The following is a 72,089-nucleotide window of genomic DNA, read 5'->3' as shown; positions in this document are numbered from 1 at the left end:
CCACTAGTCCATCATGAGTGAGGTTACCAAGACGTTGGACGTTATAGTGAACGTAATTTATTCTGTCTACATTTTTGTTCATTGTGCACCAGGGGCAGGGTATGGAGGCAAACCCATCTGCCACCTGGTCTGCTAGTTTGTACTCATTGGGAACTCCTCTGGGTACCCCTATGCCGTCTATGTACGTTGGATCTGGTTTGACAGTGGCGTCTCGTTTGACCCTGTTGAGGAATGGATAGTTCTCAGTGAGTTGGTGGAGTTCTGTGGCTTTCATTTTGAACGTGTTGACTGGTAGGAGTAACGTAACTAAGGCACACAGACCACTGGAGTTGAAAGGGATTCTATCATGTAATTTATTTGCCCCGTAATGGAACCAAACATCCGCTCGGATGATGCCTCGGTCTGTGTGGTTCTTGGGGAGTATGGTTGTACATAGGGTTTTGTTAAATCCGATTAGTGGTCTTCCGCCTGTGGAATTTAAACATGTGTAGTTCATGTCAGGCACGCGGGACCAAAAGAGGGGTTTCTTGATTTTTCAGGTATACACCGTGTAAGGGAAACGCGTTTAAGTGAAGCTTTTTGGTCGCATTTTGTGAAATTTACTGTATACACCGTGGCACGTGTTTGTGAAACATCACGTTTTGTACGGGTCTTACTGGAGTGATTTTGTGGTGTGGGGTTTGGTGGTGGAGTGACATTTCTTGGTGTGTTATCGTTGATCTCTCTGGGTCGTTCTCCAAGTAGTATCACTAGGATTCCGATCATGATTACCCCCATTAGGGCCAGAGCGAGGTATGCGAGCTGAGAGCTAGGGCTCCCCCTTTTGCCTTTTGCCATTGTCTTTTTCAAAGTCTTAGTCCTGTGTGTCAGTTTAAATGGATCTCCTACTGTGGTGGGTGTATGTAATGCGTGTGGTGTACCGCCTGCTCAGGGGGTGCGGTCCCTTGTCGTGCCTCCTTGCCGGCTGTTATCTCCTAGGCTGTGGATGGGCCCCCTCCGTTGTCCTCAGTGGGGTCCTGGGTCGGGGTGCCTTCTGCTGACCGGATGTGGAGGTCCTCTAGGTCGATAGCCGTGTCTTCAAGGGTCCTGGTTGGAGTTGGTGCCGCCACACATCGGGACCAGTGGTACCACGTGTCTCCTTTTCCTTCTAGTCGCACAGTGTGGTCTGTTCTCTGGGTTACCTTGTGGGGTCCGGTGAAGCGTGGGGCACACCACTTGGGTTTGACCGTCTTCAGTCGGATGTACTCCACGTCTCTGCCACCCTCAGCTTCTTCGGTATGTCCCTTGGCTCGTGTTTCTGTGGATTCGTCAGCGAACTCTGGAACAAGGCATTTTAGTTGTTAATAATAGTCTTCATGCCCTACTCGTTCATAGAGTTCTTTGGAAACCGTGGTTCCTGCCCCTGGGCCAGGAAACTGGTGTCCATGGGTCATCTCATATGGAGAGAAACCTGTGGTTCTGCAAATGGTGCTACGAATCACCAGTAAGACCAATGGTAGCGCCTCTAACCAGTTCAGCCCTGTTTCTTCCATAGTTTTGGCAAGTTTCTGTTTCATGTTCTGGTTCATCCTTTCTACCTTTCCCTGTGACTGTGGGTGGTACACTGCCCCGAATTTGTGGGTCAGGCCTAGAGAAGCTTCTACGGTGGCTAGGTCATGATTTCTGAAGTGACTCCCGTTGTCGCTCCTAACTTTTTTAGGGAACCCATGTCATGGGATGTAGGACTGAACGAGGAATTGGATAACAGTTTTTGAGTCTTCCTTTGCACAGGGTATGGCCTCTGGCCATCCTGTGTAGGCATCCATCATAACCAGCACGTACCTTTTTCCCTGATGTCTGTCTATCATGTCTGTGTAGTCTATGACTATTTCTTCTCCGGCCATGGTAACTGGGGGAAACTTTCCTTGGTGTGGTTTGATAGAAGTGTTCTCCTACTCCCCCTGTGCTTGGTCCTGGAGGGGGTGTTTTGATCGGGGAAAGTACGGCCTGAGTAAAAGGATTATTCGGACTGTATGGGGGCGGCGAAAACGGGCCGTCGCTGGGGAGTCCGGGATATAATCTGTTTTGGACGGCTGGTTCAGAACCCGGGGGTGTTTTTATCACCTGTGTGCCTGTGGCTGTTGGGGGAGTTACTATGATTTGGGCTGGCCTGGGTGTTGCTTCTGTAAGAGGTGCTTGTAGGGTGGGCCCTGGCGTTCCGCTATTTGTTACTGTTCCTGCGGCTGAGATGAGGACATGGCAAGTCCTTACTAGTCCCTTTAATCTATCTCGCGTATCTTGGTGTCCTTTTCTCCCGAACATCCCACACTTTGTGGAATTATGTCTTTTTAGTTGTTCCTCTATGTCTTTCTTTCCTTTCTCAAACATTTCGGCTGGACTTTTTCCTCCTATTGACTTCCCTTGTGCATCCACGTGATGCTGCCTGTATGCCATCAAGATACCATTATCTGACAAATTGCGGTACACTCGTGCCACCTTTTTCTCCCATTTATTCCAATTCTCTTCCTTCAGATGTTTTCGTCCTTCCTCCATCCATTTTTTCCATATAACCCCACGGGTTGCTGGAACCAAGAAGCCCTGCTTCCTTTCTCTCTCAAATTCACCTTCCATTTTCCCTTTCTTTCTACTTCTATGGTCGCTAGTGTCTTTCCTAGTCTTATACCTCCTGGCTGCTAATGTATGTTATTAGGCTGACGCTTTATCTTAGTAACTAGTGTCGCTCCACTAGGTTTATACTGCTCCGGGTAACTGATACGGTGATCAGGTTTACACCATCCCTTGGACTACGGCGAGTCCTTATAAATTACGGGTTCCACCCGCTTCTTCTCCCACAAATTTGTTATGCAGTTGCTGAACTTAAAATTAGTTTTTTATCTGTTTTTCTGGTTTGTTTTATTCGTTTGGTTTATACATTCGTCTTATTTTATCCCGTAGCACAACTCTAAAATGTTGTAATATGTCAATCACACCATTTAGCTGTAACAGGTAGGTGCTTACCTTGGTTCTGTGTCCTACCCGGGTTTAGCTGTGTTTTGGGGATTTTTGATAAGCCGAAGTTTTATTCCGTCTACTCTCAGAAGGTCACCGGTGTCCAATTCCTCCTGCTCTGACCATCACGTCGGGGTCACCAAGCTGTTGGAGTCCACAGGACCTAGTCCGTACTCCGCGCAGATCGTTTGGATATGGCCAGAGCAGGGTCTGGCCCGATGTTCCCGGTGAACCGTTCTTTTCTGGAGAGCAGAGGCAATAGTCAAACAGTCAAACACCACTGGACTTCGTACTCCGATTTGGTTCTGATATTACTTTGGTACTTTAATCACAGTTCAGCAAATACATTCAATTTGATACTATACCACAAAGCGCTTTGGACTCCTTCTTGAGGTCTCACCGTGACAGGTCCGTCAGAGTAAGATCCCAGTTAAAGAGAGCGCCGAGTTGTAGAAACATCCTGTCCTTATAGTTTTTGCTGTGTAGCCCCCACCTTTTGTGCTCTGTCTTGGTGTAATCTGCCTTTGCTGTCCAGCAACCCTTAGGTTCTCACAAGACTGCCCTTGGGAAACGTTGCGCCTGCTTGGTGGGTGACTTTGTGTGAGAACAATGAGTTCTGCAACCTTGTGGCATTTCAGTTTGGACAGAACGGACAGAACAGGATGCATCTGTTCTTAATCTGGTTAACTCAGCGTTTTTGTTGCACACAGTATTCACACAGTATATTTCCACTGAGGCTTCTCAATGATTGCAGCATTATATTTTAGCTTGTTTTACTATATCTTTACTTCTGTTACTTTTGTCTTATCAATAAGCCATCACTCTCTAGTCTTCTGTCATGAAAAAGCTGCTTCTATTTCATACAGAGTAATTAAACATGTTTAAGCCAACTACTCCACAATGTTTATAGCAATTTAGTCCTCACATTTATGAAAGAATAAAGCAGAGAAGTTAATAGAACACAAACCCAGGTATTGTTTGAGCAGTATTCACATAGCTGCTCAAAGAGCCTTGTCCTGCATATCTTTAACACACACACATCTTTATCATTATCAAAAGTTGATTGTTCTTTTAGCTTAAGGGCTTCTGTGAACTTCCTTTCACCTCGAAGTCCGCGTTTACTGGAATGAATGCATTCATTGACAATTCAGACTGACTATTGTCTCTCTTAACTGTGTGACTCAATTCTCAAGGCTTGCAGGATGTGCATTATTAACTTAAGAAGAATGTAACCATTATATCTGGGGAAAATGTCCCTTGTTATTTTGCAAAGACCATTGATGATTACCTAAGAAACTCATGGCCTCTGACTGCAACAAGACTTTCTGAAAAACACTTAACGGGTAATCTTTTCACTCAAAACAGAAATCACAAGTAATTCTGCATTTGACCTCCTCACAGATAGCCAAAAAACCACCCTTTTGATTATATGTAAAAGTGGAAGAAAAAGACTATTGCGCTAATCTACTTTTAAGAAAAAGGGAACATTGAGACCCTCATTCATGCATTCGTCTCCTCCCGGTTGGATTACTGCAACGGAGTCCTGTTCGGGGTTCCCAGTAAAGCCCTGGACAGGCTCCAGTATGTGCAGAACTCGGCTGCCAGGGTGCTCACTCACACCAAGCCCTGGCAGCACATCACCCCCACCCTGATCCACCTACACTGGCTCCCAGTCAAGCACCGTATCACCTATAAACTCCTTCTTCTGACTTACAAATCCCTCCATGCCCTCGCCCCCCAATACCTGTCTGACCTTCTCCGCTACCACACTCCATCCCGGAAGCTAAGATCATCTGGACAGGATCTCCTCTCCACCCCCCGCACCAGGTTGCGGACTTTTGGTGACAGAGCCTTCAGTGTGGCATCCCCCACCCTCTGGAACTCTCTCCCCCCCGAAATCCGCAGCGCCCCAACCCTGGACATTTTCAAAAAAGCCCTCAAAACGCACCTTTTTACCAAGGCTTTCGCCACTGTATAGTTAGTTTAATAGGTTTATTTTTCCGCTACTACTACTATGATGCACCACACCTCTTATATATGGGTGACATTAAAATGAATATACCAAAAATATGCTGTATCAAATTTTCTGCATAATACTTTACATCAATTCCCACACAACACACTCTCACTCCATAATCGTCCAGGAGCGACGTTTGGTCAGGGTCCCGTGGCGTGCAGTTGTGACGCTCCTAGGCTCCTTCAGCTTCATAAAGGGACGCAAATAGCTTTCAACTGATTTCAATGTATACCCATCTGCGGCGGGATTTGACGCTCATGGAAGCACGGCATTCGTTTGTGTCGGCTGCCCTTAAAGGCAATGTGAGCGTCCATTCCCATTGAATAACGGAGAATTGTACACCCGGAAGTAAGTATTCCCCTTACTGTCGATTGATTTTACAGTGATATCTGCACTACTCATCGACTAAAAAACACCAGATTATCCTTGTTAATTACACAACATTGATTGGTTTAAATTGTGTGCAATGCTTTTGTATTTTTCCCCTTCGATTCGGAGAAACAAATATTTTTTCCGAGTAAAGGATGGCAGAAGACACTACACTACCCAGAATCCCCAGCTATCGTTTAGGAATACACCATGTGCTCTGTTTGACAAGCCCTGTCATTAGTTCTCAAGCTCTGTGATTGGTTGACCTCCAACTGCAATTCCATTCATTCCAATGGCTGGCGTCTATGTCACGATCTTCAAATTTCTCCCTGCAGAAAAAAAAAACATGGCCGAACTTCGTTTTATTCTTGGTGGAAAATGCCTATTTTAATGTTAGTTTGGCCATTAAAATGCGTTTTGATGTCATTTGATGCGGGAAATATGAGTTGTTATTTCAGATTATGTGTGCAGTGGATGTATGATCTTTAGTTTGCTAGTTATTACGAAGATTACTTCAGGAAATTGTGTCCATACAACGTTTTCATTGTTACCAAGGTGGTTGCTAGGGATGCTGCTATCAATATTATTTCTGTTATGTTGTGTAACTGTTAGGGGTGTAACGGTTCACAAACATTTCGGTTCGGTACGTACCTCGGTTTTTTGGTCACGGTTTTTTTTTTTAATTATTATTAAACTGTGAATAATGTATTCACTCAAATAAATACAAAATATAATAAAATAAACATTAAGGTGCAGCATTTCGATTAACTGAAATAATCTGTATTTGAACTTTACTGTAGGCTACTAGTACTCACAAAACATAAACTATTAGTTTTGGGTTTTTAATTATTATTAAACTGTGAATATTCACTCAAATAAATACAAAATATAATAAAATAAACATTAAGGTGCAGCTTTTCGATGAACTGAAATAATCTGTATTTGAACTGTACTGTGCTAGTACCTAAGCAGCCAGCTTGACATTAGGACTTGCTTGTCATTGTATTTTCATGTTTTTTTAAAGAAAGATGAACTTGTCCACATTGCTTGCTGAAAGGGCAGATCTGCTGGCACTAACAATGTCTCCTGCGGTGGAGAACACCCTCTCTAGGGACAGAGGTAGCAGATACAGCCAGGTAGCGCTTTGCTAACATGGCAACATAAGGATATTTGGTGTTTGTAATAGCTTTGGCTCGGTCTGAACTCTCTGCGAGTGGTGGAGGCTTACATGCTAGTGGGAGTTGGGTTTGCACTTCAGTCTGTTTTCTTTTGGTACCGGTGATATTCACGTTCAGGTGATGCCTTTTCAAGAGTGTGCAAGTTTGATGTATTGCCAGCCGCGTAACCAATTTTAGTTGAACAATGCCGACAAACAGCTTTGGTTCGGTCCACCTGTCTTTGTCCTTCATCCTTGTACGTAACTGCGAAACCAAAATGTTCCCAAACCGGAGACTTCAATGATGCTGGAGGATTTTCGAGCTCAACTTTATCTGCGTTCGCCATTAATTTTCGACAGTTCCTCAAATTACTGACTACATTTGAACGCATCCCTCTGACCAGCTCTCATAGTATGCCTCTCATCCAATGAAATGACTTGCTCGCTCTATGACGCATTGAACCCAATGTGAGCAAATTACTCTGAATGCTGCGACGCAGCACCTGAGATTACTTCCAAAAAGTTGTTCACGTTCTCAATGTTTTACGTTTAACGTTATATTCGTTCGGTACACTTCGGTACACACCTGTACCGAACCGAAGGGCCCGTACCGAATAATTTCGGTACGGGTACGTGTACCGTTACACCCCTAGTAACTGTTTAATGGTGTTATCTTTATTGCTACCCCCTTCCCCGTCAATTTATAGTGTTGGTCCACAGCGCAAACGTATTAGTTTAACAAAATCTGCATCTAAAGATAGCCTACGTTATTTTCCCATGTGCAATTCCAGTCTCACATCTCACAGCACATCGTCTTAACAAATACCGGAAACAGACCGAAAACTTAAAAAAAATACTTTATTCCGAGTGTGCTTGCTTTTCTCTTTGAAAGTCATCACATAACGGCATTGTAGTACACGGTTCGGCTGCATTAAATATTACATATCTGCCGTAGTTCTGTATTTATAGAGCCCTGATGAGAAGACTTCTAGACAAACATGAGGAACTGAAAACGTGACGTGGGTCATAAATATATCAGCCATTAAACAACATCTTACATTTATTTTCACACAATACGTCTCCTTGCAGTATCAACACTAATTCGGCTGACTTTTATATTTGATCCAATTGGTAGATAAGCTGTATTTACTAGGGCTGTCAAGTTAACGCGTTAATACAAGAACAATTTTTTCCTCGGCCGCCCCGTAGTTTCAGAGCGCATCGAGTTTAAAATACCGTCTATAAGCTGATGCTGACAGCCCCGCTCCTGCCGCCCGCTTGTGGCAGACCACACTTCCACGCTCACCGGCAGGCACCGACTGGCTATCGGGAGGACCGGGAGGCTGTGTGAATTTGTGTGATTATACTAAATGATTTACAAATAAACACCACTGCATATTTACAACTGTTACACATGCTGATGTAACGCAAATGTTCCAACTTGGGATCAATAAAGTATATCTTATCTTAAGCTGATCGATGGCTACTGCCATATTTGCAAAATTTGCCTCTGAACCTTGACAAGTGCATGTTTCAGGCTTATCAATTAATGTAATGTAATGTTATCAATTAACAACTGTGGGGTCACAAACATAAGACCAGCTGTTAAATAAAGCTCTTCTGACCTTAGCTGGCATGTGTGTATATATATAGTAATGCTGCCCATTATGGGCACAAGCAATTTTCACCCATTTATTAATTATATGTTTTAAATTTGAGTGTTTCCTATCCCCTAAACTTCCAGGGATGTACACAGTTTAATACTGGCAACTTCTTATTATGGGAAATACGAAAACGTCTTTTAAAACTACGACTCCCAGTAGAGACGTGCCATAGATAGAGAACATGTTGCGAAACAGAATAGCCAGCATGTGTAGTTCTGGGGACGGGGAGGGGGGGACGGGGTGGGGGAGGGGGGGGCGTGGTGGACCCGTTCAAATCCAGTTTTGGACAGTCTGCCGTGGTTCCATCCCATTTCAAGTGCTGTTCGAGGCTCGGCGTAACCCTCTGAGCACACTCTCCAATCACAGAGCTTGAGGACTAACACGGGGTTTGTCAAACAGAGCACATGGTGTAGTCCAAACGATAGCTGATTCTGCTATCCTTTACTCCGAAAAAATATTTGTTTCTCCGAATCGAAGGGGAAAAATACAAAAGCATTGCACACAATTTAAACCAATCAATGTTGTGTAATTAACAAGGATAATCTGGTGTTTTTTAGTCGATGAGTAGTGCAGATATCACTGTAAAATCAATCGACAGTAAGGGGAATACTTACTTCCGGGTGTACAATTCTCCGTTATCCGATGAGAATGGACGCTCACATTGCCTTTAAGGGCAGCCGACACAAATGAATGCCGTGCTTCCATGAGCGTCATTACCAGTAGAAATACATTGCTTTTAAAACCGTGCTGTGCAACACGAAAAAAAGGGGGAAATCGTGTTGGTGAAAACGAATCAATAGATTAAAAATCGTGTTGGTGAACACGAAATGCCATGAGACTGGGTTGGATTGACAGCTACGGTGAGACATCTCCCCTAGAAGCTACGTAAAGGTACGTGTTGTGATGTCTGTGTTTGCTTCCCCTGTCCGAGTTCGGATTACTCAGTGATGATACTATATACCTAAATAATCTGTGGAACCTCAGCTTTAATCGGATATCTTGTATGTGCAGCTACGATAAGTAATAAGGGTACTTTTATCTTGAGTGCTGTGCCAAAGTGCGTTAGCATTTTTCGCTCAGGGGTCATTTAGATGTTTCTCATGAGACTTGTGTTTTTTTTTGGTAAAAATGGTTTGTATCGTCAGTTAGCTGAGATTATTTCCGTTAATCTGGTATAACACATTAATAGGTTCTTAAATATTAAGATCCCCTGAGACACAGTGTCGTGAAAAAAAAAGTAAAGTACCTGCCGGGACTTTGGGGCTTAACAGGTTTATAAAAAAAAACGCAATATATACCGCAGGGGGGGATAAAATCACGATGTCAGTTTTTTTCAATATCGTGCAGCCCTAGTCCATTCATGTTAGTCTATATGTTTGATATGTTAAACCTGCGTAGTCTGGTTTAATAAAGTATATTGTGTGGAGTTTTTAAGCCGAAAAGTATATTTTTGTGTGATGTTCTAAGCCGAAACGATTGTGTACAAGATTGGTATGAGATCAGCTTTTAAGGTCAGCATCTATAGAATTTAGAGCTAAGATAAATGAAGATTGTGTTGTTTTGTATTGTCAAGCAGTGTGGTTATTTATCTGCAGATGTTGAGTGTTCCCATTGTTCATCTTCCCCCAGTCACATGAGGTTAATGCTATACTGCTAAGCTAGTTAACTAGCCAGTTAGCATTACTAGATGGTGAAATAGTTTGAGTAATGATACAACCGGTAACTACTGATTAAATACACAGGGATGGTGTGATGAACGTTGAGAGTAGATTGAGTTATTTTGTTTTTCATGCTTTTCAAAGAAAGTAATTTGAACTTTATATTTTGAGGAAATAAACAGGAAGTAGGTTTATGAACCGGAAGTACTAGTTGATACATTTGAGGAGTTACAAATAAAACAGCTCCCCTAGCGGACATAATAAGTATTACAGTTAATACATTCTTCACCACACAGATAAAGATTACATGTGATTTCTTTGAATTTAAGTATTGTAGTTAACACATTTTATGACATTTGCATAATTTCATAAACTTGAGTATACACTGTACACGGTTTATTTGGATTTAAACCATATTCCTATTTTCATATTACAAAGTCAAAACCATACACTGTTCATTTTTATTTATTTATTTATTCAGATTTTTTAAATGTGCTTAATTTCAAAATTTTAATTTAATTTGTCTAATTTTGATTTTCCAATCTCAGTTTTACAACATTTAAATTAATTTTTCCAAATTCTGTAAAAAATAAATAAATAACCAGATTTTAAAGTTAAGTTCAGATGACATAGGATATCTTTATAAAGAATACAAGGGTACTATTCAGAGGATTAGTAATTCATTTTTGATAACTTAATAATATTATCCGTGTACTTAAGAAACATGTCGCCAGAAGACACCAAGTTAAGAGCACTCGCAGTGCCAGGCACAATTGCAGATATTAAGGAGAGAGTAAACACCTGGTCAGATGCTGGGACAGTTTCCAGTAAAAGACAGAAGACATGGAACCAAATAGAGGAACTGTTCAAGCAGTGGCAAACGAGAGGATTGATTCCAGCAGATGATCAACCTGGACCAACGGAAGCCCATAGAAAAGCTGTAGTTGAACATGAGAATGCTGAATACCTACAACAGGAAAAAGCATGGATCAAAGCCGGACAACCCCCTCGGTATGGACCTGCTAAAAACGCTATGAAAAAAGCTGAAAAAAGAAAAGTTATGGTTGCAAATCTGATTCTCCATCTAAAATATACCAGCCAGGGATTGACAAACAGCTTACATGTGGTAGCAGCAGAAGATCTGCCAGTAATGGAAGAACTCAGCAGAAGAATGGAAGCAGAACTCGGCAGAAGAATGGAAGCAGAACTCATCAGAGGAATGGAAGAGAGACGAAAGGCAGATGAAGCCCATAATGACATTATTGCAGAAAGACAAAGGGAGGAAGATAAATACCAACAACTTCTGGTGGAAAGACGACAAGAAGATGTAAGATTCCAGGACATGATGGCAGATAGACAAAGGAGAGAACAAGAAGAACGAAGAACTCAAAGAAAACGCCGAACAAACTACTCTCCTGACTATTTCAATGGACAGGGAGATGAAAATGACGACAGCGGTACACAGTCTGAAACCAGTAGACACTCCCCATACCATGAACAGTCACAGCAACAACGCAGTTTTGCATCTCCTCCTGAGAATAATAGTAGCGACGAAAACGAGCAAAATTACCCTGGGACATGCCCCAAAACTAGAAGAACCAAGACAACTAAAATAACCAAGACCGGTGCACACACCTCCATGCCATAGATAGCGGCTGGAAGAGGAGGATTTCAATACCAATCATGGACTCACAGGGACATGGAAGCATTAGTGTCAAAGCTACCTCCACTCACGAAAGGAGGTCAGAAGTGGGTGAATGATCTGGAGAAGTACACTGTCCAAGACCACCTGTGCTTTGGAGACATGAGAGCCCTGCTTGGACGGATAGAAGGAAGACTAGAGGCAAGTAGATTCCGAGGCCAATTGCACGCACGACCCAGATGAAACTTCATTCAACAATATCAGGTTGAATTATTGGGCTGCTATTCGTCACATCTACCCGACAACACGCAGTTTACATGCCCTCAACAGCCTGAGAAAAGAACCGGGGGAAGACATGCATGCCTTCTTGAAGAGATGTGAAGGAGTGTGGGAGGACTACACTGGAGAACGGCATGACGTTTCTCCGGCTGTTGTAATGCTGTGGAAGAACGCCGTCATTAAAGCCCTTCCCCGATCAGTGGAGGCAGGCCTGGGAGACGTGATGGGATTAGTCGCTAAACCCATTGAAGAATGGAGACTACATCTCATTCACCACGATATGAAATACCAGGCAACAAAGTGGGAAAATGACGAAGAAATGAAAACACTACAACTAAGACTTTTGAAGATACAAGTAGCTGAGAAAGATGCCAAAGCTAATAAAAACAAGAAATCGACAAAGCAGATGGCCATACTAGCAGAGAAGGCAGGGCGGACACCTCCAACAGTTCAACAAAGCGGAGGAGGAAGTGTATGTCCACAGAACCAGAAAAAAAACCAGGTTCAGCAGACACCTGTGTATCTTCCTATGCAAGTACAGCCACCACAGTATCTTCAACAGCAAACACCTGTGTATCTTCCTACGCAAGTACAGCCACAAGCACCACAGTATCTTCAACAGCAAACACCTGTGTATCTTCCTACCCAAGTACAGCCGCAAGCACAGGTATACACTCCCATACAGCATCAACAAAAGGGACAATGGAGAGGAAGAAGGGATGATGGCTGCTTCATATGTGGAGATTGTAGACATCTGGCCAGAGATTGCCCAACTCAGCAATATCCACCACAAAGTAGCACCTCACAATACAGAGGAGAACCAGTGTTAGATATTAGAAATATTGAGGCGGAAGCATATGCCAGGGCCATGACGAATATTTCTGTTGGATCAGGTGATTGGGTAAATGTAAAAATCCACAAGATGAACTCGTTGCAACCTGTATGGAGTGGACCATGGGAAGTTGTAGAACGCACTGCAGATGCACTCCGGATCAAAGTTAAAAAAGGAACATGTTGGCACCCACTTACACATTGTGTAGCCGTACCGCCACCTTTCCTGAAACGGCACGGCAGTTAGAACTGATTTTGGAAAACTGGTACAAAACAATAAGGAATTGAACATTTTTTACAACGACAGCACCAGGAGATGAGTAAACTCAAGAATCTGTAGAGTGTAAATACATTGAGAAAAACACATTTTACACTCGAACTGTTTGCACATCAGACAAGGAATTTAGACAATATAAATAAATGTTCAGCAAAAGTAATAAGTATAATGGAAAGTAGACATAGATCTGATTAGTGTGCTCTGCAGGTTTACTATTGTTCTAAGTAACAGTGGGATTTAAAATATTGGAGAAAATATGGATATGTTCTTTCGTAGTGTGTGGAATATGTGATGCTGGAAACATGTAAGTATTTCAGAGTTGTGTTGGGTAAATATGTAGCAATGGATGAAACAATTTTTAGAGTGAGTTTTTGTAATATCATTAGTAGACATTAATTATGTTGTTTAGATGGCATTTAACAACTAAGACAGATAGTATGATTAGAAAGAGACAGAGTTGAAAGGGTTGGATTTATTTAACCTCAGTGTGCTAGACTTCTTATAGGTAATGCGTCCCGAGACCTGGACTCCCCCTCTGAGTTAGAAAGGCTACGATCCCGACCCTCCAAGCAGACAAAAGACCTAACCCAACAGGAGACTCCTCCTTCTCCATCGAACAGACAGAGAACCAGAGCTGAAACAACAACAACAACAACCACAACAACAACAACAACAACAACAAGACTACATCCAGAACTGCAGCCAGAACTATCTCCACCTGTGGCATCCAGAACCAAACAGCATACTGACATACAGAGAGATACTCTCATCAGTCCCTCAGACGGGGCATGAAGTTCCAAGCTGAGCCACGAGATTTGGCACAAGAGCAAAGTGTGGGACATGAGAGCAGAATCCGCCCTCCATAAAAACAGCAGAGAGACTGTAAAGGAGGAGATGAAATGCAAAGCAGTACAAGAACAGTGGCATGATGGGGGCTGCAGATGTAACTGGGCCAATGGCTGCCTAAAAGAGTTACAGCGGATGGATTCAACAGCTGATGGACTGAAGAGAAGACAGAATCAGAGGAGTTGGCATGGTCGATTAGAAGTGAAGAGGCCGGGGTCACGGCTTGAGAAAACCAGGGGAGGAGAAAAGGAGAACGGGAATGAGTGAGTTTACACATAAACACACTTATTCACAAAACGCACATTTAAATAACTTGAATTAACTTCATAAATATGTAAAGACAGAAAGATTTATTAACCATGAATTAATCAATTGGTAAATTAAAAATAGCAGTAAAGAGGAAACTATTACAGTAAAATGAGAATCATCCTAAAACACACTGAGGGATAAAGGGGGAGACATGACAGAGTAGAACCATATTCTTCAATCTTTTCATCATGTTAACAAATCATTCTTTAAGAGATTTTTATTCACGTGTGAATAAAGTAGTGATCTCATTTGTTACAATATTGATCACCATTAAAAGGATAGCTTTAGGAACCACTCTATAAGACAAATATTTATTTGTATGGATAATGTTAAAGGGAGAGCTAGTGCCAAGCCACATATAAAATTCCAATCTAAAGTATTGATTTCACCATTGTAGCATAGTTATTACCATAGGAGGGCTTTAAAATGGAAATATAAAATGACTTCTGTTTTAAATCCTTGATAAAGGAGGGAGTAATTGTTGCATGTTCGGACACCCAAGGTTCCACACACTGCTAAGGATAAATTAGTATAATGAGTTATGAAATGCATAGCAGAGCTACACAGATCCTAGTAATGTTTTGATTCAAGATAATAGTTATGTACACAAGTTTCTGAAATAGATCTATTAGACATTTTAATACTAATTAGGTGTAAATGAATTGCAGTAGTAGTAGTAGTACTCTAAGGAAGTGAGTTTTGTACCAAGTTTCAGGAAAGGTGGGAGGCAGAAGTCCCAATGAAAAGTTAGAACCATCTTGAAAATCATAGTTGAAATTGTGAATGAATAAGGAATGGCGCTCCACATATGACATATTTTTGTAGATAAAGGGTACGCTGAAATACCTCTGAAAAGACTCTGCAGAGCACGACATGGCCAAAAGACCAAGACCAAATGACCTTTGACCCTGAATGACAGTGTGACAAAAGCATTGTCCATGACTGACTCTGGGGTGTACCTGACCAAACCTGACGTGACAACCAGATGTGAGTGTGAATGAATGCCGGCATGTGATCAGTGTAACTGCATGATTCTAAAACAATAACTAACCAAGCATGTTTTTGTACTAACATATTATTTTGGAGCTCCAAGGGAAACGAGAGGTTTCCTAAAAATTCCACAAAAAGGGGAAACCGCACATGTGACCCGTTTCTAATCTATTTTAGCGGTTTGCAAATGTAAAACTCAAACTAAAATCTGAGACGGACGGAGAGAAACACTTATTTTCACTGAAGTGTTTACTGTGGAAATAATGATAATGGATGTAAAATTGTAAATAATGTTCGTTATGTCCCTAACCAATATTTACCTGACAGTTTTTTTTTTTCCCCTCCCCATTACAGGGTTTTGTTACACATGAGTTCATGTGTAAAAAGGGGGGAGTGTGTATAATGTCAACATGGCTGTAAAATTCACAATTTAAATGTTTCTTTTAAGGATTGACAGAAACCTTCCGCCCCAACCCAAATGTTCAAACTGAGCATTGAATGATAGTTTTATAATTAACCTGATCCATATCTGGGGATAAGATACTGTTTGATGAATGTTGACATGTTTCTAAATATTGATTGAATTATAACAGGTAACACAGATGCAGAAGCAGTGGCCAAGGGGCTACTGTGAGAGATGTAATTCCAGAATAGAATACCGAAGAAGTTGACCGGTGATAATGAAACAATTTTGTAATATTTTAACAGACATTAGAGTAACTGAGGTTTGAAATGTAGAAAGAACATATTACAGTTAAGTTAAAACATAGTAATGTAATGAGACCGAATTTAATTTAGACAACATCTTGTAACTAGCCTGTTAAAGAATTAGAAGTAAAAGCCATAGACTTTATTGTTTAGTTCATTATGGGGATATACATTTAATTTAAATTCATAATAGAAAGACATTTGATGACAGTATGTTGGAATTCTGTATTCATTTTTCAGCTTGATAATAGACAGGTAGAAGCCGTATTGCCAGGTGCAATCGATGGGATTTCTGCACACGATCCAAGCAGAGAATGACGTACCTTACCAACCCTGTCTCCTAAAAATTACGTTCCCACAGAACTAAACTGCATTCTCAATTACGTTTAGCTAGAAACGTATTTTCTCCCACGTTACGTTTGTTATGAACGTATCTCAAATACGTTTATTTTCTACATATCTTCTAGAAACATATCTTCTCCCACGTTACGTTCGTTATGAACGTATCTTAAATACGTTTATTTTCTACATATCTTTGCCATTTATTGCCTTGCTTATAATAATGATAATAGTCATTTATAAATATCATTTTAGAGCACACATTTGAAATCGAGAATCGGGCTCGATATATGGTTAAATTAAAATCAGTAGGCAAGGCCGTAATTTCGCCAGCTGTTACTCATGAGCGAGGCAGAAAATAATAGTTTTAACATGACAAAAAGCTGCTGTGTCGTTTACCTCAAACATTAAAACAAATCCAGAGTTACGTGTTTCTGTACTTCCTCTAAGAAGAAAAGACAGTAAAAGAAGAGCTCTGTGGCTTCAGGCTTGATCGCCGTTCAAATGACAGCGTTGGTTTCCCCAAAAGTGGGCGGGGCTGTAAAGTGACGTTTTACTATCATCTATTATTCAAAACCATTCTATTTATTCTAACGTAAATTACATGCCAGTGTTTTATCTTTTTATTTATTTGTTTTTATTTTAAATCGTATAATGTCGGACATTTTTCCCGTCTGTGAGGAAAATAAATGGGGTTTAGAGCCTCAAAATACTGAAATCTGTATTTTTTAAAATCTTTTCCTTCTAATTTGTTATTCTTTTCTAAATAACACACTGTTATTTACTCAACCATAACACACAATTATCCTTGTTTTTATTTATTCGTTTAATTCTATAATCTTGGGCTTTTTAGCCGTAAATAAAGTCACCGGAAACAGGCGGGACATTTCGAGCGATACACACCACAAACCCACCGAACTGATTACCCAAGATCCTCAGCTTGAAGCTCGTTGATTGGATGTTTTAGCCGCAATAAACGCTGGTATATGGTGTTAATAAGTTGTGATATCCGAAAACGAAAAATAAAATAATACCTAATTCCGAGTGTTCTTGCTTTTCTCTTTGGAAGTCATCACATAACGGCATTGTAATACACGGTTCGGCTGCATTAAATATTATACATCTGCCGTAGTTCTTTATTTATAGAGCCCTGATGAGAAGACTTCTAGACAAACATGAGGAACTGCCGCCAAAACTGAATACTTGATGTGGATCATAAATATATCAACAATTAAACAACATCTTCAATTTCTTTTCACAAAATACGTCTCCTTGCAGTATCAATAGTAATTCGGCTGACTTTTATATTTGATCCAATTGGTAGATAATAGGTTATATTTACACCATAATGGTGCACAGCTGATAGAAAAGGACTTAAAGATATTACTGATTTTCTTTGAATATAAGAATGTAAATACTGAGTTGAGAGAATAGTCAGGGGATTTGGGTGATGGGAGACACATCTATGGATTCAGAATTTCAATAGCGTACCATTAAATGACGGATATACCTTTCTGTCTGTGATGTTTTACAAATCAGATATTAATGTGTAGAAGTAAAACATGTGAAATAATATAGCAATATCCTGTAAAATTATGTAAAAACATGAATAAAACTACACATCTTCAGATGTTATACATACATAAGTGTTCTACACTAATAATACAAAGTTATTATTAGTATGCTGTGTGTACCTTGTGTGCACCGCCTAGTGGTTAAAGCACGTTATTGAATTATTTTTGTTGAATAATGTTATTTGATGAAAACAATATTAAGAGTACATACTTTCATAGGGGGAAAGTAGAAGGTCAATGATAGAAATATAGAATATACAAAGTCAAAAAGATACTATAAGTGATCTCTACAATAAAACAGTTTAGTGCTGGATGTACAAAGATATTAATAGGAGGATGTGCAAAACAGAAAAACGAATTAACCTTTATTAACACATTAAAGAATACTTTAGGTTAAGGTCTTATTTTAAACAAGAAAAAAGCTTTGGGGGTATCTATCTACCGATGAATATTAAGCCTGACAAAGTACTTAACGTCTAATATAGTGCTTTCCTGCAATGTTAACTATGTTGAAGCACTTCTTTTAACTGATATTATACACATTAATTATACTCTTATGTATGTAGATAGAATAAGAAATGTGCAGAATATGACAGTTTAATGGTGGAGGTACACACATATTGATAGATGTCTTGTAATGCGCTGTTGAGGAACCTGCGACCCAAGTTGTGTATATGATCAAGAAACCTTAGAAAATCTTGAAATCTTGAAAGGGATGTGCAAAATAGGCATTATACAGTTTTTAATTAACTATTAGTAGAGAATAACGAGTAATGAATATACTTTATAGAGATCCGCAGATAAATGTTTCGTCTTCTCAATCACCACCTATCAAATATCTCTCCTGATTGTTGGCACTTGACAATCACCTTCCCTGAATTTTACTCAGGTGTAACTAAAGTCTGCTTTAAGGGTTGTTTATATTTCACATCATTAATCAGAATCTGCAAAGTAACTAAACTAAATGTAGTGGAGTAAAAATACCAGGTTAACCTCTGAATTGTAGTGGAGTAGAATTACAAAGTAACAATGAGCTGTCGTGTGGGTATATATTAATGCTGCCCATTATGGATATAAGCGATTTTTACCCATTTAGTAATTACATGTTTTAAATGTGTACACACCAATATGTTTCCTATCGCCTAAACCTCCAGGGCTGTACACAGTTTAATACTGTCAACTTCTAATTTTGGGAAAAACGTCTTTTAAAACTACAATTCCCAGTAGATACGTGCCATAGAGAACATGTTGCGAAACACAATAGCCAGCATGTGTATTTATCGGGGGGCGTTCGAGTCCAGTTTTGAATAGTCTGCCGTGGTTTCGTTCCATTTCAAAGAGCTTGACGCTCGGCGTAACCTTGGCGCACTGCCACTCCAACATCACGGGGTTAGTCAACGGGACTGTAGTCCCAAACGATCGCTGGGGATTATGGGTAGTGTAGTGTCTTCGGCCATCCTAAATCTCGAAATGTCCCGTCTGTTTCTGGTGACTTTATTTACAGCTAAAAAGCCCAAGATTATAGAATTAAACAAATAAATAAAAACAAGGATAATTGTGTGTTATTGTTGAGTAAATAACAGTGTGTTATTTAGAAAAGAATAACAAATTAGAAGGAAAAGATTTTAAAAAATACAGATTTCAGTATTTTGAGGCTCTAAACCCCATTTATTTTCCTCACAGACGTTTATACGATTTAAAATAAAAACAAATAAATAAAAAGATAAAACACTGGCATGTAATTTACATTAGAATACATAGAATGGTTTTGAATAATAGATGATAGTAAAATCTACGTCACTTTACAGCCCCGCCCACTTTTGGGGAAACCAACGCTGTCATTTGAACGGCGATCAAGCCTGAAGCCACAGAGCTCTTCTTTTACTGTCTTTTCTTCTTAGAGGAAGTACAGAAACACGTAACTCTGGATTTGTTTTAATGTTTGAGGTAAACGACACAGCAGCTTTTTGTCATGTTAAAACTATTATTTTCTGCCTCGCTCATGAGTAACAGCTGGCGAAATTACAGCCTCGCCTACTGATTTTAATTTAACCATATATCGAGCCCGATTCTCGATTTCAAAGGTGTGCTCTAAAATGATATTTATAAATGACTATTGTCATTATTATAAGCAAGACAATAAATGGCAAAGATATGTAGAAAATAAACGTATTTAAGATACGTTCATAAGGAACGTAACGTGGGAGAAAATATGTTTCTAGAAGATATGTAGAAAATAAACGTATTTTAGATACGTTCATAACGAACGTAACGTGGGAGTAAATACGTTTCAAGCTAAACGTAATTGAGAATGCAGTTTAGTTCTGTGGGAACGTAATTTTTAGGAGACAGGGTTGACCTTACAGGACAGATACACTCAGGAAATCATTCACTCCGACAGTATCATGACTTTAGTTGTTTTTGAATCCATAATGAAATTGTATTACATAACGTTAGTGTGTGTCTTTACCACAAACAGGAATAGTTCATTGTTATATTTAGATTTGAGAAAGATTACAAGGATTTTATTTAGTTCACCATGAAGATGTTTTTTGTTTGTAACATATGCCCAGTAGTAAGATTCAAATATCAGCAGGTTCTGAATTATTATTCCTCTGTCCCACAACCAACAAGAATGTGGATGGGGAGAACTATATCTACTAGAACCAGCAGAGATTCATAAATTACACCAGAGACACAGTAAAAGTAAATAAAGAGTAATATTTAGCTATTTTCAGATAGTTTAATCCTTCTTATACTTTGTAAAAGAACAAGTGCCTTTACACCAGATACAGTAAGAAGATGATTTATGATGTGAAAGGAGGGAGTTAGACGTTTTCCATACCAAGCTAATTGCTGTTATTTTACGAAGTGACATTAAAGGTTTAAGCTAGAAGTTATGCACAAATGAAAAACTTCATATTTATGATGAATATGTATTCTTATTTGTATTTTTTTTTCTTTTATGAGTTATGTACCATGCAATGTTCGGATGAAGAACTCATTGATTTCAATATTATTTACATACCTTAAAGCAGGCCTATTCAAATGGCGGCCCGCGGGCCAGATGCGACCCAGAACCAACTCCCGAGTGGCCCAGCCTCCCGTTGCCAAATTCCTACACTAGTACAGACCATGAACGCAACACTCTGCGTTGCATAGAAACCAAACCAAACCACAATGCTGCACGTTGTGGTTTGGTGGTCACGGTGGTCCTATGATAGCAACTCTAAAACATGTCTCTCTCAACTCTGAAGCTGTGGAGATTGATGTAAAGTATTATGGCAAAAAGTTTGATACAGCGTAATTCTGGTATATTCATTTTTATGTCACCTGATATAGGCTATGGGATGTTAAGTGTTAGTTTGTGAGAGAAATGTATGTGCGTTCATTTCAAGACTCCTAAAAGAGCAGGAGAATTGAGTCACACACAATTAGAGAGATAATGGTCCTTCTGATTCTGGGTGAGCTGACTTCGGGTGGATGGAAGTTCAGAGATGGCCTGGGGGTATGAAGACAGTTAGGCGTTGTTGGTGAGCTGGTCCTGAGGAGGTCATGAGATGATGACTGTTACATTTCCAACAAGTATGGCTTTCATAAAGAAACACATATGACTTATGTGATAAGCTACATGATAAGATGTGTTTTGTTGCAAAGTGAGCCTGTTTTGTTCTCTGCTGGCCCGCGCTGATTCACTGTGACACAGCATCTTTTGCATCTCCCAATGAGATGACCTGAAAAGATGACCAGCTGACCTAACCCCTCCTGTTTATTCTTGTATATCTCCTGTTGAGTCCTGGCGTTCGCTCTCTCTTCTCGGGCTGCCAGGACCGAAGGATCTACGCAGCACGCGAACCAGGGCAGGAGTGGGCCTACTCCTTACATTACAGTATAATTGTATTGTATTATATTGTATTGTAATGTATTATATTGCATTGAATTATTACCTTTTATAATTAAAACAGATTATTGTTTAAACTGGTATCCTGGTGTTCTCTGATTCCCTTCCTGTTATGATTTTAAGCAGGACTCGCCAAAACGACACGCGGAGCCGAGTGGGGTTGTAAAAACCTCAAAACTCCGACAAAGCGTAAACAGAGACAAAACTGTCATTGATCTTGTGGAGTAGATCCAAGTCAAGCTGGACCTTTTCGCGACCGACTTCAGCACGGGTCGGATGCTGCATTTTCCGACACTCAACAAACACATCAAATCCCCGGCACAAATCATGGATGTGATGACAGATTTCATTGCGAGGTTGAAAGAGAATTTTGCCGGTCGATTGGATGGACTTGCTCTGCCCACAGAGGTGATGGGCTTTGCCAGAAACCCCTTCACTGTTGCAATAGAGGGGGACGTATCAACCAGAGCAAAGGAAGTGGTCCCCTGCACCGACGAGGGGAAATGTACACTGGAACTTATTGACATGCAGCGCTAAACGGGCCAGCGAAGTTTTGGAGTGATGTCAAAAAACAGCAGTTCCCTAACGTTCAGAAAGTAGCGATCTGTGTGTTCAGTATGTTTGGATCAACATACACATGTGAATCAAGCTTTTCACACATGAACTCAATCAAAAGTAGCACTCGCTGCTCCCTGACTGACGGCACTCTTCACCAATCTTAGGATTGCATTGACATCCTATGAGCCAAAAAGCACTGCTCTTGCTCAAAACAAAAAATGTCCCTTCTCCCATTCAGAAAGTCAGCGATGACAAATCACAAATGAGGTGATAGTAAGCACCTAGTTTACTATAGTAGACGTGTAGTGTATGTATGTTAGTTACCCTTATCCCTTGTTATGGGTTTGTGCACTGAAGTGTTTGACAGTTCTTTCTGTATTCATTTAAATGCACTTTGTAATGTGTCTGGGTCAAATGTGACCAAAACGTATGATTTTTTTTGTTATTACTTGAAAAGTGAAAAAATAGTATTGCTACAGTACTACCTCTTTGTGTTACATTGGAGCTCTTTAGCGGTTTGTTAATGCACTTTTTGATGTTTATGTTTATTAAGGATCCCCATTAGCTTTTGCTCTCGACAAACGCTACTCTTCCTGGGGGCCGACACTTAAAACAATACAACAATAATACAACAATAATACAGCAACATTTAGGACATAAGTCCTGACATCATTAACAACATTGTAGAGGAAACTTCTGTGTAGCTATGCAGTGGGAGTCACCGACTCAGGAAGGAGACACGGGAAGAGCAGTAGCTTTGATGTCAAACACATGATGGTTTATTTGGAGTTAACGGCCGGAGGATTCACATCACAAGTCCAAGAGTCAGAGGTTCTGACTTCACGGTAGAGTTGCCACGTCAATTCTGAAGAACTCTACCCCAGACCCATGTATTTAGCTAGTTCAGAGAGCATCATCAACATGCTGCATAACAAGATAGAATGATAACACCTCTATCAGCTGACGCCAACAGGCAGGAACAGGGAGACAAAACACTGAGAGCACAGCAGCCAAGGTTACAGGTGCCTGTGCTCAGTCAGGACAGTTTGAACTGATACACTGGGTCAAAGTTATGGGCCTTGGAAAATATTCCACAACAGTTTCTTCCTTTTTATCAATTTTGATAATCTAAAGTTTCTTTCTTTTTATCAATTTTGATAATCTAAAACCCTTAGTCTAATAATATTTAGTTCAATACTTAAATCAATGGGAATCTTCAGATTTGAGTGTGGACTTACACAACATCAATTACATCAATAACAATCACATTAAGATTGAAACATTCAATCACAATGATTGATACAGCCAATCATAATAGGAAAAATCATCTCTCATCAGTGTTTGATCATCTTTTGTCAAAAGCATAATAATGAACACACATAAAACACAGGTGCACAATGGCTAAATATTTGTTTTTAAACTAATATATTTGATCATTTACCATTAGTTAATTTCATTCATCAAACTATAAAATCAAAACCAGCTTGCCGCTTTAAAGATTTACTTCAAGGCAATCACTAGTCAAAAGCATTGTTAAAACTCAGGATCGTAAGAGATCCAGCTACAAATGTACAGTTAGAGTATAGAATTCACAATGGTGATTTGATCAATCTGTAATCTGCAAAAGTGCAGTGTCCTCAATTTTAGGATTACTTTTACGTTTACTTAAATACGCTTTAGTCAAGAGTAAGGCACTTAGTGAAATCAATACATTCATTTTAGTCAAGTACATTGTTCAAAATCTGAAAAGGAAAAGTTAGGCAAATATTCAAAGACGTTTGTAAAAACCTGGAAAGGAAGGATTAAACATTCTTAAAACTTGAATTATTACATTTGTAAATGCTACCACTGATCTGTACCAAATTAAGTCTATCAAGTATTCCTATTAGCCATACTTACCTGAGCTACTTATGGTACTTGGAAAGGATTCTTCTGTGTTTATCTAATGTTGAGAATATCAATTTCTTTAAATTATACTTCTCTAATTTGAGGATCAAATATGCTACATAATTGTTATATGAAATATTATAAATATTTGTTTTGGGCCAAAACTGAAATTAATCCAGTACTTGAAACATCATTGTAGGTCTTTCTATGCATGGATAATACATTAAAGAGTAGTGTTGTTAAGCCTGATTGCTGGATTCAAATCCACTAGAGCAGTGTTTCCCAACCGGGGGTACGCGTACCCCTAGTGGTACGCGAGGGAACTGTAGGGGGTACGTGGAATTCCAAGGTGACAAGTAAAACAAATAATAATCCCGTCAAAAATGATAGTGCGCGATTTGTTTCCCTAGGGAAACAATAGTCTGTGGCACGCACAACCGCGCCAAAATCCCACAATGAAAACAGCTGTTTACCTGCAGCCAGAAAAATACTGGTAGATCTGCGCTATGGATAAATGGCTGAAACGTCCGCTTGCTCTGGATTCAGGCCAGAGTTCAGAGGAGCCCGCCGAGAAACGTAAGAAAGAGGCCAAACTGAAACAAGGCAGTACAGTGAAACATATATATTATTTGGATTCATTTATACTTCTGCGGACCCACTGCAGCCTCAGTGCTTCTTTTGCGGTGAAGTCCTGGCTAATAGTGCGATGAAGCCAGCGCATTTACAGAGACACCAGAGCACCAAACACTCGGGAAGTGTCGATAAAAGTGAATAATTTTACAGACGAAAGCTGTCGGAATTTAAGTCGAGCCAGACAGTAATGATGAAAGCCACGAATGTGTCAATGAAAGCACTCGAGGCATCTTACGCCGTGTCCCTGCTTGTGGCTAAATAAAAAAAACCTCACTCTATTGTTGAGCTCATTCTCCCTGCAGCGACTGCGTTGGCCGAAATTATGATAGACAAGAAAGCAGCCGAAGTACTCAAGAAAGTTCCCCTGTCGAATAACACCGTATCCCGTCGGAATCGGATCAATGATATGTCTGTGAATATAATTGGACAAGTGGTGAACAAAATAAAACTAGCCGGTCAGTTCGCTTTGCAGCTGGATGAAATGACAGATGTGAGTGGAGAAGCGCAGCTCCTGTCCTTCGTGCGTTACAAAGATGCGTCGGACATAAACTATGGAGGTTATTCCCTATCTTTATTCAAGAGCGTGGTATTTAAATTTGAGAGCATACTTTATGTATTTATTTCCCTCAAACCCTGTCCTCGCACTCCAATAGTGCCTGCTTGCACTTAGATTAGCTCTGCTTCTGCTCAAACTGTACGCTTGCACTCAGATATATTGCTGTTTACAGATTTGTTCTGCTCTCAGATGTATTCTGTGCGCGCTCGAAACTTTTGTGCAACAATCCTGTCAAAATCCCTCAACCAATAGGAGGCCAGGTGTCCTTGCGGGTGCGTTCGCTTTACTTATTACAGCGTCCCGTAAGGGCGGTTACTCTTTGGTTTATAAACTCCCGCCCTCCACGGCTTTATAACATAGCATGTACTGCACTTGTTTGATTTACAACTACCTTACATAATAGCTACGTTCAGTGGCGGACTGGGACTAAAAATCAGCCCGGGAATAAAATAAAATCGTCCCTCCGTTGCCTTCTGCACATGTTGCTATGCAACAACAATAACAGATAGCGAATGTCGTCGTTTAGGTGCTTTTTTTTCTGGAGATAGGCACTTCTCAATCCACTCCTCCATAGTAAGCCCACCCCGGAGGTCGAAGTTAACCTTAAATGTTTCCATCTTAAGCTTAGTTAGTTAGTTTATTATATAAAGTTTAGTTTAGGATTTTATAACGGTTCTCAGACGCGGAGGGATACTGATTTGTGAAAAGTAACAACAACTATTCCCTGGATATAGGCCTACGCTCATTATATCACGGCTAAGAAACATCAGATTGCTTGATTTGACTTGTCCGTTTTATAAACATATACTAACTGTGCTTAACCCCCCCCCCATCCCAAAAAAAAGTTGTAAATGACTGGTGAAAAGAAACTGCTAGGCCATACTGATTCTGGATATTATTTTGCTAAGTGTTTTGTTCCTGAATTAAAGTTTAAATGCCTGTTTAAAGGGGACTTATTCAAAGGGGCTCCATGGTTTAAGCCTAAATGTTACAAGATATATATATATAGCAAAGATAAGTTGATTATTTTGATTTCATATGTATTTATTTGATTATATTATTTATTTTCAAGGCAACATATTCATTTTTATTGAGTGATTTAAGTTAAAATTAAGAAAATGCCTGAGAATTAGATGTTTAAATTAAGGAGATGAAATAAAGTTATTTTCATTCAATAATCAGTTACGTTCTACTTGTGAAGGATCATCAGCACGTATGAGTGAGGGGGTACTCATGGTATGACAAAAGGCTCAGGGGGTACACAAGACAAAAAAGGTTGGGAACCACTGCACTAGAGTGCATGTACCTATCCAGAGGGGAGCCAGAACTTGATAGAGCTTGTCGCCGCACAACCAAACGTAATCTTGTGGCGAGCTAAACCCCACATCACTGGGCCAGGCCAGTTGTATTGCTCACGGTTGCGTTGTCGTTTTCCCAGGCGAGCCGTCATCACGAGGTGGGAATGCTCCATGGGGTGTGTGTGTGTATTCCTTCGGTCGATTTTGTGACACGGACAGTCAGACTCCGCACACCGGTAACACAAACGAGGAACCAGAGAGCATATGGAACCGCTCAGCTGGCACTTGCTTGTGACACCTTGTGTGTAGTGTGTTTTGGTGTATGTAGTGCAAGTGTGGTGCAAGTTGGTGATTAGGACACATCACTTGTTGTCATCTACTTTTGTTGGTGATTAGGACACATCACTTGTTGTCATCTACTTTTGTTGGTGACTAGGACACATCACTTGTTGTCATCTACTTCTGTTGGTGATTAGGACACATCACTTGTTGTCATCTACTTTTGTTGGTGACTAGGACCTTGCAGTGGCTGGCGTGGACCCACGTAGCTCTCTCTCTGACCCTTGGCCTTCAGAGCTGTCCTACTGTAGTTATTGGGTTAACACTTGATAGGGATGTTTTCCTGAGTACAGACAACTCAAGGTAATGGATTAGCACATTATCATTTAAATACAAAAATAGGATAGGCCCCTCAGAATTATTTGGGAGCCTTCCTGAGACATGCACATGCATAAATGTAAGGTTTGTGTTAGTCATTTAACATGCAAGAATCATAAACTCATCAGTCCAAAGTAGAGAAATGTTATTGTAATTTAAAGGTGAGCTAGTCCCTGCGGATATCACCCCTTCTCAATGATTCTAAATGTTATATTAATTCACCATTTACCGTTTGATAACATATTAGTTTATCAGAAATATTTTCCTCTTCCATAAAACAGGTTTGAGAAATAAATGTTCCAATATAAAATCAATTACTCAATATAATTGACTCTTCCCTCCCTTTTCTTACATATGTCTCATATGAAATAATAACTTAGGAGTCTATTTAAGCATGGTGTAATCTATTAATCGAGAAGACTCAGTATCACCTGTGTGCAGCTTACAAAAAAACAAACAATTGTGAGAAACATATATTATGCAGGAAATGCATACCTTTGTTAAAAACAAAGCATATCTGATTTGGGAGGAAAAGCTTCAACCCCCTTAACATCTGAGTCACTACTGAAGGCATAGCATGAATGATAGTGGGTGTCTGAGGGTGTTTTTACTGAGAAATGTCAAACACATTCAAAACCTTACATTTGAAAACTGGTTTGCATTCCTCCACTTAAAATGACGTTATCATTGGAAACAATAAAAGCTAATTGTTTTGATGTAGAATCTATCAACTGAATTGTTAGAGCAGAACAGAATGGTCGTATTGTAGCCTGAGTACCGTGCAGCCTTCAGTTTCACCAGGTGGAAACATTGTCCATATAATGTGAATACATGTAGAACTAGACATTAAGAGGCCCCTGACATTTAGGCCTATTTTTAAAAAAATAGTAGGGGCTTTTAACAGCTTGCCAACCTACAGGCATCCTCTGCATAGCAGTATGAATAGCCTTAAAAAAACAACCCACTCTGTGGTAACGAGTCATATTTCTGAACCAAATGCCCTAAGTTAAGCCGTTAGTCCCATCTGACTGACCCAAGGGTTGGTGCTGGTGTGACCGGGAGGCTTCCAGGTGTTCAAAGCAGATGTCAAGCTTTCAGTTCATGGCTTGGTGGGGGGAGTGGCCCACGTGAGACAGTATTGTTCAGTCTGAGGAGCGGCATTGTCTCTGGAAGCAGGTAATGGTGTCCATTCTCAGACCAGACCATTAATGTCATTTCATGTAGAGCAGCCATAGCATCTCTGTGACTGCACTCAGAACTGTGTCAGAACTGGGTGATTCTTAGTGAAGCCGTCCAAGGCCATAGACAGAATGGAACCACGTACCAACAAAAGGGACACAAGGTCATCAATGTCTCTCTTTACCATTGGCCTAATTGCACAACAAATTAGTGGAAAAAATGTGGAGCACTAATCCATCATGTGAAATGTTGAGTTAATCTAAATAATTACTTATGGGTTGAAATCAAATTAACATTAGAACTAAAGTCAGTCATAATTGGATTTTGCACGGATCCGAATCTAAGCAATACACCATTTCCCCAGCTCTGTAATGAAAAGGATAACAAGATTAGGTACATTACAGGAGTGTTCCACACCCAAACATGCACACTTATCTTATTCTAGTAGAGATTAGAGGACAAGGTCTAATGTTGTGAACAAAATGATCAAATCAAAGTTATTTTGTTTATTGTTATGTACCACATTTAATTTAATAATTAATCTTGAATTACTAATAACTTTAAAGAAGGCAACAATTTACAATTTGGATGAAGTGATTACTCATCCAAAGTGTGTGTGTGTGTGTGTGTGCTTATCTGCCCAAGGTTTCAAACATTTGGGACAGCACAGCAGTGAGAATGTTATGAGAACCAATCTGTTGTTTACACTAAACTCGAAGGAAGCTAGACTGGAACATTTTAAATAAATCAAAACACTTGCACATTAATTAAATACATTTCACATTTAGCTCGAGCTGGGTTCAATACTTTTCTTTATGGTATTTAAAATTGGGCTCGAGTAGAACCCCTGGATTTGGCTTGCAACACAAAGTGATACTGATCTCTGTAGGACTTGGAAGTGTTATGATTCAAAGTGCCTGTGAAAGAGAGGCCCTTGGAAAACAACATCTATTTTGTAACTGTGATTACCTATTTTAAAGAAATTGCAACATTATACTTTTAAAGAATTGCTCAATTAATTTAACACATGTATTATGCACACAATAAAAACTTCAACAAATATATTGATCCTGGCTTAACCAGCAACCTTTACTCTATTGTTCATAAGCTCGGTTTCAGAAAACTTGTCAGTAGTTTAACAACTATTTTAATTTTAGTATTGTCTATGGAGACCAATTGGTTGATACTACAAATAATTTGAAGCAGTTTAATAAAGAATGTTAAACTATTTTTAAAACTGTAATTGAACTTCAACTTATATTAATTATCTGATTCCAGTGGCCAGTTGGAACAGAATAATTAACACAGTTTCCATTTTGCTGCAACAGCGCAAAAGGTTTCAACAACAATTAGTATTATGTCTGAGTCTTGTTCTGCTTATCTGCTTTGTTTCGGAATGTGTTCAATACATTACGTTTTTATTCATTATTACTATACAATACATAGATTAAGAATAAATGAAACAAATAATACAACATTGACCTAAAACCAGATTTTGCAACCCTGATCTCCTCAGGCAAGTCTCTGAGGGTCTCGGGGCGCAGGACGGGCATAGGGTTTATACAAGGTCACAAACATATCTTAACATACCAGCAATACCATTTAAGAATGGATTCTTAAAGCAATATAATCTTATTTTCTTCTTACACCTATAGCGCTCACCCTGAACAGTGTGCTTCTTGTTTACATTTTCCCCTGCACTCAGAGGCAGGACATAAAAACACTTTTTATTTTTCTCAAGTCATTTACTTTTGGTGAGATAACTAAAGTTTAGTTCATTTTACCCTGTCTATGGACTGATTAATTATTAGTTGTTACAAAACATACACAAGACGGCGGGACAAACCAATATATACCCCCCATACAAACAATCAGACAAACAAAACATGAACTCGTAATAAACACCAGCGCGACAGCAAAGCTCATCCAGCTCAATTTAGTCCGGATTTTAGAGAGATCTTAGAGGGGGTGGGGAATTAGTGGGGCGTCTTCTCACGCCTCACCCTTGTATACAAGTTATTGATCGGTGCCTGAAAGCCGTCCAAGAGCGATAACTAAGCTTATCCTCTTGCGACAACCACTAGGCTATTTGTTTCTAGTGGCGCTGTGCCCCCCCGATCGGAGCCCACAGACTTTTTCCCTGCCCTTTCTCTCCAAACAACAGCTCAGTTGACTGTAGTCCGTACGACCAGCCTATATCTACTCGCCATCGAGTTCACCTCAAGGTGAAACACAGTTTGCCTATGCTTGCTTGCCACTACACACCTCTGATCAATTAGCCTATAATTGTATGTATGCACTCCTGACCGCTACCTGCTCCAGAGAGCCGTAGCGCATCGGGTGATGCACGCACTTCGCGCTGGCCCGTCTAACCATGAGAAAAGCGGTCCTAAACAACGAGTGCTTTTAGACCGTCCCGTTTGAAGGACGGTGGTGCCGTGAGTTAAAACCTAGACAAAAACTGTGATTTTCTTCCTCTCAGCCTGCACTGCTCCAGCCCCACACACACACGGTGAGGGTTTTTACACACACACACGCAAGGCTGCAGCTGGAGCCGTGTTTTTACAGAGAGGTGATAGCAGTAAATATCTCTGGCTGCTTATTTTCAACTGCTATGTTTGGCCGCTAAGACCCTCAAAATCCGGCGATTTGTCCAATACAAATCTTTTACATTGCTTTCAATTCACACAGAAGCTCCACTTCACTGATGCCCTTTCTTTAAGGTATCTCTAAACATGAGCTGTGTATGCCTGTATGGCACTTCCGTCCCGAGCAGCATACACAGAGGAAATAAGCCAGGACTGAGTCCCCAGACACTGATTCCCTGGGTTTATCATCCCCAAATGTTCATTAACCAAAAGGAAACGCAGCCGATCAGTTTCACAGGTAATTTTAGGATACCGTCAATCACAGATTCTGGTAAGGCGATGTCCAAATGTAGATTTGAAAATCACACTTACCAGCTCTGTAGATTTATTGGCATCCTGCCGACAACGCCAATTTGTAGAGGAAACTTCTGTGTAGCTATGCAGTGGGAGTCACCGACTCAGGAAGGAGACACGGGAAGAGCAGTAGCTTTGATGTCAAACACATGATGGTTTATTTGGAGTTAACGGCCGGAGGATTCACATCACAAGTCCAAGAGTCAGAGGTTCTGACTTCACGGTAGAGTTGCCACGTCAATTCTGAAGAACTCTACCCCAGACCCATGTATTTAGCTAGTTCAGAGAGCATCATCAACATGCTGCATAACAAGATAGAATGATAACACCTCTATCAGCTGACGCCAACAGGCAGGAACAGGGAGACAAAACACTGAGAGCACAGCAGCCAAGGTTACAGGTGCCTGTGCTCAGTCAGGACAGTTTGAACTGATACACTGGGTCAAAGTTATGGGCCTTGGAAAATATTCCACAACAAACATTAAAAACATCACTAATATCATCAACAACATGCGATCAAATTAAATTAGGGTTCACAGCTCACAAGGGAACATGGTCATTAGTAGATGTGTGTCATATGTATCCAATTTTATTTTGTATGTGAGGACATTTATTAAGACTGCTATTATTGTATTCAGTTAAATACACTTTGTGAAAAAAAATAACCTGCTTCTAAAGCAAACAAATGTAATGCTACAACTGTGCACTTTTTTTCAGATTCTGTTAAATTAATGCTAATTTGTTGTGTTTTTATGCACTTTTTTGACGTACCTTTTGTTAGATGAACAATGAATAAAAATGGCATGTTTTTCATCGCAGTGATATGTGTTGGTTTAAAATGTGTCATTACCCGCTTTTTACAGGCCGCTGAATGTCTGGCCCAGCTGGATTTTGTAGTTATAAAATCTGGCCCAACTGAATGTGTAATTGAATAGCCCTGCCTTAAAGGGTATGTAAGGAGGGATTGTTAGAAATTAAAATCAATGTTGATATGGCGTAATTTGAATTAAATACACTATTTAATTTAAATCAGTTTTATTCTGAAAAACCTGAAGTTCACTAACTATTAACTTAATACTTTTATTCTGAAAATTATTCACTTCCGGTTAGCATTAGCATGTGGCGAAATGCTGCATTTTCAAACCGTGAATCAAAGGTGAAATGACATGTGATGTTGTACACTGAGCACACTGGGTTTAGCACTCATTTATTGCCGCTGAATAACGTTTATTAGGGAATGTTTAAATAACCACAGACACCAGAAATTTGTAATTTAACAAGAGAAAAAGGCAGGAATTGCATTGGACCCACCCCCCGACGACGCCGGCCAATAGGAGAAGATCTCAGATGACAACAGGAAGAGCAAGCCAAGAATTGACCTCTTCTACCTGCTGACCTGGACTGAGGTCGGATGAGGAGAGCGCCTCCACTCGCACATTTCATTTTATACACCACCGCATCTTTTGTGTAATTAAATGCTGTTAACTTTTATAAGCTTCCCTTGACTCTTTTCAGTCTCTCCTGCCTTCAGGGTTCTAGAATACACTAACAACGCCCTCGGCTCGAGTTCAGGGCGTCCCGAGCTGAATAAGGCCGTCAAATGACGGCAAGACGCCCCCCTGGCGGAAACGCTGGTCTAAAAGCAAGAACCGCATACGTCATGTTTACGTAGGAGTGGGGCGAGATTAACCTGAGCTAACAGTTTAAGTACGGCAAATACAAGTTGTAACAAGCAGTAGCGCTGAGCAAAGTGACTAGAACGCAACCACACACTTATTTAAAAAAAACACTTTATAAAGTCAGGCAACACTAACCAGGCTTCGTGTGATTCTGTTTATTTGTGCCTTACTTTGACCATCCGTTCGCTGTTATTGATCATTGTGGAGAGCAGGCAGACGTTTTGTTTTGTATTATAGCAGCTATCGGATGGAATCAATACATGGGCTGCACAGGTTGCCATGTCCGACTACCACAAGTAGAATGAACTACATTAATAAACAATGAACCAGGGCACTCTGGAGAAAAGTACAAGGTTGGAGAAGTAGTTATTTAATTTAATCTGGCTTCGTATGATTAAAAGTAACAGGATCATCGACCTGACGCAGTCACCCATTGTTGTTGTGAGCACCGTTGGGGAGAAAATCAGCTACGTAAACGGTGACGTCATGACGCAGCAGCGGCAGCACCAGTCGGGCTCTGGGCGGTGTGAACAAAAAGGGGGGGGGGAAGAAAAAACGGTTTCGAATCAGAAGAGCAAGCACGAAGCTAGAACGGGAGCTGTGTTGGTGTGAAGGGGCATTCCATACTGTAGGTAGCTTCGCACACGGCTGCTTGTCGAGCAATCACTACACTAGCACAGCTGTAGCTAATCTTGAGCTATGGCTAACTAACGTTGTCTTGGAAATGAACAATCTCTCCTTTATTTAAGCAGAAGAAAATAAATATGAGTGCCTTTTCCACAATGAACAGATTCATGTTGGTCAATAGCCCCGTGTCTGTGAGCTTTAGTGAAAGCCACCATGTTAATCACCCATCCAGCAAAGTAGGCAGACAACTGTCACAACGCCTCCATCGCGCGCTCACTGTATGTACATTGTCTTTGAAATAACGTAATGGCTAGCGTCGGCGCTCTGCTAGCTAGGCTAACTATGTTCAGTTAGCTAGGTAACGTTAGTTAGCTTCACACACGGTTGCGTTGACCAATACATTCAAAAACATTTAACCGGCAGTATTCTGCTGTTCTCCAGGGACTATGGAGCTAGCTAGCTAGCGTTAGATACCATCTCCCCGGTCTTTTCATGAAAGGCATTAGCCCTAGTTAGCTAAATGACTACGGTCAAGCCAGCCGTCTTTCACTTTTGCGTGGTCAAACCAGCCGCCCCTGTATTTCGAGTGCGCGATTAGTTACAGGTTTACGGTAATGCAATAAAACAACCCTGGGAAGCTGGACGTTTCGTATGTGCAGTATTATATATTCGACCACTTTAAAGCTACAGAAAATCCCACAGAGGAACACTTCCGGTGAGGATTTCAAAGTAAAGGATGGCATGTGGTTCATTTCTATTATTTGCGATTGAGGAACAGGGTAATTTATGAGAATAATGTTAGGACTTATTGCTTCATAAACTTGCACAAATACTATGAACTACTTTTACTGTGTACTTTTTGAGAATGGCAAAATTCCCTCCAGAGAACAAGAAGGAGCATTTTCGTCTAACTTTGATGTGGGATAAAAAAACATTTCTTCCATAAGTAGTTTATGAGTCTGCCATGTTTGTACTTAGTACTTCTTAGACTACTTGCACAAATAATATGAACTACTTTTACTGTCTACTTTTTCAGTAATCCAATGGCAAAGTCACTCCTAGAGAATGTAATATTTCCACCACCATGTTTGACTGCTGGTTTGATTCACTTTTATCATTATTTCCTTTTCATCTCCTTACACATACCAATCTGTTAATGCCACAAATTAAGAGGTGGAATGTAAAGTTAACTGAAGTTCTGTAATTAAATAAAGTGTTGAGGTACTTGTACTTCACTGTAATTTCCATTTTATGCTACTTTATTAATAAATAAATTCTACTCCACTATATTTTCCAGGCAAATATGGTACTTTTTACTCCACTAAATGTATTTGTTAACTTTAACGTCTATGTAGTTTGACGATTAATATTATTAATATAAAATAAAAATAAACGAATAATATGATGTATGGTTATAGATTAAGCGACCCAACAGTATATACTACTGTAATTATAATGATTCCCACCTTTACCCGCTGCAACATTAAAGATGAACACATTAAGGCATCAATAATTATAATCCAGTATTATTCTTAAATGGGCCATTCTGCACTACTGTTTGTCTAAGTACATTTTGATGCCAAGTCTTGTACTTTTATTTAAGGAAGGTTTTGAATGCATAACTTTTACTGGTTGAGTTCAAATTGAAGTTTGTGTTTGAAGATGGGACCGGCCATCAAGAGCAAGAGCGTTATGGCTGGTGTCCCATGTTATACCCATTTTACATGTTTTAAATAAACTTATGAATACATTTACAATTAACATATGCATCTTTATAAATATACCATCAATCATTACTTATGTTTTATTTATGGTTATTTCATTACATGTTAGTTTATAATCATTTACATGCCGCTTTTGTGAGTTTTTTTTTTAACCTACATAAATCCTCTCCCTCTTCACGTGAGTAGTGTTTGTTATTGTGATAGACACCTATCTTTCCCACCAATCAGCAAGTGCATTGTCACAGAACCCGCCTATTCACCTCACAGCCACGCATTATGACCATGTGATGAGCCATTTTGGCAGTGATGACTTCGAAGTTGCGTTCATTTGTTTCCAGCATATAATATATTTCTTCACTGTGTAATTTGAAATTCATGATGACCCATCGTCAAGGGTAAGTATATTTTTCCCTACCAAAGTTAACGGACTAGCATGTCATTTGTATGCCTAGGCTTTCTTTACTTTGGAAATAGCAGCTTCTATAAATTGAAAAAAAGTTACTTAAGCTATTTCATATGTAGTGAATCCAATTGTTTGGCTATGTTATTTCAGGTGTGTTATGTTTTGTGTTGTGTTAGGGTTGGGAACCGAAACTCGGTTCCAGATGAGAACCGATAAGAAAATGCGGGGTACCCGTACAAAATACACAATTTCGGTTCTGCTTAACGGTTCCTAAACGCGGTAGACCCTGTATTCCACCGGGTCCGTCTTCGCCGTGGTGACCCGGTGGAATACAGGGACTGGCCATCTGTGTGTTCTGGAGAATCACAGAACGGCCGGTCGTCAGCGGGCCGTTGACGGCCGGCACCGCCCCCCATTTTTTAAAACGGCATCATGTAAGTTGCGCTGACAGTCGACAGAGGTACACAGTTGCCCCGCAGCGAGGCTCCCCCCGCACTCCCGTAGGTAGTTCACGAGCTCAGTCACTTCATAACACCAAAGATTGGTGGCGGTAAACGCTCTGAAGTGAGGCTCCACTACACTAAAAAATAAAAAGACAAGGCAGTGCAATGCCTGTTAATAGCTTGCCACAGGCATAGCTCAGTTAAAATAAAGCACAGCTATTGTGCAATACATTTGTATTGCATGTATATTTTTTATTTGTAGAAATGTCAGTTAAAGCTTAAAAGAATAAAGATATTTTTGTTATCTAAACGTTTGACCTCTTTCTTTTACAATTTTGGAATCGAAACGGGGAATCGATAAGACCCGGAATCGATAAGCAGAACCGGAATCGGAATCGATACATTTCAAACGATACTGTTGGAGTGGAAGGGGTCTGAAACCCACCTCCAGCTCCGCGTGTCGTTTGGTGAGCTGGGTCAGATCATAAAAGAAGGAATTCAAAGCACCAGATACAGGGTTAAACAATAATCTGTTTTAATGATAAAAGGTAAGAATACAATACACTTTTTAAAGGGGTAGGCCCACCCCTGCACTGGTCCTAATGCCGGGAGAACATCATCATCTTGACGGCAGGAGGAAAAGAGACCGGACACATGGACTCAACAGGAGATATTGTAAGAACAACAGGAGGAGCTGTGTGGATGGTCCTCCCATACAGGTCATCTATTGGCCCATACAAACGATGGGCTTTCGTAGCGTATCAGCGCACGCCAGCCGAGATGATCCGGAAACAGTCTCTTAGTTTGAAGCAAAACAAACACATCTGGTGTTCGCTGTCTCGTATTACTGCAGCTTTCACACACACACATTCTCCCTATGCATGTTTGACGCACACACATCTTATCCTCCAGCTCACCACACCAATGTCACATGTTTTCCTTTATGAAAGCCATACTTGTTGGGGTTTAACAGTCATCATCTCATGACCTCCTCAGGACCAGCTAACCAACAAAGATTAACTGTCCTCATACCCTCAGGCCATCTCTGAACTTCCTTCCACCCGAAGTCAGCTCACCCAGAATCAGAAGGACCATTGTCTCTCTAATTGTGTGTGACCCAATCGTCTCATGCTCTTTAGGAGTCTTGAAATGAACGCACATACATTTCTCTCATTAACTAACACTTAACATCCCATATATCAGGTGACATAAAAATGAATATACCAGAATTACACTGTATTAAACTTCTTGCTATAACACGTTAATTTAATTCTCTTCAATACCCATCCATATAGAAATAGATTTGGCCCATATGTTTTTATATGACGTGAAAAGGCTAGTTAGTTTTGGCTAGTTTCTAATCTAGGTTACCTTAACGTGGCGCGGATGCCTACATCGGCCATGAACAGCGACAAGTATCAACCGATATGGTTTGCTAAACTATTATGTCTTGCTTGGGATACATTTTAAAAAGGCGAACTATCCTAATTTGTTGTTTCTGCAGTGCAAGGATAGCTGTATTTGCACACGGACCGCAGACGCGCGCACGCAGTTCAGTTACTGCAGTCCGAGTACTGAAAATGGTGGCAGCCATTAATCAATATCATGTACAAAGATATCATGGTTGTATAATAAGACCCTATGGATGTATAATAAAAAAGTATTGTTAATATACATCCATGATATATATAGAATCATAGATACCGCGTTAGCGATTTGACGTTAATCTGCGTGTCCGCCATTGGAGAGCTCAACTTCTGTTATTGAAGAAATCCAGAGATGCAGACTTCTCTACAAAGTCGACTGTAACTCGCTTAATTATAAACCTATTTTCATGACATTCGGTTATAAACGTGAAAAACTGAACACGTTACTGGTTACTTATAGGAATTAAAATTAATTTACTGAATTATATATTATATATATTTTTTTATACATATATTGTGTTTTAGTATTGTATTATATGATTGCATTGTATACTCTGTTGTTATTCAAAATTAGGGCTGTCAGTCGATTAAAATATTACATCGCGATTAATCGCATGATTGTCCATAGTTAATCGCGATTAATCGCACATTTTTTATCTGTTCTAAATGTACCTTAGAGGAATATTTTTCAAGTTTTTAATACTCTTATCAACATATGAGTGGACAAATATGCTTTATGCAAATGTTTATTATCATTTGAACAATGACAAATATTCTCATCAATATTAAACAAAACAACCTCTGAACAATACAAATATTCGCCTCAATTCAACCTGGAACCTCTCATACAATACAAATGGTGTGTGTGTGTGTGTGTGTGTGTGTGTGTGCGTGTGTGTGTGTGTGTGCATGTGTGTGTGTTGGATCGTTGGAGCTATGTGCAACTCAAGGCATATGCTCGAACGGGAGCTGCCTGGACGCTGCAATCATGTTGCGCACTATCCGTGCTAAGTGTGCTGACTTTTCGTACAATGTCCCACTGTCTGGCTTCCTGCATAAAGTCAAGTGCTCGTCGCAGTTGTGTGGATAGAGCGCTCCTCTGTTTTAATTTAAACAGCTCCTTATATCCGTTAGCGCAGCTAGCTAGCACCAGATGCTAACAACAACAATGCACGTAAGGTCTCTCTCTCGCTCGCTCGGGCCACACATACACACACCCTCCCGGTCCTCCCAATAGCCAGTCGGTGCCTGCCGGTGAGCGTGGAAGTGTGGTCTGCCACAAGCGGGTGGCCAGCATCAGCTTGAAGATGGTATTTTAAACTCGATGCGCTCTGAAACTACGGGGCGGCCGAGAAAAAAAAAATACACATGCGTTAATCGCGTTAAAATAATTAGTGACGTTAATTTTTTTTTGCGTTAACGCATTATTACCACGTTAACTTGACAGCCCTATTCAAAATATATAACATATATACAATACTACATAGGCCTACAATGTAGTGAGTTAAGTGTTTGAGGCCAATGTTCAGTGCAGTCATATGTAAACAGAAATTAATTGCGCTCGAGATCTTTATATCTTTTCTACAGTCTTCTTGATTTTTATACATCATGATATGTATCATTTTTGTAACTTTGAGTATTTTTTTTCTTTACAGATCGTTTACTTTTTCAACTTTTGGGAGGGTATGTATTACTTCTTTTTGCACATGTATTGATAGCTTAGACAAATCTTGAAATAAAACGAACAATTTACCGTTTTCCTCCTTGTTTGAATAGTCCAGAAAATTGGTAAATAGTGCAACGGACATTCTGTCATGCATCCAGAGGCTGCAAGACAAGACAAAAGGGCCCCTGGCAGAAGAAAGCGCGTATCCAGAAGAGAGTTTCTGGGGAATTGTCTGCAAGGACTTAGGAATCACCAACGTCCCAAGTAATAGGATTAGAATTAAAAATGCCTACCTTCAACATCAACAGGTAATCATAAAATATATATTTTTTTATAGTTATTCCATTGTTTTGAATTTTGTTTGCTTTCGTAATATTTTTTAATATTAGATAACAGTCTTTCATCACCAAATGACAATGAATCATCATCTGTGGAGACAGCCAAGAGGTAAACTTAGATTATTTAAAAAAAGCTTTGGAAGTACGTTAGTTTAAGTGGGTTAGAATGAATTGTTAAAAAGTTAAATAGCTTTTACATCTAAATGTTAGATTCCCATCTTTCAAATGTGTTAAACATTTATATTTTTTAACAACAACTATTTTGGGAGTATTGTGAATAGGGTTGGGTACCGAGAACCGGTTCCGGTTCGGAACCGGTTCCAACATTTCGATTTCAACGGCATCATTTAGACATGTGAATTTCGGTTCCGCTTTTCGATGCCTGAGGAAATGTTTCTCGCCGCTCTCCGTAGCCTACTGTATGACTGTGGCGGGGCGGGAAATGTAGCGTTGTACCTACACTTCCTACAGCGTAACCTGAGACCAGGGCCGGCCCATCCGGGCCCATCGCACTGGTGTTATAGATGTTCAAAGTCTGAGTGAGCGTGGGAGCGAGCGAGGGAGAAAGGGAGGGTGCTGTTGTTATTAGCATCTGGTGCTAGCTGCTCTAACGGAAGAAGAAGATGTTTCTACAATGATGTGGAGGGAGAGTCATCTCCAGTCAGACTGAGGCTGATAACTACAGCTCAGTGAGGTAAAGGAGTGTTTAGATAGTTCACTTTAGTCTAAGTTATCTCAGTGGGTCTCAAACGTTTTGATCACAATTTATGTAAACACATATTTCCAAGGCACTCCTTTATAATTATTGGGATAAAACAGGTTTGAAATCATTCCAATGTATACTATAGGACAGTAAACCAGACATATCGTTTTAAACTGGAGAGATAAAAAAATATGCATAAATAAAATAGTAAAATAAGATATGAATGAACAACAAACATAAAACAAGTTACATGTATTTGTTATTGGCTATGGTAGGTTACTGGTTATGTTCACATACTTATTTGATTATTAAAATGTAAACCAATCTTTTTCATATGGGTGTTTAGAGTTGTACCCCCTAGATCTAGTCTCTAGTAATTCTGCTTAACGTGCACCAGATTGAAGCATTTTACTTCAAAATGTTCAAACATTTCTTCCCGGTATGCCTGAGAAGGCAGATATGCTTGTTTTTCTCAACAAGAACTATTTTTAAAAGTTGGACTGTTGCACTGTTGTAGCTTCAGTGGTTCTCAGGTTACAGTTACATAGCAGTGAATATAAACAGACTGATTAATGTGAATATTACTGTAAACTAACCTGTGTAAAAGTTTCTCGAATAAATGTAATTTTTTTGGTGGAAGAAGCATGTATCATTTTTTTTCCCTGCCCCTCAAAGAATCGGAATTGAGAACCGTTAAGAACCGGAATCGAAAAGTAGAATCGGAATCAGAATCGTGGAAATTCAAACGATACCCAACCCTAATTGTGAATGACATTTGCTATTTCTGAGGGATGTCCTTTTACAGAAAAAAAACATCTTCTTATCCTTACATTGTATGATGAAATTTGCAATATGCAGTTCAAGTTTGGATTTGGCAATTGGATATACTTGAATGCATATTCATGCATACCAGCTTCTAATCTACCTTTCTTACAACTTGCGGTTTTTTTTTTCATTCCACACAAGGAATGGAGAAAACTCAGAAAGACCCAACAAAAACGGCAGTTCAAACGTTTGCATTGGACAAATGTGATTGCAAAAGGTATCCGAAGTGTCCATCCACACTGTAGTTTTGGTTTCAAGAGGCACAGTGTGAAAATGATAGGCTCTATGACAAAAAAGCCACTGTTTACCTGCACTGGGTACTGCCGTTTTGATGACTGTCAGGTTCAAGTAAATGTGAAAGTGGAAAGTGAGTCGTCCCTCAAGGCTGTTGTCTGCTTCCAGGGAGGCATTGTGCGGCACAGCCTTCAACAGCTGAGAAGGAGGCCAATTAGAGCTGAAGAAAGGCAGCTGATAGCAGACACTCTTAGCTCTAAACTCCCAAGAAGTGTATATTTACAAAGCTTGAACAAGTTGGAGGAGACTGTTCTGCAATCTGGTTGCAGAGATGAGGTGCCGACAACTGGAGTCTTAAAGACTTTATCTTGGGGTGAAAGGGAAAAGCAGAGGAGGCACGAAAATGAGATGGTGAGTCTGCAACTTATGTCTGAGGATGTTCAGGACATTGATGACCAGTGGATTCAGAAGGTAATCGTGCAGCCAAAAGGTGTCATGCTTTGGTCTAAGAGAACAATTAGGTTATTCCATGACAGATCGAAGGAGGACATTGTCTACCTAGATGCCACAGGTAGCATTGTTAAAAAGGCAAAAGGGGAGAGCACACCTTTTTACATCTACGAACTTGTGGTCAGAAATCCAGTAAAAGGATGCTCCGCTGTCCCTGTTGCCACATATGTTACCTGTGAACACACCACAGCATCGATAACATACTTTCTTGGCTCTTTCATCCCAGACTGTGTCAAACAACATGGGCCAAAAATTCGCAGAAGACCAGTTATGTTACTTTGTGATGGCTCTGTAGTTTTGATGCAGGCAATGGCTCATAATCTATGTGGCCTTAGTCTCAATGAACTACTATCACAATATTATCACATTGTGGAAAAAGAGGAAAGAAAAGGAGCATGCACTTGCACTTCCTATCCTACATAGATGCCTGAGCCATGTCATGAAAAACGCAAAGGACCTCTGCAAAAAGCAGTGAGTGATGTCTTCAACTGAATATGATTTAGTTATATTTTAGTTTAGAGTATAGTGGCATTGTAATAATATTAATTCTGTAAATTCTTCCTCACAGTGCCGCGAAACACTATCGTCTGTGCATGCATGTCTTCGGGCTGATGACCCAGACTACTACTCTAAAAGAACTGGATCAAGTAGTAGTTAGTGCCACCGTGCTGCTGGCAAGTCCATGCAGTGGGGGAAATGTTGAGAAACATTTTAAAGACCTTCAGACGCTTTTGATAGCAGTTGCCCAGCCAGTCATTGATGAATCAGGCATTGCTGAGGAAGACTTTGTGGTAGGTAATCCTTTGTAGAATTGTAAAATAAAATTGAATAATGGATTAGTTGTCAACTATTAAATTAATCGCCAACTATTTCAAAAATCTGTTTGAGTAATTTCTTACGAAAAAGTATTGTCTAAAAGTAAATATTCTCTGATTCCAGCTTCTTAAATGTGAATATTTTATGCTATATTTACTCCTTTATGACAGTAAATTGAATATCTTTGAGTTGTGGACAAAACAAGACATTTGAGTACGTCATGTTGGACTTTGGGAAACACTGATTTTCTGAGATTTTATAGACCAAGCAACTAATCGATTAATCAAGAAAATTATCGACAGATTAATTGACAATGAAAATAATTGTTATTTGCAGCCCTAATGTTTATGTGTTTTTCTGGGTGCTTTGAGTATTTCCCTTTTGTGAGTTATGCCTAAATAGGTATAAGCTGTATGGACTTTTTTCCTTTGTAAAAATGTTCAGCAGATATTAATTTGTTGTAACTGCAGTCCATGCAAATACAAAATACACAATTACATGGACCAAAGAATTATAATATTGTAAGTAACATCTGGTTTAGTACTCAAAAATTCACCAAAATACCAAACAATTACATGAACGTGATTATGTGTCTTATAGAATGATTTGGGCCCAACACCGTTTGACTACCACTTTAAGGATGTCATCCAGCAGGCATCATTGGATAAAGTTGGAGAGCCAAATGAGTACTTTTGCCCAAACTTTATCCCCAAGCTGCTCAAGTACTTTCTGCCTCAGGCTGCTCTGTTCAAGACTACTACTGGGTTAGTTAACTTCCTCTTCTTCATCCATCCATCCATCCATCTTCTCCCGCTTATCCGTGGTCGGGTCGCGGGGGTAGCAGTTCCAGCAGAGAGCCCCAAACTTTATTTTCCCTGGCGACATCAACCAGCTCTGACTGGGGGATCCCAAGGCGCTCCCAGGCCAGCGAAGAGATATAATCCCTCCACCTGGTCCTAGGTCTACCCCTTGGTCTCTTCCCAGCTGGACGTGCCTGGAACACCTCCCTAGGGAGGCGCCCAGGTGGCATCCTAACTAGGTGCCCGAACCACCTCAACTGGCTCCTTTCGACGCGAAGGAGGAGCGGCTCAACTCCGAGTCCCTCCCTGATGACCGAACTTCTCACCTTATCCCTAAGGGAGACACCAGCCACCCTGCGGAGAAAACCCATCTCGGCCGCTTGTATCTGCGATCTCGTTCTTTCGGTCATGACCCATCCTTCATGACCATAGGTGAGGGTAGGAACGAAAATGGCCCGGTAGACAGAGAGCTTTGCCTTCTGGCTCAGCTCCCTTTTCGTCACAACGGTGCGGTAAAGCGACTGCAGTACCGCTCCGATTCTCCGGCCCATCTCACGCTCCATTGTTCCCTCACTCGAGAACAAGACCCCGAGATACTTGAACTCCTTCACTTGGGGTAAGGACTCATTCCCTACTTGAAGTGGACAGTCCATCGGTTTCCTGCTGAGAACCATGTATGTTTTAATTTTAAGCTTGTTTTTCCTATTATTAAAGTTAGATGCTTCTATGGCAGGTGACCTTGGACGTCATGGAAGAGGTCCCTTTTATGAAAAGCTGTCAAAGAGGTTCAAGACAGTTGCCCAGAAATCAACAAAAAACATAATTACAGCTAACCACAACTTTATGACATGGCTGATATCCATACAGTTGTAGGCACAATAATTCACCAAAGAGCTGTTATTTAACAGAACTACACTAAAGACAACATGACCCAGGGGATTATGGAGAAGAGCCAGTGGGATCTTAAAAAGATTCGCTTTCAGCAGAAGAGGCTCACAAGACTGGATGACTTTGTGCACACATACAAGGTCATGCACAACGCACTGTTGAGAGAATACCAAGACTCTCTGAAGACAAAGAACAAGGTAGGATATTTTGGCAAAGTCTTTACTTATTGTAATTGCCTTTCTCTGTCATCGCTGTCCTTGTTTGAGGGATCATAATGTGATCAAACTAATAACTTTGATCAAAGTTTTATATTTTCAGTTCTGTCACTTTGAACATGTTTTTGCAGAAATTGACACTACATACGTGTAACATAGTAGCTGATGAGAAAGTATATATTCATTTATTTGCATAGCAGAATTACTTTGAATTAGTTGTAGCTGATTGACCCCCACAACTGATCTGTTGTTAAAATGTAACAATGAAAAAGCATCTGTTATGTCTGTTTAGTTTACATAACTTTAATACATTATCCATTTTTACAATTATATGCATGGACTGAACATATTTGTAACTTTTTGTTAATGTAAATTACATCCCATTACAGGTCAGAATCACTTGCAGGACTAAGACATAACCTCAGGTTTAAGCACCAAATATATTATTGAAAACATCAACTAACCATAGGTGATGAAATTGCCATCACATAGTTGTCTAGTGTTGCCACATATCCACTAATGTGTGCCAATTTATACAGAATGCAATTGGAAATATTGGCTTCCATTTATAGTAACTACACCTATTGCTCTCTGTTTATTATAATTAAGTCCCACAGGGTAGATGTGGAACGGTGGAAACAGAGGAAACAGAGGAGGAGAGGTGTATATGTTACACCAATCACAAAGCCTTTTGATTTCAAGAAATCTAAAGCAAAGAAGGTAAAGGAAAGGTTACTTAATTGATCACAATTTTTTACAAGTGATGCTATGTGTTTCAGTGACGTGCGGTGAGGTTCATGGCTGGTGAGGCACTGACTCTTTCAGAGTCAGATTTACAAATATTATATTCTGACCTTAATCGAAATATTCTGTTATTTTCAAAAGCTTTTTTGGTCTGATGTTTCGATTCATTTTAAACAGACCGTTCAACAAAAGGATACCCAAAATCTAAATATTGGATTGTTCTTTCTTAGTAAGATCCCATTTTCATTACCAATGTGGTCTTACCTTGACTTGAAGATGAAGTCCATGCTATCCTTCTGGACAACAATCTCTATTACTTTTTTGTAAAAGTCCTCCTTATCTTCCTCTAGTTTCAAAAGTCTAGTTTGTTGTTCGCGTCTATACCGTCTCTGCGTAGAATAACAGTAGCAACAAGGACCCGTGGGCTCACGTGCGCCCCCTTCAGTGCGGCAGAGGTTATGGCTGCCTCCCCTGGTGCTTTTTTCATTGCCGTTGTACGGCGAGCCTAAATATCATATATACGTGAAATAAGTTATTTAGAGACTATGGATGGCGAGGATAAATGTAATAGAGGGATCTACAAACATTACATTGGTGACATACAGTGAGATGGTGCAGGCATGCGCTTAGTGCCCGCTTTCCAGCCAGTTTCTGTGAGGTGACGCATTTTGAGGTGAGGCAGAGCTCATCTGTGCGTCACCTTACCACACAGTAACTGGCTTGAGCGCGCTCACAAAATAAGTGCCCGTGCTAAATTAGTGCCCGCGCTCCAGCAAGTTACAGTGGGCTTACGTGAGGCAGAGCTCGTCCCTGCCTCACTCCTCATCGCTCCCATGTAGTTGTAGCGGAGCTCTGCAAATTTGCTGATTTTGACTATAAAAAGCGATTGGAATCATACATAAATCACATTTACAACACAGATCAGTGGAGACATTTTATTATTATTACTATTTAGTTTTTCTTTAGTTGTTTTTCCGTTACATTGTAGTATGGCCAGTCTATGAGTATGACAGGTGAGGCTCTGCCTCCCCTGACTGCACGTCGCTGATGTGTTTATATAATACAGATCATATAAAATGTTGACGTCAAGTACATTTGGGATTATCAGGTTATGAAGAAGATTCTCAACCCATCTCTGTCCACGTCCAACCTCAAAGAGGCACAGGAAAAACACAGAGACAGCTTTCCACAGCACACACCATCTCAGGTTAGTGCCTAACATTTTGCTGCATTTATTTTTAAATGTCCTTCAATTGTAAAGGATGACAGAATGGCTTTTTTCATTCTACTAGAAAGAACAAAGATGATCATGATGATCTTATGACATTTTGTTGATGTATCTTGTAACTTTTCCATGTGTAACATTTCTTGTCTCCAACTTTTGTGTTTACCATGACATGCTATCCCTCCCATCTCATTCTGAGGAACATGGACAAATAGTCAAATAGCTAATGTACATGTTTTATAATGGGGTGATGTTTGTATTTCATGGAATTATCTGTATTACATTGTTCACAGCTCAAGTCCCCCCACCAGTCAACATCAGTCATCACTGATGCACATGAACAGAAGCCCTCTCCAGAACATGTGACATCTGTTAGAAATTAAAATCAATGTTTTGATAGCATAATGTACCCTAAACATACCGTCAGTTTAAATGCTGTTTTATACTGAAAAACCAGAAGTTCTTGTGCACAACCAGTTGTTAAGCTTTTATTCTGAAAATCCTTCATGACGACATCCGGGACTACCGGCCATTAGTATCATTAAAGTGGCTATTGACGCCGTTAACATGTATTACATATAAAGTTATGAAAGAGATAAGGAGGAGAAAAGGCATGTGGAAGTAAGCAATGAATGTAAAATGTCGAAATCCTCTGTTTAACGCGATATCGGACACAGACGAACGAGAGGGGGAAGTCCCTTACGTCACTACAGCTCACAGAGAGGAGGAGCGAACAGCGAGCAAGCGGGAAGGATGAATGCTTGTAAGCTCTCTTCTGCACGGCCAGCACCTGGGAGAGGAAGCTGCAGACTTTCTCTCCTGTCGAACCATATCCTGTTTGTGACTTTACCGCGCCTTTTTTATTAATTAAAGTACCAATTTTGAACCTCCAGAGACTCCATTTAGTCTCCTTTTTAAGCTTCTCTTTCCTGGACGCTGAGAATAAGAACACAGTTAACACATCACAGGTCAATTTTCTTAACAAAGCATTATAAAACCTGTACTGTGGATAAAAAATATATATATATTTTAGGAATAATGTGTTTTTTAGATTATTAACATTAATCCAGGGATGATACTACAATTAGACTGCATCATTTTTAATATACTGACATTGTACTTACAGTAGATGCCATTCTGCTTTTATGTGTACAGTGTGATACAGAAGGAACTGACTTGTCCAGTGTCAGTGTAGTGGAAGATGCACCACCCCTGCTGTTTTCAAGTGAAAATGTGAATCTGGATTCATCAGCAGGAAGAAGCATGCACCAAGTCAAGACGTTGTCAGTTGAACTGTCTGAAACTGTCAAAGTATGTGTATGGAAGGCAGATCTCACAACATTCGTAGTTGATGGTGTTGTCAATGCGGCAAATAAGAACCTGCAGCATTGTGACGGTCTTGGTGGCTCTGAGTACAGCTGGAGGGCCAGTGATCAAAGCAGAGTGCAACCTCCACATTGGCAAGTACGGGAAATGTAAAACTGGAGAGGCAATCATAACCAGTGCTGGTAACCTACCTTGCAAAAAGGTTATTCATGCAGTTGGCCCATGTGTAAATAAATCTCCATCTCCAGCAGTGTTGTCCAAAGCAAAGAAGGCTTTGAAAGAAACAGTATGGAGCATACTACAAAAAGTAATGGAAAATAATTTGCAGTCTGTTGCCATTCCGGCTATAAGTTCAGGGATATTCAACTTCCCCTTGCCAATGTGTGCAGACATTCTAGTTTCCACTGTCAAAGACTTCCATGACACAATTCAAAAATCAACATATCACTGTTCACCTTATGAACAATGAGGAACCCTCGGTGAAGGAAATGGAGAGAGCCTGTAGAGAGATACTTGTATCACCCACTCTGAATGCCAGCCAGATGGTCTCAGAAAAACTATCTCAAGACCAAGAAGAGCAGGTAGGAATCATTCTCATAATTTATAACATAATTTTCAAAATTGCATTTAGATATTGACTTGCAACAAAGATGTCATTGGCTAATTGGTCATTTTATTTAATTTTTCTTACATGGACTTTAAAGTGCCCGTGAAGTGCATGTTTTTGCGCCAAAATGAAATGGCAGTTTCATTCCTTACATATCATTGTGCCTGTTCATGGCTAAAATAATTTTTAATTATTAATTTATTAATTATTAATTTTAATAATAACGGCCGTCTGAGCCTACCGGAAGTTGCAGACGATAGCGGCTGTGACGTCACAAGATGGGCCCAGTTGTGATTGTAAACATGGCGGAGACTGTGGAAAGTGATACAAGTGCGAGAGAAATGATTGATTTTGACAGCTTTTCGGACAGGATAGATGAGGAAAGTGGAACAGAAGATGGAAGTGACGATGAGGAAGCGCAGGACATCATTGCACCCTACAGATTTGTGCCGTCAGGGACGTCAAGTGGGGAGGATGATGGCGACGACATGGACGATGGGGAAGACATTGACCGGCTACACAACACTGAATGGTTAGCAGGTTAGCAGTGACTGTGCTGTCACTGTCGATTGGAAAATAGGAGGGGGGGGGCGTGAAGACTGAAGGGTCCTTTGCCTTGTTTAAAATCTCTGCTTGGGCTCAGCCTCTGGGAAATAATTAGCTTATGTACATGTCATGTGCTAGAGCAGTGACTGTAAGAGAATATTTTCATCTGATCTGTTTATAGAGTTTCTTATTGTTTTATAGAATCTGTGATACTGCAAACATCTGCTTGTAGTCAGTCAGAGACTCCTCTGTGATGTTGAGGTCACAGGTCAAACGCTTCTCCTATGTCCGTGGGGGGTTGACCTGGCAGCATCTCTTTGAGACAAGCAGACCATTGTCTCGCATCGGCTATTGATTATACGCGGGCTTTCTGGGAGCCCGCCTCTCCTCGTGTTGGTTAGATGTTTTGTGTCTTTTGGGTTCAGAGATTACCTTGGTGGAGCACAAGGACAGTGTGAAACTAGGATGATCTCCCGGCCGTATGTAATTGTCTGTCTCTCAATAAATATCAGTGTATTGACAGGCGAATCCAGTTTCCCTCATTTGATGATGCGCTCAACATTGCTGCAAAGAAGTTTTTACTTCACATTTTGGCGTCACGAACAGTTACCAACAAATCGTCGAGCTGGTGAGTGTAATTTCAAATTTATATTTTGACATTGCCTCGCCAGACTCTGTGATTGACGGTATAAAATTACCTGTGGAACAGATAGATGCAATATTTTTGGTTTCCTCTGTGTGTGTGCACGGCAAATATTCGGAGAGACCTTAAAGAGGGCATCAGTAATGTGGAACTTCGGTTTAAAAGCAATGTAAAGATTTGTACTGAAACGAATCGCCGAATTCTGGAGATTTCAACGGTTTAACTAGTTAAATCAACTCGCCTCGAAATGTTCCTGTTGCTGCTGCGGGTGCAGGGTGTGGGTAATTCCCCCCCCCCCCCCCTGTGGGGAGCAGCACACACGGGGATAAACAAAGCACAGTGTCGTATCTTCTTAAATCGCACCATTATGAGTTTTGGAACTAAACAGAACTCTTATTAACGGGAAACGTGATACGAAATATTACGTCACGCTGTGTTTCATAAACTGAGGGGTTGTTGAATTTGGCTGTTGTTAAAATAAAGGGTACTGAATTCATTAAAAGTCTCTGCTCTCCGGATCGGGGAGGGCAGAGCACCACTAAATTAGCATAGTGGTTGTTGATTGAGAATAATGTGGTTATTACTCTTCAGCAGATTCCGTTCTTAGAATTAATTAAATTAATTAATATCTCTGCTCTCGGTCGGTTGAGCAGTTTTACCACTACATTTGCATAGTGGTTTTGATTGAGAATAAGGTAGTTTATTGCTCATCAACTGAATTAATGTTTAACAACACAGACTTGTATTTTCTGTTAATCACACCATAAGCTCAAGAACTAAATTGAGCTATTAAATGGGAAGGGTGGTGGCAGAATATTACATTCACACTGTGTTTAATAAACTTACGGATTATTGAATTGGATTTTGTTTAAAAAAAAATAAAAAATTAATTTAAAAAAAAAAAAAACAATAAGTAAAAATAAGTACTGATATTTCCCTACCCCCGCTGAAGTTTCCCTAATTCGGATTAAAATTAAACTGGATGAGTTTAGCTGTCACCTGATATTTGTTGCGGGTTCATGTTTGTTTTGTATAATTGTTTCGTGTTTGTTTGTATATGCCGTCTTGTGCATGTTTTTTAACAACTAATAATTAATCAGTCCACAGCTAAGGTAAAATTAATCTAAATTTCCGCAAAAGGAAAATACATTTTAAAAAAAAAGCCTCTGTTTTACACCCGGGAACCTCAGAGGCATAACTGCGGGTCATCTGTCTGCTCAAATAGGTCAATGTTGTATTATTTGTTTCATTTATTCTTAATCTATGTATTGTATGGTAATAATGAAAATAAAATAACCTAATGTATTGAACACATTCCGAAACAAAGCAGATAAGACAAGACTTAGACACAATGGTGATTGAACCTTTTTGCACGATTGATGCAAAATGAAAACTTTGTCATTATCTGTTTCCAACTGGCCACTGGAATCAGATAATGGATATGAGTTGAAGTTCAATTACAGTTTTAAATATAGTTCAACATCCTTTTCTATACTCTGCTTGGTGCTGCAGAAGAAGAAAATAAAATAAAACGCAAGACACGGGGTCAGAGACAGGCGTGACCTCTGGAAGGAGAAGATAATCTGAAGCAGACCACGGCGCGACCCATTGGGGGTTTTATGACCACAGCACAAAGAGGAACATCTAATTGCAGCAGTCAGTTTATAATTTTGCCAGTACTGTTGAGCATTTTCAAAATGTATTTTCATGCCTCTGTGCATGGCTTAGTCTTTCTATCTGCATAACCACTGGTGTAACTAAGTTCATAAACTTAACAAGTACTATACTTGGGCACAATTTTGAGATACTGGTATTTTATTTGAGTATTTAAATGTTTTGCCATTTTAGCCATCCGCTCCACTACAGTTCAGTGGTACATGGTGTATTTCTACTCCACTACATGTATTAATACCTTTTAGTTACTTTCAGATCTGGATGAATGATGTGAAATCTAATCAAGTGTTGAATCAGACTTTAGTTCCACCTGGAGTAAATCCACCAGCTACCCTGCAGTATACAAAGTCATTCAAACTAGCTGCACCTTCACCAGCTTTGAGAACACTTTCATGATCAATCATTATAAAACATATCATATATAGTATTCTGAAATAAACCAATCTGCACAGTGACTACTTCTACTGTCGCTATTTTCACTATATTTTGATGACAATACCTTTATACTTTTACTTGAGTAACATTTTGAATGCAGTACTTTTACTGTAACATAGTATTCCTACACTCTGGTACTTCTACGTTTACTCAAGAACAAGATCTGAGTACCTAAGCTAACGTTAGCCAGAAACATTTTCAGTTCGCTTCAAGCTCTGCCGCTCCAACAGGGAGCTCTGCTCTGAACACCCCGTTCTAACAGCTGTTCTCCAGCGGTCCAGTCTGTGCCACAGTCACTCCGGACCACACAGCTAATATTAACGAACACATCCGTAGGCAGTAATGTACATGAACGCGTTCATATTTTGGGCGAATGTGAACTGAACGTACTGTATTTCCGCTAGATGAACGTAATTGAGAACGCGTTCATTCTCAGCGCTGTACATAACGGCGTTCAAGAGTGCGTTCATTCTCAGCACTGTATTATAACGGCGTGGTGTTGTTGCAGGAAGTCCCGACGGGGAATACTTTTGCGGTAGTACATCTCTATATACATCGATACAACATTACGTGTTGATAGAAATTATCACATAATGAAATAAGACCCCACGGTTTGATGATTGACAGGTGTGTGGGCTATCTTCCATTTTGACACGCAGAACAAGGGGGGGCGATCTACCCGTATCCAAAAATGTAAAGTAATTCAAACAGACTCGTCCCTCTGTGAGGAGCAGCAGGTTCAGCTTCATTTAAATATGTCGTGCAGTAATAGATGGATTTATTTTTTTCATCTCAAGAGAGAATGTGTATTTTATGTTAGTATTTCAAAAATCTCCTGGGGGAGAATCCCCCCAGACCCCCTGCGGGGGTTGGGTTTTTCAGCATGTCAACTCTTTCACTTGTGAGGAAATGGCAGGATTGGCTCCAGGTCGCCTTTTTATTTACTACAAGACAAATGTTTTTATTTTTATTTTAATTTCATACAGTTCAATTTGGATTGAGACAGGGAAATATTCTAAACCTCACGCGTGGCGTTTCACTGACAAGGGGGCGATATAGCGTGTATGTAATTACATTTCAAATACTGATTTGAGCCCCACCACTGTATGGGTTAGCCCTACCATAGATTATCTAACACAAATACTCGGGAGCCGATAAGTCAATAAGTTGCTTATCACGACAGGCACACAATAAAACAGTGGAAACAAACATGTGTTTGACTTTCATTATTTAATGAAACTGTGTGCCCTTTATAGTCTGTGTCCAATATTGTGTATATATATATTATATATATATCCTAAATATATGCTAAGGTCCCGCTACGGACACGATAGCAGTCGCTTCGTGCGCATGTGTGTAATTAAACCCATGATATCAAAATCTCACTCCAGCCAGGTACCCAAAGTTAGCAACCCTGTCCATACCCCAATAATATTTTATTGATGACAAGTTTGCATCCCTGCCGGTCATCGTTTTCATCACGGAGCTGGAAAAATGGTGTATTGATTACTGATCTGTGCAAGTCCAATTTGTTAACTGACTTTGGTTCTAATGTTAATGTTAATTTGATTTCAACCCATAAGTAATTATTTAAATTAACTCAACATTCCACATGATGGATTAGTGTTCCACATTTTTCCCACTAATTTGTTTATGATTAGGCCAATGGTAAAGAGAGACATTGATGACCCTGTGTCCTTTTGTTAGCACGTGGTTCCATTTTGTCTAATGGCGTTGGACAGCTTCACTAAGAGTCACCCAGTTCTACCCTGCTACAGTCCGGCTGAGTGCAGTCACAGAGATGCTATGGCTGCTCTACATGACATTAATGGTTTGGTCCGAGAATGGACACCATTTCCTGCTCCCAGAGAGAATGACGCTCCTCACACTGAACAATACAGCCATTGACACTGTCTCACGTGGGTCTGCTCCCCCCCACCGAGCCATGAACTGGAAGCTGGAATTCTGCTATGAACACTTGGAACTGTCACACCAGCACCAACCCTTGGGTCAGTTAGATGAGACTAACGGCTTCACTTAGGGCATATGGGTCAGAAATATGACTCTCGTTACCACGGAGTGGGTTGTTTGTTTTTTAAGGCTATTCATACTGCTATGCAGAGTGAAGAGCCCCTACTATTTTAACAAATATACCTGATGTCAGGGGCCTCTTACTGTCTACTTCTGCATGTATTCACATTATATGGACCATGTTTACACCTGTTGAAACTAGGGCTGCACGGAACTCAGGCTACAATACAACCATTTTGTTCTGCTCTAACGATTCAATTTATAAATTCTACATCAAAATAGTTCGTTTTTATTGTTTCCAATGATAACGTCACCTTAAGTGGAGGAATGCAAACCTGTTTTAAAATGTAAGGTTTTGAATTTCTTTGACATTTCTCAGTAATGACACCCTCAGACGCCCACTATCATTTATGCCAGTGGTTCCCAAACTTTGTTGTGCCCAAGGCACACCAAAGGACAAGTAAAAAATCTCAAGGCACACCTATTGTGAAAAGATAGCCCTTATAACACGTGTTATCACTCATATTATGTAAAGTATCTGTAAATGTGCATAATTATTTACTAATGCCAAATAAAATGTGACAAAGACAACTATATTACGAAATATTTCCGAAATTAATTTGAAACTTTATCAAATTAGGCTTCATCAAACCAGCAACACACTCATTTACACCAGACAGGTCACAAAATAGAAAATGAGGCAAAAGAAACTCAGCAGAAATTCAGCACAGACAACTGTCAATGCAAGGAAGCTGCATTGTCCATGGTCCGGAACTACAAATGATAAATGTATTACTTTAAAAAAATGTAATATATTACACTACTTCGTTACTATGTACATAAAGTAACTCGGTACTTTACTCGTTACTTTCCTCGCCGAGCACGTACAAACTGCGCATGCGTGAGTGGCAATAACTTTCCTTACCAGCAGGCGGCGGTAGTCAAGCCCCCAGGTAGTGCGCCGGACTCAGATGAAAATATTCGTGCTGGCCAAACGGCGGTACTACACTTCCGGTTTGGTTGCCAGGCCCGAAAACACTTTTCCCATTGACTTACATGGGGAAAGAGTGGTCTGTAACTCGTTGGATAATTTTTTTAACTAAATAAACTACCCAGTATGAACACTTGTATAGCCCTTATTAAAAAAAATTCGTTCCTCAAGTTGTAAAACATTTGCTAATAACGTTATTCTGAGAGTTATTTCCCTCTGCATTATGAACGCGCATCTAATCCACGGGACCGCGCAGCCCGGCACGTTCATGTTACGTGTCCCGACCAATCAGAGCACACTGTGCTCACAGGGAGGGTGCTGGAGCCAGGCTCTGGCTGGAGTTTTTGGAGCTACAACGAGCCGTTAAAGGCAGAGAGTGAAATTTCAGTGAATACACGTAGTTTACAGAGATGCTGTATGAGGAACCAATGTGAGTTGCGTTTATCTTTACCCATGGATGCACAATGGGAACGGATCCATATCGTCTTACTGCCATCCCACGGAGCTGTAATAATGGATATATTGCACATGTTTGCTGTAATTCATTGTCATACTACATGGGCTGTATGATTGAATCTTGTACCGTAAATGTTGTATTAAATGGAGTTAATATTACCGATATCACTAGATCATTACTAGCTAGCCGCTAGCTGCTAACTGCCGCCTCGTTCATATCAAATCCATGGCGGTAGTGTGTATTTGTCATTTAATACAGGCAACAACCGGAAGACAGAGAAGAAGAATAGACTGCGTGATATAAAAATAATGGGCATACCTCCACCCCTCGATAGTTATCGCTGACTCAGCCATGTTTATGCAGCACTGCACGTGGAGATGTGGACGCGCAAGTCGCGCAGATTACGTACATAAACCTACAAAGTACTGATATAGTAAATTGAAAAATAAATGATTATTTTTGTGTAGTTGTATATTGAAAAAATAATGTATGGTTGTCACAAAATCCCACGGCACACCCGGATTTGCCTCACGGCACACCAGTGTGCCGCGGCACACCGTTTGGTAACGGTGGTAACTCAGATGCTTACATGGACTTGTATGTTTTTCCTTCATATCTAACAGAAATAAGAGAGAAAGAGATGGGAAAGTGAGTAAAGAGGGATAGGAAGGAGGAGAGATATTTGCGAGTTGCATACTCACTCTGAGTTTTCTCGATGAATAGCTTATATAGACAATACCATGCTTAAATAGACTCCTAAGTTATTATTTCATATGTGACAATATGTAAGAAAAGAGGGGAAGAGTCAAATTATATTGAGAAATTGAGCAATTTATTTCATATTGGAACATTCATTTCTCAAACCTATGTTTTATGGAAGAGGAAATGTACTTCTGATAAACTAATCCTTGATCAAACGGTAAATGGTGAATTAATATAACATTTATAATCATTGAGAAAGGGTTATTCCACAGGGACTAGCTCACATTTAACTTAAAATAAAATTTCTCTGCTTTGGACTGATGAGTATATGATTCTTGCATGTTAAATGACTAACACAAACCTTACATTTATAATGTGCATGTCTCAGGAAGGCTCCCAAATCATTCTGAGGGGGCCTATCCTATTTTTGTAATTGAATGATAATGTGCTAATCCATTACCTTGAGTTGTCTGCACTCAGGAAAACATCCCTATCAAGTGTTAACCCAATAACTAGGACAGCTCTGAAGGCCAAGGGTCAGAGAGAGAGGATCACACTCTGCGGCTGCAGAGAGCAACTTATCCACGGGCAAGGAGGTCGTTCGAGATGAGAGGATTCTAATCTTCAACTTTCTGATGAGATGGGATGCTTCTTCATTTTCGCTCGCAGGACGAGCGATGGCTTCAGAGGCTTCATACAAGGTTTCCATGTTTCATTGGAGGAGCAGATGTTTTCATAACCTCTCCCATCACGGGGGGGGCATCTGGATGTGCCACTTGGAATAGGCAGGTGCACTGCTCTCAAGCAGATAGCAGAAGGAATGCAGGCAGATGAGCCTCTGTTTCACTGGGAGATCATAAAGCGCTCACTGAATTGAGCCACAAAAGCAGAGCAATTGGGGGGGATTGAGATATGGCGCTCTGATGAAGAAGAGTTTTGAGCCAATCAGCACCTCAGTGCTAATCTACAGATAATTGAGTTATGGCGCTCTGATGAAGAAGAGTTTTGAGCCAATCAGCACCTCAGTGCTAATCTACAGTATCAGGATGCCTTTACACACCAGACATTCTGTGTCATAAAGAGAGGAGGAAAACATGTCTTCTAGCTCTCGTACAAAGATAACATTTGAATTGAATGACCAGATGATTACAGATGTACAATTAATGATTGTTTTTGTATTCCCAATGAACAGATATGTGTTAAATAGTGGTGATAAATATATTTTATCAGATTACACTTTCACACTAAACTAATTAATTAATTGATATTTTCAGATTTATAAGGTATTGGACAATAAGATATTTCTAATATTATAACAGACAATGTTACTATCCTTAATCATTACCAGGTAAAACAGATGTTTTGATATTGATTACAGTTGATGCTCTGAATAAAGAACAGATGTTTTGATATTGATTACAGTTGATGCTCTGAATAAAGAACAGATGTTTTGATTTTTTCCTTTTCAGGTCGTTATACAATAAAATGTTTGATTCTTCAGATTGTTAAACATTTTGAGAATTGTTTAGTTTTCCCTTCAGATTTTGAAATGACATAATGATTGATAGTTGAAGTAATGTAATTATGTTATCATGCCTTACTCTTGAATAAAGCGTAATGAAGTAAACGTAAAGTAATGTTAAAGATTGAGGACACTGTAACTTTACAGATGACAGATTGATCGATTCATCACTGTGAATTTATACCTTAACTAGGAACCTTAGCTGGATCTCTCATGATTCTGATTTAATACCTCAATTGGATTTCTTATAATCCTAAATTCTAATTGTGTTTTAATAAGTAATTGCCTTAAAGTAAATCTTTGAGATGTAAGATGATTTAGAATTTGTGTTTGATGAATGAGATTAACTGAGTGATAAAATATCTTATTTTTGAAACATATATTTTGCTATAATATTGTTGTATTTCATGTGTTTATTATTGTGCCTTTTGACAAAAATGCCAAGCACTGAAGAGAGATGATTTTTATTATGATTGACTGTGTTCAATCTTGTTCTATTTTTAATGTAATGAATGTATCTGAGCCCACCCAACTCTGAAGACGCTTATTGATTTTTTAAGTATTGACTGAAATATTCTTAGACTAATGTTAATTGGTTATCAATAGATTGATAAAAAGAGTGAATCTGTAAGAGAATATTTTCATCTGATCTGTTTATAGAGTTTCTTATTGTTTTATAGAATCTGTGATACTGCAAACATCTGCTTGTAGTCAGTCAGAGACTCCTCTGTGATGTTGAGGTCACAGGTCAAACGCTTCTCCTATGTCCGTGGGGGGTTGACCTGGCAGCATCTCTTTGAGACAAGCAGACCATTGTCTCGCATCGGCTATTGATTATACGCGGGCTTTCTGGGAGCCCGCCTCTCCTCGTGTTGGTTAGATGTTTTGTGTCTTTTGGGTTCAGAGATTACCTTGGTGGAGCACAAGGACAGTGTGAAACTAGGATGATCTCCCGGCCGTATGTAATTGTCTGTCTCTCAATAAATATCAGTGTATTGACAGGCGAATCCAGTTTCCCTCATTTGATGATGCGCTCAACATTGCTGCAAAGAAGTTTTTACTTCACAGTGACCACCAACTGGCGGCCCGCGGGCCACATCCGGCCCGCCAGACATTCTCATCGGGCCCGCACGACGGGGGTGACTGTGGCGTTGGCTGAGTGGTTACTGCGTTCGCCTCCCACCCATTTTTTTTTTTTACAACGTTGTGAGTAAGGTGCAGTACCGGAGTCCAACAGAGAGCCGGCAGCTGCGGGACAGTAGACTGCGTACTGCGAAACCTTCCCTGCCTTGAAGAAGAAGTGATCCTTCGTTGTGAAGAGTCTGCTTTGTGCGCTTCGCACCACAGCAGTAGCCCCGCTGCGACGGAGTCCAACAGAGAGGCAGGAGCTGCGGGACAGTAGCCTAGAAGCAGGGCTGGGTTAACCATAGACTGGTTGTAACGGAATATATGTAACGCGTTACGCAGAATATAAAAATCAAGTAGGCTAACTATTCAGCTGGCGTTACATTTGGCGTCACAGCGCTGCAGCATGTCTGTGAGCGAGAGAGAGATGCAGCGTGTCTGAGGCCCCGCCCCCGCACGCAGATGAGAGAGAGATCTCTTTTAAAATACATTGAAAGTTAGAAACGGAGATGGTTGGATAAAATGTGCAAGATAACGTTTATGTAGCATTTCTTTATTGTCGAAATTATGACATTTCATAACGATCAAATCAAAGTGAATGGCCTGCTGCTGCTGAATGCCTGGGGCAAGTGACTGGAACAAGTTTTAAAAGTTATTACGTCGTTTCAGATAATAAATTAAAGGTCCGGAGTACCTGAGCGTGCTCCACTAGCATTGTGGACTATATGAAAATCGCTGGCCCGCGATAGTGTCTATTGGATACATTTTGGCCCTTGGACAAATGTAGTTGGTGATCCCTGTGCTCGAGTATTATTAAACTAGAATTAGAACTTTCTGGTCATTGAATTAAAACATACGCCAGGGTGACCAGCCCTGTTTTTCTGCTTATCTGCAGCTTATGGGAATAATTCCACCTATCAGATAATCAGGGGGCGAGAACAAGAAATTATTTTCATGCGCACATAGTCTAACTTTATTGGATCTTCTGCATAAAATTCAACAATATACAGTTCCAAGTTAAAATGATAAAATCCAGTGACCTTGCAAAATGTCGCAACCTGACAACACTGAAACATCCTGGCATTCCTGCTAATCATAATGTTACATCTGTTTTATATGTTTTAGGAGTCAGTGCGACAACTGTAACAACATGGACACTGTAGCCGAGTGTGTGCTGTCGGGAAATCCCCGCTGTCACCAGGACCATGGAGGAGGATGGTATCCACAGCTGCATAATCGACCACCCCGGCTTACGATCTGGCTGTCTAGACATCTGGGTGCTGCGTATAGCATACTATGGATACAGGCAACATTATGGCCATCTCCAGCAAGAGGGCAATGAGTAAGCCTTACAAACACTATTTACAATAAAGTCTATTACTAGTATATAAATGTATCAGTTTATATAGTGTCATGACAACTTTTGCAACTTTATACGTTTGAATATTAGTCTTTTATGATCTGAGTATAAGAAAATGTAACTTTGAAGTTGACCTATTATCATCAATTGTCCTTCATTTGTAGTAGTCTCTTGACAGTAGCTGTCGTCATATCAATGCTATAATGTTTTATCTTGCAGACGCCACCGATACACAGCCTACCGCCAGCTGGTGAGACTTTGCTGGGGTTACCTAGGACGCGACATAAGAGTGCCACTGCCCTCTTGTGCAGTGAACCGAATTCGTCGACAGTTTCCATCCATGGACTATCACGGTTATGAAGAAGGACAGTGACAATACAGTTCTGAAGTGAATGTTTAATACAGTTCCACAGTTGAAGCTGCACAGTGACAGACTATTTGGTCTTGAAACGACTGACATGTGCCTTGATGGCCTCTGCTTTGTCAGGCTTCTCCATTGCCGAGGACAGAGTGGGAGGCTCCTCCAGCTGTACAGGCCTGTCTGCGCTGGGTTTCTTGCAGAGGTCGACCACCTCTCTCATGAGATCATCCACATAGCCTGCAACAGAATACAAAACTTGCACTTTATAATGTTCTCTAATAATAAATGGTGTCTGTCATCAAGCCGAGATCATTCTTTCAATTGGGGTTTTGAACTGAATTAGTTACTAAATCATTAGTACCGGTACATTACCAATCTGGACAATATTATTTTGAGTAATTTAATTTCAAACTCACTGAATGTTGCCTCTACTAGGATCTTCTTCACAACATGACCTCCAGCCTTGTACTTGGGGTAGCGGATTTTGAACCTCTGTTCTCCCGCCTTCGTAGTTGCAGTATGTCTGCTGGCATTCTCGTTGTAATGCAGTCCGGCAAGAAGGGTTCTGTTAACATAAACAAAGAAACGGTTTTAAAAATGTGAAAATAAATATCTCTCTTTTGTAATTATTCCACGTCTATACATGAACAGCTCTATTCAACTTGATATTGATTCAGAAAGTGATTTAGTGTTTTATTTTAGTCCTGACAATGTGTGTCTTGGAGTTGACAACTTCATCACAGTTCCTTCCTCCATTTTGACACACTATGGGAGATGTGACGTAACGTCGCAAGCTTTTATACAGCACGGGGACCTGGTTCAGCACGGTACAAAGACGCCTATTCCCAAGTAACTGAAACAAGTCTTTAGCTGGTACAGTACAAGCCTTCGAATGATATGCTGAAAAGACCAACCTGCACAGCATGCCAGTGTAGGAGTACACGTAAGACTTTGGTGCAAACTGAATGATGAGTCTGTGAAAGCCCTCCACCTTGGACGTCTGGTGTACGGCAGAGAGCTTGCCGATGTCCTTGCACAGCATCTTGTCTGTCACCAGTTTCTCCAGTTTGACAGCTGATAGTGAACCTGCAATCAACAGATCAATCATCAACAAATTTCAATGGCAGTGCTTGACATTATGGATTATCAATTCTAATGTTTGTTGCTCAGATGTAACTTTTTGGATTATGTACCCAACCATAAGACAGTCAGTACATTGTTGTTGCTGGGTATGTCCTGGGTTTTTAATCACTCAGTATGCATACACTGTATACATTCCATACTCCTTTTGGAGGTGGATGACGGTTAAAATTACAGTCATCCGTTGCTGACGCAACAGACGTAATTTTAAATGTCACGTCTGCCGCCATATCAGAAAAAGGAGTATTGACTCTAAACTCACTTGGTTTGATCCACTTCTTCTTCTGAGCCCTGCCTTGTAGTCTCTTGTGCGCACATGTGGGGAACTTTCCACCATGGCCCCTGTGGAGGTTTAGGACATGCCGCTCCACTGACTTCCATTTATCCACAATCAGTTCCGCGTTGTCTTGCGTGGAGGAAACCACTGCCCAGTACAAGTGGTTGATGATGCTCTGTTGCCATGCTTTCAGGTCCTCACAGCCCTTGAGCTCAACAAGTCCTCCAACTCATACGACCAAATGGGTCAATTGTTCAAGCCCTTATTACGACCAAATATGTTGTTTGTTCAAGCGCTTAATACGACCTATAATTACGTTTTAAAGTTGTCGGCCTCTAGTGCTCCCGTTGAATGCAAACGTTACAGAGGGTTGTTTATTCACAAATAACCCTCTCTGTAAAATCCTAAATTGTAGGATAGTTTGGCCATTAAAACGCTTTATGATTAGATTTCTAGCGAGAAGTATATATTGTACTTTTAGAATCCACGTCCAGTCGATATGTAGGATCTATAGTTTGATAGATATTACGAAGATGATTTGAGGTTTCGTCAGGAGAACGTGTATATGCGGCAAGCTTCCATGTAAAGTTACGGGTTGAAAACAGTATTTCCGGTCTCGACGTTTTCATAATAAAACCAATGATCAAATGATTTAACAGTGATATCTGCAGTATTCATCCACTAAAAAACATCAGTTTATCCTAGTTAATTATACGACATTAATTGGTTTAAATTGTGTACAATGCTTTTGTGTTTTTCCCATAGGTTTTTCTCTTTCGATTCTGAGAGACACATTTATTTTTTCAGAGGTTTTGATAGGCTAAAATCACGCCGCAATGCACGTCGGGATATGGTGTTTATGTGATATGAAATTGGAAAACATTTTTAAAAGATAAAATAATACTTTATTCCGAGTGTTCTTGCTTTTCTCTTTGAAAGTCATCACATAACGGCATTGTAATACACGGTTCGGCTGCATTAAATATTACATATCTGCTGTAGATATGTATTTATAGAGCCCTGATCAGAAGACCTTTTGACAAACTGGAAGAGATGCCGCCAAAACTGAATACGTGACGTGGACCATAAATATATCAACAATTAAACAACATATTCCATTTATTTTCACACAATACGTCTCCTTGCAGTATCAACACTAATTCGGCTGACTTTTATATTTGATCCAATTAGTAGATAGTCTGTATTTACACCATAACGGTGCACAGCTGATAGAAAGGGACTTTTTTTTTGTTTTTAAAGATATTACTGATTTTCTGAACTACCTTTCCAACTCCTCATGCAGTTGACTGTTACAGGTCTATACAAGTTCATGGTACAATGCATAAGACTGAAACTGTATTTTCCTTTACCGTTCTGTTTTAATTTCACAATAAAGTGAATAGTCATATTATGTTTGATATTATTATGTTTTATTAACTAGACCACTGTTTTTTTAAACCGCACCTCCTAGTGGTTAAAGCACGTTATTGAATTTAGTTGTTGAATAAGTTATATTTGATGAAAACATTTAAATATTAAGAGTAGCCTACATACAAAATAGGAGTCAATGATAGAAATATAGAATAGAAAATATCAAGAAGATACTGTAGTGATCTCTACAATAAAACAGTTTAGTGCAGGACGTCCAAAGATATTAACAGGAGGATGTGCAAAACAGACAAACTGATAAGGCTGAATTTTACTCAGGTGTAACTAAAGTCTGATTTAAGGGTTGTTTATATTTCACATCATTAATCAGAATCTGCAAAGTAACAAAAATAAATGTAGTAGAGTAAAAATACCAGGTTAACCTCTGAATTGTAGTGGAGTAGAACAAAGTAGTACATGCTGCTGTAACAAAAACATTTCCCAACTTGGGATCAATAAAGTATCTTATCTTAAGATGATCGATGGCTACTGCCATATTTGCTAAATGTGCATCTGAAACTTGACAAGTGCATGTTTCAGGCTTATCAATTAACAACAGGAGGGGTCACAGACATAAGACCAGCTGTTAAATAAAGCTCTTCTGACCTTAGCTGTCATGTGGGTATATTAATGCTGCCCATTATGGACACAAGCAATTTTCACCCATGTATTAATTATATGTTTTAAATTTGATAACACCAATGTGTTTCGTATCCCCTAAACCTCCAGGGATGTATACAGTTTAATACTGGCAACTTCTAATTGTGGGAAATAAGAAAACGTCTTTTAAAACTACAATTCCCAGTAGAGACGTGCCATAGAACATGTTGCGCAACACACAATAGCCAGCATGTGTAATTCTGGGGGGGGGGAGGGCTGGGCTGGACCCGTCCAAGTCCAGTTTTGGATAGTCTTGCGTGGTTCCATTCCATTTCAAAGAGCTGTTTGACACTCGGCGTAACCTTGTCGCACTGCCACTCCAACATCCAATCACAGAGCTTGAGGGCTAATCACGGGGTTTGTAAAGCAAGGCGGATGTTGTAGTCCCAAACGATAGCTGGGGATTCTGGGTAGTGTAGTGTCTTCGGAAACTCTGTAGTGTCTAAACTCCGAAAAAACAATTTGTTTCTCTGAATCGAAGGTTAAAAACACAAAAGCATTGTACACAATTTAAACCAATCAATATTGTGTAATTAACAAGGATAAACTGATGTTTTTTAGTGGATGAGTAATGGAGATATCACTGTGTAATCCCTTGACAGTGTGGGGAATACTTCCGGTTTTATTATGAAAACTTCGAGACCGGAAATACTGTTTTCACCCATGGCACGCTAACTTTACATGGAAGCTGCAGTACACAGTACACGTTCTCCTGGCGAGACCTCAAATCATCTTCGTATATCTATCAAACTATAGATCCTACACATCCACTGGACGTAGATTATAAAAGTACAATATACACTTCTCGCTAGAAATCTAATAAAAAAGCATTTTAATGGCCAAACTATTCCACAATTTAGGATTTTCCAGAGAGGGTTATTTGTGAATAAACGACCCTCCGGAGCGTTTGCAATGAACGGGAGCATGTTGTTTCTTACACGACCACTAGAGGTGCTACACTTTAAAACGTGACTCTGGGTCGTATTTAGCTGCTGAACAATCGACCTATATGGTCGTTTTTTGTAGGAGGACAGGCTGCTTGAGCTTGCAGATGGCTTTCAGCTTTGCGGAAGTTTATGAAGAGTATTATGCAGAAGATGTGATGCAGCATATTTTTTGGTATATTCATTTTAATCTCACCAATATATAAGAGGTGTATTGCATCATGTTATCCCTAAATATATGTGTGGGTATATACATTCCTGTGTATTAATAGTTGAAGGAACAAAATACATTTTTCCTCTTAAATATATTGAGGTTTTTTATAGATTCCTGAAACAATGTTCCCTTTTTCTTTAAAGTAGATTAGCGCAATAGTCTTTTTCTTTCACTTTTACCCTTTTCATCAAAAGGGTGCTTTAGGCTATTTTTGAGGGGTAAAATGCAGAATTACTTGTGAGTTCTGTTTTGAGTGAAAAGATTACCCTTTTGAGTGTTTTTCTTGGTTAACCATTAGATATAGTGGCTAAATTCTTCTTAAGTTAATTATGCGCATCCTGCAGGCCTTGAGAATTTAGTCACACAGTTAAGAGAGACAATGGTCCTTTTAGACTAAGGGTGAGCTTACTTCGGGTGAATAAAAGTTCAGAGATGATTGGGGGGGTATGAAGACAGTTAGGCGTTGTTGGTGAGCTAGTTCTGAGGATGTCATGGGATAGTGACTGTTTTATTCCTAACAAGTATGGCTTTCATAAAGAAACACATGACTTGGGTGATAAGATGTGTTTTGTTGTAAAATAGGCCTGTTGGGTTTTCTGCTGGCCAGCGCTGGGTCATTGTGACAAAGCATATTTTGCGTCTGCCAATGAGAGGACCTGAAAAGATGACCAGCTGACCTCACCCCTTCCTTCTGTCTTCTGGTATATGTTCTGTCGATTCCTGAGTTCGGCCTCTCTTCACATGCTGTCAGGACAGAAGGATCTCCGCAGCAAGTGAACAGGGCAGAAGTGGGCCGGCTACTTCTGTTAGAAATTAAAATCAATGTTTTGATGGCATAAAGTACCTTAAATGTACCTTCAGTTTAAATGCTGTTTTATACTGAAAAACCAGAAAATTATTGTGCACAACCAGTTAAGCTTTTATTCTGAAAATCCGTCATCTCCGGTTAGCATGTGGCTAGTTTACCATTTCTTATAGAGGTTAATTTAGTAGCGAAATGACATGGAGTGATGCACACCGAAACCTACTGATTTTAACACTGCAACTATAGAAGTATTATTATTGCTGAATATTAAATGAAGGTATAGTTTCTTTGAATAAAGTTATTGTTTACAGACGTGGGTAAGATGTGACAACATCCGGAATGACCAGAAACCAAACCAGCCGTGAAGTATTTTCTAGAATATTAACTACAACGTTTAGAATGTGTTAAAGGAAAAGTGATGAAAGACAATATGAGGAGAAGAGTCGTGTTTAAGTATATATTGAATGTACAAAGCCTGAATCCTCTGTTTAACGTAACAACGGACATTAAGATGTGGAGGGCCGACCCGCAGGGAGGAGCCTACAGAAGCTATATAAGAGCAGCACCTGAGCGGTTCGGCCTCTTTTCTCTGCTAGCGAGGGCCAGAGACAGCTGCTTTTCTGTCGGACAATATCCTGTTTGTGACTTTACCGCGCCTTTTATTAATTAAAGTACCAATTTGAAAACATCTCAGAGACTCCATTTAGTCTCCTTTTTAAGCTTCTCTTTCCTGGACGCGAGAATAACCATCACAGTTAACAATTGGTGCTCCGCGACGTGATTCTCGTTGGACAGAAGAGACTACACAACCAGCTGTTTTCCGGAGACGCGGCTTCCGTTCGACACAACGAGCTCGAATACTTGGTAAGAGGAAACCTGTTAAATCAAATTCTTCATAGTTTATGCAGTACAAAATAGGTTTGTGTTGGACGGAGGCCAGCGGATCCTGAAAATAGCTGTGTATTTAATGTTAAACAACCAAATTTATAACAATAAGAATTCCATAACACATGGCGTTGCATTTTCACAATCAGGGTGAGTTCCAATTTCTTTTTTTCTTATATCTAACCCTGCATGCTATTAATTTGTGTGTGTGTAGTATTTTAAAATATAAATGTGTGAGGCCATTGTACTTTGGGTAGGTGTCTTGTTGTGTTTTCATGTAGGTGTCTCTGGTTACGTCAGTAGTTAAATTAGCCTATGACGTAAGGATATATAAGTCCATTTAACGATTATTGTTAAGATCTGTGGGACATAGCGAATTGATTAGGGATCAAGTAATTGAAAACAAACAAGGCATAGCGAATCAACTTAGGGTTGAGTAACTGAAGACAGTGCTAGTCGAAAACAGTTGAGAACTGTTTTAAAAAAGTCCTTTTGAGGAAAGGCTTGATTAAGGTGTAAGCTTTATCAGTGGTCATAACTGTTCTAGTTTCAACCAAGATATTGCGGGTGGAATACGAGATGTGGAGTTACAACAGCATTACGTTAAATTGACGACGGTCATTTAATAGTCGCTGATAAGTTACCATAATACTCCCACCTAGCGTGTCGAAATGGCAGCAGTTGACCAATAGTGGACTATAAAGTCAAATAATACGTAGATAGGTTTATAGCTTATGCGTAAGGGTTCCTAACTTTAAGTGATGATATCAATAAGATAAAGCCCATTTTTTTCATAGTAAACTAGATAGAAATGTTATTTTAAACTGCAGTGTTGTTTTGTGTTCAATTTTCTTGACAAGATTACACCCCGCCATTATTTAAACTCCCCTCTGAGAGCCACGAGGTGTTTTCAAATCCCTTTGTTCTTCAGGTCAAAGGTTGGAAAATCAGTTGCCATCTTGTCTTGTCCTCATGCTGAAAATAAGCCACACGGCAGTCGCCATTTCGTGAAATGCTAATTGAAAGTACTCTGTTTGTTTTGACACACAGTCCCACTCACATGAGGCTAGGCACTCCATATTGAGAAGGACAAATCATATTTATTGGCAGAAGTTGGAACTATAAAATAGACAGGTTATCTTACCGTGGGAAGTTTGGTATTTGTAGGAGTCTGGTTTTGAAAATATTGTTGTTTGCAAGTGCGTATTGGCGGTTTATTTGAGATATTCTTGTTTGCAAGTGTGTATTGGCGGTTTATTTGAGATATTCTTGTTTGCAAGTGTGTATTGGCGGTTTATTTGAGATATTCTTGTTTGCAAGTGTGTTTTGGCGGTTATGTGCTGTGTTGTTTAACCATATTCACATTTTCTTCCCATTTTTAAGGAAATAAGCTTCTTCTTGTTAAAAAGAGGTCAGTTTTGCAACAGCTATCCCTAGTGGATTAAGCTGGAAATTACAACAGCGCACTCTGCTGGTAATACAGAATTATTACAAAGATATTATAACATTTTGAAGCTTAATTTTGAGTGTTATTGATGAACACATTCGCCGGGACAGAATTACAAAGTGGTTTCTAATTAACATATGAGAAACTTTACATCATAGACTTTCAAACTAGACTGTAGAATATTCAAACACCAATTGATTAAATCTAACACAAATTATGACATTTACATAGTTCCATACATTTCAGTATGCACTGTACACAGTAGATTTAGATTTTCACAAGACTTCGATTTTCTTATCTCAAAGTCAAAAACGATACACTGTACAATTTTTATTTTAAAATTTCAAAAAAATGTTATCTTTTAATTTATTAATATTTTACAAAAAAAAAAAAAAAAAAACTTAAATCATAAAAAAAAATATATATATATTCTAAAAAAAAAAAAAAAAAAAAACCTACCCAGATTTAAAGTTAAGTTCGGATGACATAGGATATTATTTATCAGGAACGAAGGTGCTAGTCGGAGGATTAGTGTTTCAATCTTTGATAACTTAATAATATTCATTCGAATAGTTAGAGAACATGTCACCAAAAGAAACTAAATTGAGACTAGACGCAGAGCCAGGCTCAACCGCAGATATCAAGGAAAGGGTAATAATCTGATCAGATGCTTTAACCTTTCCAATTAAAAGAACTATCTGGAGTGAAGATGAAGAAAGATTTATAAGAGTTACAAGTCTGATACTCCATCTGGAATATGCCAGCCTATTGGCACACAGCATAAATGTGGTCCGAGTAGCAGACCTGCCAGTGAGGGAAGACATAGCAGAAAAAAACAAGACACCGTAGCTTGTAGGAACAAGACAAGGAGAAGGGAGGGGAAACTTCCAGAGAAGGCAGGGCAGACACCTCCAACAATTCAAGCTCAGGAAGAACCAGAGAATGCAGAGCAGACACCTCAAACAGTTAAATCTCAGATAGTGCCAGAGAATCAGATGCAGAACCAACAACCAGGAGGTTTCCAAGGAGGCACAGGCAGAAGACGTTTACGGTTTGAGGGATGTTACCATTGCAACCAAATGGGCCATTGGACCAGAGATTGCCCGCAACTACTAAGGCAACATGCACCAAACAATGGCCCTCCATGTAGTTACCCTGGGGGAGGTTTCCATGATTACGACAGAAGCAGGGGGTCTCAGGGATGTCAAAGACGAACAGCATTGCCAAACATGACCCAAATGCCACTGACACCCTGGTATCAACCACAACAATGAGGAAGCTCAGAGGGCCAGACCACCAGGTGATGCATCTTCAGCACAAGGGTATTTTGAAATCCAGCTACATTGAGCCATATATGTCACCACAGAAGGGAGAGGTTTAATGTTTAATGTAAAAACAGAATCGAGAGTAGCATTTGCATTTACACATAAAGCATCCACAGAATAGAACATTTAGCAGACTATTTTTGTAATTATGAGAAGGAAAGAGATTACGAGTGATGTTGTTCCCCCACACAGAAAACTATTGTGTCCACACAGCTAGTGAGGTCAAGACGATGGGGTTTCCACCCAAAAATATGAAGACGGAAACCTAGTACTCGCCCAAGACGGAGGATCCATACCAAATCCTCCTGTTTACACCGACTGCAGTTCAAGGGGCGGCGATACACCTGACGTGGAGCTGTTGAGACCTAAAAACAGAAACTCGATTCTGCTGTGGTGACAGTCTGGCTACAAAGGGAGGTGTCCGATAGGGTCGCTTGTCTCAAACCAGTGAAGAAGTCAACAAGAACCCAGCAGAACTAGAGAGTGACTGTTAGCGGGAGAACAGTGACAGAGCGACAGAGACTGGCACAACATTTTCCAGCCAGTACATAGATAGACCCCGTCAGAAGACCGGGGCTGTGTTTAAAGGGGAACTTCATTTATTGTTAGTGGAAGTGTAGTTTTTTAGTCAAACAATTATGTGATTTATGGAGTCAGATTACATTTTTCTCATAGACACAATTTTATAATCGGTCTGAAGTATCTGTTTTAAGGCAATGAGCTGCAGATTAAATAACATAACACTGATTGAGAGCTTGGATGAAGAAGTTGTAGGGTTTTTACAACAGTTTCAAGAATCAGTTTTTATTTATTTATTCTTGAGTAATTTTACTGATTTATAGTGTAGTGCGTAAGGCACTATCTCATTTTGAGCGAGGGGCACCAGCCCTTCATGCATGTCACCCTCTGTGAGAATGGTTCGTATGTTTCCCTCTAGTTTAGATAAATATTATTTTATTATATCTTTGTTCAGCAGTATCAAACAATCCTCTAATCCTAGAATTATTGAGACGCATTAGCGACACCAGGGGTATTGTTTTTCGCAGCAACAATGATGCATAATACCAGGACAAAAGCCATTATTGCAACATGTAAACCATTTTTGTGCTAATGGCAGATTTGAGTGAATATGTTTTTATACCATCAGAAAGCCATACATCATACGATATTTTGTACGCCTTATGGGTACACGGAGAAGTTATATTTATTTAGTGCAACGTTATGCGTTTTACATGTCCTGTTCAGAATAGGGTAATCATTGCAATATTAATTGAGCATGTTCTGCTCAAAGGAGGGCGTGTCATGATTATACAGATATGTTGATTTCAGTGACGTTGTAGTTAATAAATAATAACATGTAGTTAATAATAGGTCTCATAACGACAAAAGGTATGCCAAAGCTTGGGCCTTCTCCAAGGAGGGAGTGGTCCAGTTTTAGATATTAGACGAATAGAAGTGATGAATATGTCAGAACTCTGAGTAATATAATCTAAGTTTTGTCTACACAGGCTAAGAAAGCTACAGAGATACAAGACGAGACACCAGAAGAGACTCCTGTTCGGCCAGGTGATTGGGTGAGGGTGAAAGTTCACAAAAGACAGTGAGCTGATCCCCGGTGGACGGAACAGTGAGAAGTTGTAACGAACTTCACACGCGCTCCGGTTTAAAGGTAAAGAAAAAGGAGCAAATTGACACCACCTCACACATTGTCACCCTTCACTGGCAACTTCCAGAACATTATTGGGAGTTAGGACTGATTTGGCAGAGCTGGAACAAAACAATAAATAGAAATAAGATAAAGATAGAAACAGCTCAAAAGAGGAATTGTCTATAGATTTTTATAGATAGTACACTAAAGTGAAAACCTATTTTTGTTTTACATCTGAAAAAGAGTCCAATTTTAGTATACGTTATTATAGTACTCATTATTTAAATTCTGTAACTGACACCAAGGGAGAAAATAGAGATGATGTCAAGAACAAAGCCAAAGCTATTGTGGGGTCCCCTAGGGATAAGAGTCAGAATAGCATTGTTGATTGTGCTCATTACACTTGGCACCTTTCTGGTTAGATGGGGAGTACAATATCAAGTAAGACATGGATCCATTAGTCCACTCATAGAGAATGCCCACATCACTAACAAAACTCCAGCTGTGTTTCAGAGAGTTTCACTTATCCCCAGAGCCAAAAGATCAGCTGAGCAACAAGAGGAGGAATTAGAAATACTCGGTCCCAAAGGTGAGGCGATTACAATCAAGATGATTCACCCCCCATATATGCAGTTCTTGTATCAAATGATGAGATGGGTTTAAGTGATTGGGATATGTAGGTGATGGGAATTTACAGATTAGGGGAATCTAAAAATACACTGGATCCATGTTTTAGTCTGTGCCAGAAACACCCCTGTTAAGTTTATGGACAACCAACCGGTGACCAGAGCACAATTATTGAAAAATGATTACAGTAGAAACAGGCTACTAACCCACAAGTACAGCTTTGTATGTACAAACTCTATGAACAAAATTCCCCAGCAGATTGTGGCGACATTGCAGATATGTTCAGTCACAAAAGTTACTTATGTTCTAAATAACAGTGAGATTTAAAGTGATGGAGAACATATGGGGACGTTCTTTTATAGTGTGTGAAATATGTGGTGCTTG

The 72,089-nt window shown here is 39.9% G+C and overlaps 2 long non-coding RNA genes across 2 annotated transcripts; one reads left to right on the top strand and one right to left on the bottom strand.

The window, feature by feature from the left end:
* Positions 1–1,142: 1,142 nt before the first annotated feature.
* LOC117542260 lies at positions 1,143–3,418 on the bottom strand. The gene is made up of 3 exons (XR_004568401.1): positions 3,354–3,418; positions 2,998–3,230; positions 1,143–1,318 (listed from the first exon to the last, which is right to left on the bottom strand). It is a non-coding gene; the product is annotated as an uncharacterized LOC117542260 (long non-coding RNA).
* Positions 3,419–45,194: 41,776 nt separating this feature from the next.
* On the top strand, positions 45,195–46,890 carry LOC117542258. The gene is made up of 3 exons (XR_004568400.1): positions 45,195–45,276; positions 46,409–46,507; positions 46,819–46,890. It is a non-coding gene; the product is annotated as an uncharacterized LOC117542258 (long non-coding RNA).
* The last annotated feature ends 25,199 nt before the right edge of the window (positions 46,891–72,089 follow it).

Source organism: Gymnodraco acuticeps, unplaced genomic scaffold (genome assembly GCF_902827175.1).
Source record: "Gymnodraco acuticeps unplaced genomic scaffold, fGymAcu1.1, whole genome shotgun sequence".
Classification (NCBI taxonomy): Eukaryota; Metazoa; Chordata; class Actinopteri; order Perciformes; family Bathydraconidae; genus Gymnodraco; species Gymnodraco acuticeps.
Note: the sequence above shows the minus strand (reverse complement) of the source record. Positions and strands in the feature narration are given on the sequence as shown.